A 72,089-nucleotide genomic window follows, 5' to 3' on the forward strand; every position below is an offset into this window, starting at 1 on the left:
AGTCCTTAAGCTGGGCTACAGAATAAGTGTCCAGTTCTTCCAGAGCAAATTCCATTTTGCTAAAGAGCTATGTAGGGACAAGCACACAAAAAGAATAGATTCACAAGGGGCAATCTGAAGCTACCTCCACCCACCACCAGGAATGAATTTGGAAAAAGCAAAAGTAGAAATTAGGAAGTCCGCCAGGAGAAAACTCCTGGTGTAGGTCAGTGGATTACACTTAGTTACTGCAGAGTAGTCGCAACCACAGTTCTGATCCCACCGCTAGACACCAATATGTTGGACCTTTTGTTACCAGATCACATAGGGTAGCCTGGCCTAGGGTAAGACAGTCAGTTCCTAGAAGCACAAGTGTAAAGGTTGCGCACCACCCTGTAATAACTTAATGCACTTCCACACAAAAACGACACTACACCAATGTTTTGGAAAAATATGGACTGGTTTATAAAAATATATTAGATTCACTTTTGTCTTTCTCACACTATCAGTTCTCCTTATCCTCCTCATATTTTACACAGTTGGAATCACATTACAAAGACATGTTTTTACTTCCTCCATCAACTTACATATGAACCCCACACTTCTTTACCCACCGGAATATTAGCAGTAATACATAGCAAATACTGAGTGAGCAGTAGATTAAGCAAGTTAAGCTATTCCATTCCCTAAGAAATCCTAGGCATTCTAAACAGGCAGTTGCACAGTGTTAACAGAAATTTTCCTCAGTTGATCCCTTCAGTTCTGTAGCCTCCTAGCACTTCAACTTCTTACAGAGAGTTTCTCTGACACGCAACCCCGATTGGAATTTCTGTCACAGGTAACCCACATCCAGGTGTCAGTATCCCAGTTAGACTGAAGAGCCACACCCTATCTCTGCCTCATTAAAGTCCTGCAACAGAACTCCTCTAGGTGCCAGAAACGATCTCCTGCACCTTTTATCGGTGTTTCTAGTCAGTAGCTAGGCGAATTGAAGGAAAACCTAGGCACCCAACAGTTCCCACTTCCCTCCTTACTTGGGACGGCTGTTAGAGCCTTTCTCAGTTCACAGCTCCAGCCCCAGGGTTCAGCTCTCTTCGGGGGCCTCCTCCGGTCCCCAACAGCGCTTACCTCGGGGCCTGGTGAAAGTCTGCACACGCGTCAGCCCTGAAGAGAGGTCGGGCTATGTCTGTCCCCAGCGCTTGGCCCCGATCCCGCCTCCGGCCGCCTCTGACGATCCTCTCACCGCGGCGCTACGGCGCAGGCGCGGGAGAGTAGCGGCCCTGAAACAGAGGCGGCTCCACTCGACGGCACTGGGAGTGGCTCACCTCTGGGCCTGCTCGGTCCTAGGCCCCTCCTGACAGGAAAGTGGTCACCGCCGAGAGTATGCGCAGAAGCGCGCTGCCCCAGGCTCGATCAGCCCTATGCTCCGCTCCACTTCACCTTCACGGCAGCACCAGTGATTCCCCGCCTGGCCCGTCCTCAATGGATTCAGGACTATTGGACCACCCACCGAAGCCCCGACTCTCCTTACTTCGGGCTCTACAGGTTGGGGGGTAAACTCCTGCTGCACTTCCTGATGCAGGTGAGAGGTCCCGATTTTACATAGGCAGCCAATGGCACCACCGTCACAGAGGAGGGGTGGGTCAGAGGTAAAGTCTCACGCTTTTGGGCCCCAGTCCTCTATCTCCTGCAAGGATCAATCTAGCTCTTCATACTGGACAAAGGGAAGAGGGGGGGGGTGCTTCTCACTTCTCGCCCTCCTCAGTTGGGATTCTCTAAGCTTCACCGCTAGCTGGGGGTCAATCCCTACACCCAATTTAAGGTGTCTCCCTGTCCAGGGTCAGCAGGTCGGGACTAACTGGGTCAGGTCTACAGGAATGGGGGTGGTGATCCCTGTAAGGGGGCAACCCTTGAAAAGTAGTCCACCCTATGAAGGCCCTACCCCTTCCAGACCCTTAGCCTATACTCAAGCTGCTCCTCACTGACAAGACAAAATGGTCGCCCTACAGGTGTTCTATTTATACCCTTAGCTCCCAAGGTCCAGAACTAGCCTGAAGGTTCTGGATGCTTCCTATTCTATCCTATGGGCCCAGTCCCTGAGTTGGCAGTTGTGGCAGTTACTAGCCACCATTTTACATGGCCCAACCTTTCTAGTCAGAAAAGGGTACCTAGGTCTCAGGAAAAAAAACTATGAGGGCGAAAGAGCACCTATCCCCCAGGACAACACCATAAAAGTCCAGTGGACACAAAAAGATAAAAAGGGTATGAGGGGTGAAAAAGGGGATGAAATAATTAATTAATAGGAGGGGCTACGCAAAAGGCCAGACAGGTCTAACAAGACTTATAAATGTATTCGACCTGAACAAACCTTTATATTCTAAATGATGTACTTAATCATCCAGTTTTTTAATTCTGATTAATGTATTTTGAACTTTCATTTATTTTCATTTATTTTTATCATGCATTCAGTGATGTCATTACCTTCAGTAACTTTTTCTGAAAATTGGGCTACTGATACAGTGTATAATATGCTGTCTGTTTTAGGAATAATTGCTACATTTTCAGATCATCAAATGTTAGAGATTTAATCATATTGCAACGCTACATACCTGTTACCTTTATTAAGGTTATCAACTCCTACAGAATTGAAATACATCTAGAAATATGGTTGTTTAAACACCAGTAGGAATGTTGCCAAACACCACCATACATACATCAGCAGAGGCAAAATTAGATGCTATTTACAACACAACAGGACAGACCCAGTTAGGAAAGTATGGGTGGTTTGGCCTTTTGACACAAATACCTGTCACAGAAATGATTCCTGAACGTCACCAAGGGACTCAGTATTAATCATGAGCGGAAATCCATTCCGCTCGCGGATTTTGCGGATTTTCAGTAAATCCGCGATCCGCGAACTCCCGCTAATTTACTGAAAATCCGCGAGATCCGCGTGCGGCAGATTTCGGGGGCAAAAGTTCAAGCCTGTTGAACTTTTAACTATTTTAGGATGGCGCCGGCAAGCTGCCAGCGCCATCCTAAAATAGTTACTAAGTTAGTTCGAAAAAAGGAAGCACTAATAGATAAAATAAAGCAGGTGCTCGAGCACCTGCTTTATTTGATCTATTAGTGCTTCCTGATTAAGCTAATTTAGTAACTATTTTAGGATGGCGCTGGCAGCTTGCCGGCGCCATCCTAAAATAGTTAGTTAGGATGATGTGTGTTTTGTCGAGGCTGGGTAGGTGTGCGTTCTCCCCATATCTATAGTCGAAAATTAGCTATGATGCTTGATGGAGGCCTTTGCATAATTGACTTTCACTAGCTCAATCCCTGTGCAGTTCCTGTGACCACGAGCTTCTCTGATCCGTGCCTGTCATTTTATACACACAAGAGGCATGTGAACTCGCATATAAGCCCCGTCCGTTTGGCCCCTCCCCACACACTAGTGGTGTGTGCACCGTCTTCGCTCCCTTTACCCACTTGATGGACAGCTCACTCGAGGGACCCCGGCGCCCTTTGGTGTGATGGCAAAGTTAATCAGCCCCCCCAAAAATGTGTGTTTTGTCGAGGCTGGGTAGGTGTGCGCTCTCCCCATATCTGTCGTCGAAAATTAGCTATGATGCTTGATGGAGGCCTTTGCATAATTAACTTTCACGAGCTCAATCCCTGTGCAGTTCCTGTGACCACGAGCTTCTCTGATCCGTGCCTGTCCTTTTATACACACAAGAGGCATGTGAACTCGCATATAAGCCCCGTCCGTTTGGCCCCTCCCCACACACTAGTGGTGTGTGCACCGTCTTCGCGCCCTTTACCCACTTGATGGACAGCTCACTCGAGGGACCTCGGCGCTCTTTGGTGTGATGGCAAAGTTAATCAGCCCCCCCAAAAATGTGTGTTTTGTCGAGGCTGGGTAGGTGTGCGCTCTCCCCATATCTATCGTCGAAAATTAGCTATGATGCTTGATGGAGGCCTTTGCATAATTGACTTTCACGAGCTCAATCCCTGTGCAGTTCCTGTGACCACAAGCTTCTCTGATCCGTGCCTGTCCTTTTATACACACAAGAGGCATGTGAACTCGCATATAAGCCCCGTCCGTTTGGCCCCTCCCTACACACTAGTGGTGTGTGCACCGTCTTCGCGCCCTTTACCCACTTGATGGACAGCTCACTCGAGGGACCCCGGCGCTCTTTGGAGTGATGGCAAAGTTAATCAGCCCCCCCAAAAATGTGAGTTTTCTCGAGGCTGGGCAGGTGTGCGTTCTCCCCATATCTATCGTCGAAAAATAGCTATGATGCTTGATGGAGGCCTTTGCATTATTGACTTTCACGAGCTCAATCCCTGTGCAGTTCCTGTGACCACGAGCTTCTCTGATCCGTGCCTGTCCTTTTATGCACACAAGAGGCATGTGAACTCGCATATAAGCCTCGCCCGTTTGGCCCTGCCCCTCACACTAGCGATGTGCACCGTTTTCCCACCCGGCCATTCCCCACACAATCCGCAAAATCCGCTAATCTGCAAATTCGCTGATTTTGCGGATTGCGAATTCGCAAAAATTGCAAATTCGCGAATTGCGAATTCGCAAAATTCGCACATGCCTACTCAGTATACATAGGCCAGACCTAAGTTATGTACAGATAACATCCAGAGGTAGTGAAATCCTACAGTGTAGGGAAGCTGTGCCATTTAAAAAAAAAAGCCCCAACACTGACAGTAGTAAAAACAAAAGTTTCCTTCATAAAATTCAATAATGCTTAAAGCAATCTGAAAACCATGCTTGTGCAGCAGCTTTTATTTTTTCATTTTACATCAGCTAAAGAAATATTTTTTTCTTTTTTGCATAATAGTACTCTTAAATACAGGCTGCCCCTTTTTTCCTTTTTGATAAATTTGGTCTTTCACATACAAGCAGTGTGGGACACCTTGGGAATAGCTCGAACAGGAACTATGCTTCTCATGGTTTCTAATATTTAAAAGAACAGTCTGAAAAGACTGCAACGTACCTCTTCCAAAGGAAAATGCCAGTGGCAATCACCACCATGCAGGGTCTGCTGAAGTCCTATGCTTGGCTGTGTCCCAAGCGTATTCACATCAAACCAAAGCATTCCTTGCAAATCCAATGGGTGCCTTGTACTTCATTTAGCAACACCAAGGTATGGATTGAGACCTCATCGGCGAATATGGCTGAAGGTGAGGTACGAGTAAATCCAGGCACACAGGTACAATCTTTAGCACCGGCTGCCTCAGAACAAGCAACTAGCAGCACTGTCTTTCTGTGCTTCCACAACGACTGTGCGAGGTATTAAAAAGGTCTGTTTACTGCAGCAAATGGCTACGAGAAATGTTGTGACTACCAGCACCTTTTATCTCTAGTTCTTCAAAACATGTCCTGAAACACATTTTTTCTGTTATTGTTTCAACTTTCACCGAGTGCTTGGAGCTTTCCCTCTAAATTGACTATTTTAAAGAAAGCATGGTCTTCTGAAAAAAGCATGAAAGAGTTTTCAATTTTATAAACAGAAACTTTTATAAGTAACTACTTACTCTAAAGAGTATATATATATTTTTTAATGACACTATAGATTTTTCCTGTCTCCACAGAGTCTACAGTAATTTTATATATTTTAACAGCTGCTATTTTTTTCAGCTCATAAAACTCTCATGCAACTACCTGCCAATTATATGCAAATGCCTATTTTAGTCACGTAGTTTGCTTTTAATGGGTTATTAACTCTTGTCCATAGATTGGAGTGGGTGTTATGAAGGAAATTGAGGCCTTAACATAGGTACTGTCTCAGAGGCACAAATTCTTTGTGTCACAGAGACAAGCAGGCCCTTTCACAGAGACAGGCAGGCCCTTTGACCTAGATTAGCCCTCATTTCACAATAACGAGCAACAGAGAGGCTGTCCCCTTATCTGATCACTGTGTGCTCTGTGCACAGAAGACGGTCCATCCTAAATACGTAATCTCCATGTCCAACAGTGACTAACCTACGTCACAACCAATTCTTGGAAACAGACCAAGAACACATCTTCCTCTGACCAACATTACGTCAATCCAAGACACCTATCCAGTATAAATATACCTCCCTTTGCCCAAGCAAACCAGAGGAGACAGAGACTTCCAGGCGGACACTCTGCCTGAGGCGCTGCAACCTGCGTCATGCCACAGCTCCAGCTGGCAGAGGTCCATTACCCATCTGTGGGTGTCCAGCTCAAGATCAGGATGAAGTCCCAATAAGGTAAAGGGGTTAGACTAACTCCTAGGGGGATTCTTGGCTCTCTAAGATCTACACACATGCTAGGTACACTTAGGTACATCTAGTTAGGCATCATAGGGGTATAGGCTTTATCTTAATGCATTCTGTATTTCATGTATGTGTTCATTACTGTTGCAAAATGGTAGAACTATACAAAGCCTTTTCATTTAACTGCACTGCTGGCCATAATTCTCTGCTACTGTCCAACAGTTGTCGGAGCACATATAACCAGTACTAGAATAACAACTGTGCAATAAATGTTATTGTAAACACACCGACTGTTTCTTCTATGTACTTCTCTGAGATGAGTGACTGAATGAAAAGTAGTATTTTGTTTCCATGATCCTGAGGGATGTGGGTTTTATGTTATGTGGTTGCCAGAAGCTATTCCCTTCTTGTCTTCAAGAAGTTTCTAGTGGCCTCTGAGCTAGCTGGTACATAGTAATTAAGCTTAATATACATATTAGGGGCATACAGACCTCAGTCCTATGCCAAGCCTATTGTGTATGTTATTCCAATGCGCAGAACCTATAAGGGATATAGGAACTACACTACAATAAAAAGCACTGGGGTCTTTATATAACAAAGCTGGCCAATGCTGTGGCACTAGGGGCACCAGTACCAAAGTCTTGGCTAGGGGCCGTTACAATCCCGGTGTATAAGAAAGGCGACAAAACACAGCTTGGGAACTACAGGCCTATTAGCCTGTTAGACACGGTACAAAAGGTGATTGGAAAAATGACCCTAGAGAAAATATCGGCCTGGGTAGAAGAGAAAAATATTCTGACCCCCTTCCAGGCTGGATTTCGTAAATTAACTAGTACCACAGACCAGATATTCAGATTTACACTACTATACTGGAAGACGGTAGTACTAGGAAAAGGCAGCATCTATGCAGCGTTTATAGATTTACGTGCTGCCTTTGATTTAGTCCCTAGATCCCAGATGTGGAAAGTGCTAAGCAAGATGGGTATGCCGCTAGAGATCCTAACACTTGTGATGAGGTTGCATGAGTCAAATTATGCAAAAATACAGTGGGGGGGGGGGGGGGGGTGTCACGGCCAAGTAACCTCTGAATTCCCGGTAGAGCGTGGGGTGCGCCAAGGCTGCGCTTTGGCCCCCACGCTCTTCTCATTGAGCATTGATGGGGTAGTTGAGCGTATGTTGCTGGGAAAAGTAGATGCTCCTAGCCTGGCTGGAGTGAAAACTCCAATTCTACTATTCGCTGATGACACGCTAATTTTATCTAAAACCCTTAGCGGGTTACAGCGAGCCCTGAAGATCTTTGAGGTTTTTTGTGTCAACCGGGGGTTGGAAGTTAATGTTACAAAGTCAAAGCTTATGGTATTTAACCCCCACCACAGCTTTAGAGGGAAATTCTCTTATGGATGGACAAAAAGTGGAAATGGTATCGGACTTTGGTTACTTAGGTATCCACGTGTCAAACGGAGTAAAATGGGGGAAGCATATAGAAATGGCGGCATTAAAACTCCGCCAAAACACGGGAGCTATAAGCCCGGAGCACAGGAAGTCCTTGACCAAGCCGGTACAACCAGCACTGCAAGTATATGAGGCGCAAGCCCTAAGTTCGGCCCTTTATGGTGCTGAAATATGGGCTTATGATAAGTTAACGTCACTAACGCTTGTGGAATTGTTTTTGCCGTAATCTTGTTGGCCTCCCTAAAAGTACCCCAATCCAACTGCAGCGCTATGATCTAGGCAGGAAAGCCCTCTCAGATATGGCTAGATTACGACCTATTCTATATTGGAGGGTTACTCCGGAACTTATAAATGTTAAATGTTGTATACTTGTAAAGCGCACAGCTGCCCCAGCAAAGGGGCGTCCCGGCGCTGTATACTGCTGGGGAACCCATCCTGGCTTTCCCTGTGAGATTGTCCCTCCTGGGCATCTCCAAGGTGAAGACAAGCATCCCCGGCGCTGATGGGGCCGTTAGTAGAGATTAAGCAAGCTATTGCCCAGAGTTGCTGAGTGAGACCCATGGTTGGTGTAGGCACCGAGGCGAGAATTATCGAGTCCGCTGACCATGGCCCAAGACCCTGCCGCGTCGGGAATCGAACCCTGGTCCCGGGTCGACCTCTGCTTCCTGGTCTGCCGCCTCTAACCAGTGAGCCACACCACTCTACTTATGCATTACGCTCTGGGATTTCTGTATGTGATTAAAACTGATATATTCCACAAGATAACTTGGCTCAAAGAACTTCATAAAGTATTGGGAATAATGGGTATGCAGGAGTTGTGGGAGAACCCTGAGACAGCCCAGTTCCCAACCAAAGGCGCCATAAAAGAAAGGTACTGGGAAATGGTCGCCTACGGGAACTGGAATGATGTTGATCCCTCTACTATGGATTGTCGCTTTTTGGAAACAAAAGTTTCTCCTAGCTTAGAGCCCTATTGGGACAACATCACAAAGCCGGAGGATAGGAAGCTCTACTTCCAGCTTAGAGCAGGGTCACTCCCTATAAGATCACTAACCGGTAGATGGGGTATAGGTAATTCTGAATTATGCCCGGCGTGTAAAAGTGAAAGCGAGACCATTGCCCACCTTCTTTTTGTTTTTAGGGCCTACTTAACCCCCCGACGTGTTTGGCTAAAGGCGATGTGCAAATTGCTAGGCACAAGGGACAGTAAGGTGGCCTTAAGAATAATTTCCACTAACACCTTGCCGGTTATTACAGTTGCGGTCGCCAAATACTTTGGGTGGGCATGGGCCATTAGAAGAAAACTTGTGGTGGGCTTGACCCCCTCGAAGTGATTGATCTGTTTTCCTTAATTTGTCTGTCTCTATAGTAAAAGCATAAAATGTTTAAACTGTGTTCTCGGGGGCATCTAACATAACGATTGTCTATTTTAACTTGTTTTTTAAACTGCAGTCAGTATGTTTTCTCTTAATGGTTTTTAATTGTATTAATATATATGATGAATTTTGTGATTTGTAAATAGTTTTAGTAACTAATACATCTGTTTTTATGCTGTATGCTTTTATGAGTTTTATCTGTCCCTCTTCCTATTGGTTTATGTGCACGTGCTACCCCTGGAATGTTAAGGTGTATTTAAGTGACGTCACTACCCAGCTCGATGAGAAAGACCTGGCGACGCTGCATGGTCATCTTTCCTCTCACAAGCTCTTTCTTCTGGTAAATAATTACCAATTACATATATTCTTCTCGTGTGTCATTATTTGATAACACAACAGCTACCACTAGGTGGCGCCACAACCACTCCTCATTGCAGGCAGCGCCTCTATGGTGTCCATTTAGGGTAGGAAGCAGCCTTGCCATCTCCAACCAACTGCTACCAACCGGCCGTGCTGGTGATCGTAGTTTTCTCTCCCTCTGCGAGCTGTTTTCTCATTGTGTGGACAGTCTTTCTCCCCTTGATGCCTGGTCGTCCCTTAGTAGGCAACAAATAGCCGCTCTGGGACCGTCTTCCCTCGCTGTGGCCTCTCGTCCAACCTGCAGTCACATCACTGCCAAGGAAGGCAGGTAAACGGCCTCTACCGCAGAAGGTAGCGGGTTGGGTGATTTTACCTCCGGGTGCAGTTCAGCATTGTCGTGCCACATCAGTAAGGCGCTCCACTCCCTCCCCTCCTCACTGAGACAGACAGTGGCAGGCGGTGCAGCTGACGGGCACTCCAGCAAGAAGGGGAGGCGCTATGATTTCAGTTTGGGCCTCCTGCCTGGTCACCTTTTTGATTTCTTCCATTGTTTGATCTCTCCTTGTTTCTTGTTCCAATTCTGCGTTTGTTATGGATGCTGGTGTGTTGTGCTTCAGGATGAAATTCAAGTATTCTTTCGCCATTGTTGTTGTTTCTGTGTTGCGTGGCAATGCATGTCTGGACATATAGTCAGCTGGGTTATGTTCCTTTCCAGGCTTGTGTATTATTTTGAAGTTGTAATCCATCAGCCGTATTCCCCACCTCTCTATTCTTGGTGGTATCTTTGCGTTTGGGTTTCCGTAAATTGTTACTAGAGCTTGGTGATCTGTTACAATTGTGAAAGGCTTCCCGTAGATGAACATGTGGTAGTGTTCACACGCGCACACAACGGCCAGACTTTCCTTCTCCGGTTGAGAGTAAGCTCTCTCAACGTCGGACAAGCTCTTACTTCCGTAAGCAACTATGCATCTCAGCGAGTCTTTTCCTGGTTTGTGTTGCTCCAGTATTGTCCTCAGTCCTACTGGGCTGGCGTCCACCGTTAGTTCTGTACACAGTAGTGGGTCAAAGTATGCTAGATGATCTACCGCTGTTACTGCCTCTCTTATTTCTTCGAATGCCGTGCTGCACTCTTTTGTCCATGCAAAAGTTTGTCCCTGTTTCGTCAGCTCCCGCAGTGGTGCGCTCACTGTTGCAAAGTCTTTGATATATCTTGCACAGTAACTGGCAAGTCCAAGAAATGACCGTACTTCTGCTACATCACTTGGTGGTTTCGCTTCTTTCAGAGTGTCGCCCTAGCTCACATTTGTCTTCATTTAATGTGAGGCCAGCCTGTTCTAGTTGGGCACACACCTCTCGCAACGCCTTGTCGTGTTCTTCGTCTGTCTTGCCAAACACTAGGATGTCATCGCTGTAATTGAGACTAATTTTCACTGGCCTTATCACCTGTCTGATCGTTTCCTGAAATATTTCTGCTGCTGACGATATCCCAAAGCTTAGGCGCTTGTATCAGAATAGACCTAGATGTGTCGAGAAGGTTGTGATATATCTCGACTGTGGATCCAGCTCCAGCTGGTGATATCCCTTACACAAGTCCAACTTTGAGAATCGTCTTGCTCCTGTCAGGCAACTGATCATGTCGTCGAGGTGTGGTCCAGGGTGTCTTTCTCTTTCGATCGCCATGTTTGGTATCCTCATGTCGACACAGATTCTTATTTTCGATGTGTTTTTCTTTGGCACGGCTACTATCGGCGATAACCACGGCGTTGGTCCTTCTGCCGGCTCGATGATGTCTTGTTTCAACAGCGCATTTTTTTCTTCCTCTACTTGAGGTTGCAGGTGTATTGGTACTCGCCGGTGATGCTGAGCTACTGGTTTCTTTGTTTCGTCGATGTGCAACGTTATTTGTCGCCCTTTTAGCTTCCACAGGCCTTTCAGTAGCTTTGGATATTCTTTCAAGATGTTTCCTTTTTCTGACATGTTATATGTCATTGCTATCAGGCCCATTATTTGTGCTGTTACATTGCTCAGTAGGCAGGGTGCTGGAATATCTCCTTTCAGTACATGAATCTCTTCTCTGAGTGTTTGGTTTTTATATGTTATATCTTCAGTGAATTTCCCCAAAATTGTTACTGGTTTCCTTGAGCCCCAAGTGAACACTTCAACCCTTGATGGTCTCAGCACCGGTTTTATTTCCATTCTCTCATATTCTGACGCACACATGATGTTGCATGTGGCGCCGCTGTCAAGCACGAACTGTGCTTTATGTGGTCCGACTTCTATTGTCACTGATTCCATTTTTTGATTGCTTTCTTGTCTACCAGACGAATGCTTTCTTCTCCTGTGTCTTCTTGAGTGGACATGAGGTACAGTCGCTCCACTTTTTCTTCTTCTTCCTCTCCTCCTGATTCTATTGACGAGCCCCTGTTTGCTGTTTCGATGTGTCTGACGTGCCTGCTTGTCGTCATCCACTGCCTGTTTGGTCTTCCTCTGTCATTTCTGAATTATGTCCCTTGACACACACTGGCAAAATGATTGCTTCTGTTACATTTTTTTACACATCTGTCCAAATACTGGGCAGGCGCCCTTGTGAGGAAATTCTAAACCACATCGGTAGCATTGTGGCCCTTGTTGTTTCTTCGTTGTGTTGTCGCGTTGTCCCTTTTTCCAGGTGCTGGTGCGACTGTTATCTGTCATGCGGTGTGCTTGTTCGATCCTCCGTTCCATCTGCTTTGATTGTATCTTTGCTCTTGCTTTTTCCCTTGCTAGCGACAGGATGTTTTCCAGCGATGTTCGTTCTTTCAATATTCTGGTGCGGAATTCAGTGTCGCGACATCCTTCAATTATCAGCAGGCGAATTGCTTGCTCGTTGTCATACTTGCCAAATTCGCAGTGCGTTACCAATTTTCTCAGTCGTGTCGCAAAGTCATCCAATGATTCATCGTCATGTTGGAAAGCTGTGGTGAACGTGTATCTTTCAAAGTCTATGTTCCTTTGAGGGTCGAATTTGCTTGTTAGGCACTTGATGAGCTTTTTGTATGTTGATGTCTCTCCTGCCGGTAGTGTCACTAGCAGTTCATCCACGTCGTCACCCACGAGGTTTAGGAACAGTCCTAGCTTCTTTTCTTCTAGTACGTCAGTGGCCTCCATGTATCCCTCGAACCTAGCGATCCATAGCTCCCATCTTATTCCTACTTGTGGTTCTGATAGATTGAACGGTAGTGGTCTGCGATATTGGGCGCTTGGCCGTGGTTCTGCCATCTTTTTCTTACAGTTCTTTTGTTATTACTTTGTAAATGCTCTTTGTGGCGCCTATTTCTTTATTGTAGCTCTTTCTGGTCTTTTCTTTTATTTATTTTCTTATTTGAGCCTCTCTTTGCTCTTTATTTTGTTATTCAGCTTCTTTTGCCACCTTTCCTGATCTTTTTGTGGTTCTTTCTGGCTCTTTTCGACCTTTTTTCCCTTCGCCTGACCTTAAAATGGCCGCTGACGTTTCCTGTGCTCCTATTGGCTCCCTCGCCTGACTTCAAGATGGCCGCCGATGGTCTCGTGAGACTTCGCAGCCAATCAGTGCTTCGCCTGATTTCAAAATGGCCGCCAGCAATTCCTGTGCTCCTATTGGCTCTCTCGCCTGACTTGCAAATGGCCGCCGAGACTCTCGCGAGAGCTCGCGCCGATTTGTATTCCTTCGCGCTTCTTTCTCTGGCGCTTACCCAATGCAGGCGATTTCGTCGTCGCAGCAGCCGGGGTGGGCTCCCGCGTCGCTGCTGTCCTTAATTTCGTTCTTTGGCCACTATGTTCTTCTTCTCGGCACCAGTCCAGGGTGGGCTCCTGGCTTGTTCACGACGTGGTCGATCCGGCACGCGTGGTTTCTTTATTTCTTCCTTCGTCGCCAGTTGTGGGATCGTGCAGGGTCCCCCCACAGATGACAGGACACGGTGCAGGCGATTTCAGGTATCTTTATTTCGTATCTCACATGAGCTTGTATTGGTGCTTCCTTCCCTGCCTCTTGCTTCCTGTGGTCTGTCCTTTGTCCCCCTGACCGGATGTGGTGTCCGGTGTCTGTCCCCCCAAGTCTGTGTCCCTGTGGGTCCTAGAGCCCATGTTCTCTGGTCACGACACTTACTGGACACAACGGATCAGCACCAGCCTTCGCATGCACGTGTTATCTTGCGAACCCTTCTTCCCTGCTTGCTAACGTCACCAGGCGGATGAGCGATTCCCTCATGCCTCACTTTCATTCCACCAATGTTTTACAGGCACTGAATCAGGCATGCTAGTGCCTGGAGAAGCTGCAGTATGGAGACATTTCACCTTGGCACGGAACGAGGCCTACACCCTCACAGGCGGGTACCACAGTCCCTGACCTACTGCTGACATGCAGCGCAGTGTCCTCCACGATATTGTGGGCTGTGTCGTGCTCTTTTCACTTTTGAGGCAGCTCTGTGGATTGAAGCTTCTCCCTTGGTTACGGGGTTCTGCCGGCGCTGTGGGGTTTCGCTTTATGCGCTCCTTTTACACATCCCCTCCACTCATTGCTGCCCACTGCCAACTTCTGAGCTCAGTCAGCTCACCTTCTTCCCAGTGGTCCTATGTTGCCTTTTAGGGGTCATGGCAGGCAGGCAACTGCATTACATGGAGGCTGGATGCTGTCCTCTTCACTCATAGTGTGGCCGTTGCGCTGGCAACCGGTGCAGGGGTGCCGTGGGCATCGGCTGCACTTCCCCTCATGATTTAGTACCAAACTGGTGACAGCTCACAAGGGGCTCATCGCAATTGTAATGGTTAGAGCCCTAGGCCCTCATGCAGCTACAATAATGACGCAGACACATAGTCATATGGTCTGGAACTGGCCCATGGCCCATGGCACGTGCTCCCGGCCCCTTTTATTAGCAGGGTCACCTGACCAGTGACACCTGTGATAGATGGATGTGCGGTGAGTGTGGAAGCTAGCCCTCAAGGAGTGGCTGGTGGAAATGCATATTGTAGAAACACTAGATCGTGACCAGCCGGTTACTAGAACCTCCTGGCCTTTTACTTCAGATTTAATTTCTGCGGCTCACCATTGAAATCACAATTGGTGTCTATACCAATAAGATCACAATAAATAGGAATAACTTCCTCTTTCGAGGACTACGTTACTCAGATATTCTATTTCATATTACTATTAGACGTCATACCTTTCCAGCCCTCTCTAAAGCCAACAGCTATGCAATTAAGATGCTACACATTACCATCACTTAACAACGCATAATTATGCATGACTTTAACAACCTCTTATGGTTTAAAAGAAAAATGAGTCTCTTCCTTAAACACTTTCCCCGTTTTTTTTTTCTCTGACCAATTTTAATTCTACATGCCTTGGTATTGTTCCTTTCATCATATCTTGTGTAACCCTCACAAGCTTTCTTAATTCTATTCCTATTGTCTTCAGTAGGCTAGTAATTGATTTATGATTTATATTTTCACTTTGGATTACATTTTGTCCTAGGATTACGTCATTTTATAATCTCAAATGGTGTTAACCCTGTGCCCTAGTTAACAGTTATTCTATGGATCCACATGGTCTTTGCAACCTTTGCCTTCCAATTAAAAGTACACTTAATGACCACCTGGACAGCACCTTTCAATTTGAGATGATTAAATCTTTCAAGCATCCCATTGCCACAAGGATTATGTAAAGATTTGGTCCTATGCTTAATTCATGTACTTTCCAAATATTACATAGTTTTTGCAAAGAAAATAAAATACCATTATCACACAGCAGGCATACCTTATTCCATGTACACACTCTCCCAAAAACTCAACACTTAATCAATGTTGCTCTAGCTACAATCTGAATAACTGGGTAATTTGAGAAGTATTAGTCAAAGGAAAAACCTACCTTTGAGTAACGGCAACAGGTCCCTTGTCTTCTGCAATGCATACTCAAGGATTATTGAGATAAATATTTTCATACATGAGCAGTTTCAAGGCTTTCCAAGTTTATCAGCCATCAAACACTATGTACACTCTCTCACATAGGTGCTGGAAGTAGGGGTGTTGGAGGTGCTTTAGCACCCCCAAAATAACAATTCTGGAGTTCGGAAGGTGACTGAACAATAAAGATGGCTTTAATTTTGTTTTTATCTTTATGCATTTGTAGTGCAATTCAAAGACAGAGGTCAAAAGTCTGGCTTTGTCGTCTGAAAAATTGCTACTTATTCTTTTACTATGGAGACTGGTGTTTATTTTTTCTTTTTCTAGCTGTAAAGTTAGGGCATTTTGTAAGGTAAACCATCTTTGAAAATATTGCTGGGTTTCAGAGTGAAAGGAAAGGCTGTAGAATGTAATTTATTTTTAACACACAACATTTAAATACTTTCAAAAGACAAAGGAGACAGTGGAAACTTCTTAATTATAGCACCTAACCCAAATCACCCCCAGAATTCTAAATCGCCCTGGGTAGTTTGTATGGGCGAAGTGTGTGCACACTGGTTAACATCCACTGTCACAGTGATAGTTCATCCAAGAACTCAGTAAATTAATAAATAAACGCAAAGGTGCACCACACAATTCCAGAAATATAGTGTCAATGATCACAGACGTAGGTTTTCTTAGTTGTGATTTTCTTTATTCCAAAAAAAGGGTGTACAATCAAAACACGGGTATTCGCAGCCGACGCGTTTCGTCCTCAAGGGACTTCTTCAGGGCAAATTCTTTTGAGTATATATAGTCATTGTAATCGGTGGGAAATTTCTTTGTGGATGAGCGTTTCCGAATGATCTCTTAATTGGTAGTATTAGGAAGCCACAAAATCGTATGTGCATGCAAACAAGTAGTCAGAATGTGAATCGTCTTCAAGAATTTCGCAAGATTTCTATGAATAGTCCTCTTTGGTTATAATATAGATTAGTGTTCAGAGGAGGATGGGCAGAAAAATAATTGTTCCATCAGGGATGACTCTTGATAAAGTTTTAGATTCCCCGCATCCTCCTTCTTCGTACCGCACCACGCGAAGAACGGCTTCCTTCCCGGAATAGGGCGCAAAAGGCTTATATATATATATATATATAAATACTTGTAAATGAACTGTACAAATACTTCAAAATATATCAGCGGGTAGGAAGCCAGACATTATTCTGTAGTTTTTTTAAACTCTGAAGTGTAATGAAAAAAAGATGGGAATTGGACTAAAACCATCAAGACACTTAGGCCCTCATTACGATTTTGGTCGGAGTTGCTTCCGACTGACACTGTTTTGTGGAAGGAACCACCCGAACATAGGTCGACAGATCCGACAGCACAATTAGGCATGTGTAGTCGCAAACTTCCATTTTTCGATGGCTACTTGTGCAGCTGGATGAAACCGCACTCAGCACAAGCCCCCATCAAAAATGGAAATTTTAAAACATCTCGGCACCATGTGGCCAAATGCAGAGGACCAGGGTGAAGGGGGCCCTGCTAACCCTCAAAGTCAGTTTCTGACAGGGGGAAGGGGCCCTGCTAGCCCCCAAAGTCAGTTTCCGACAGCCGATCCATGTTGGAAAGGCTGGCATGGATTGGCATAAAAGTTCCTGCGCTGTTCTCTTTTGGCTTTATACCTATTATTCATTTCGACCATTCATTTTCTGTATTTCATCATAAGGCCCAAAACTTCTTGCGCAGTTCCTTTTTTTTTGGCTTTATACCTGTGATTCATTTAGAGTCTTCATACACCGTTACAGTAGCCATGTAGTTTTATTATATCTCTAGAAGTAACATGACGGGTTCAGACTATTTAGACAAGACTGCGCAATTGTTGCTTTGCTGGTCCTGAATAGGAAGTAGAACATCAATAACTCTGCTCTAGGTCTATACCACAATTATCTGCAAACATACATCTGTACATTTGGTCGTTATTGGTCTTTATTTGGTTTTATGTCACCCACTGCTGGTTTTACCTTGGTAAACCTACACTTACATCATGGCCGCCACGTAAACCAACCAGCTTTGGAATCAAACATGTGATTTGTCACATGACTGCCATCTGACTATTTCTAAACCATTTCCAAGCGTTGCGGTGGCATCAAATTATCCGTCTTCCTATACCATGCATGTTGCATCTACCAACATTCGACGTGGTTGACTCGAGGCGTATCGATTACCTCATTGTAGGAGCCCAAGTCAGAGACCTTAATTATCAGGATAGACACAATGGTAAGTCCTGGTTTATACTCATACATAGCCTTTATCGCACCGCATAGTATTCCATCTCATTGCCACGCTGGATTCCATTTTATGCATCGTGATTTTGTTTGTCATTTCTAGCTGTTGTAATTCAGTAGCTTTAACCCGTGTTCCTCTTCGACTTAATGGTATTTTTGCGTTAATTGTTCAGTTGTCACCTCACATTAGCTCTAATCTCCTTTACCTTAAAGAGTCCGTTTTTTCTATCTAAATGATGGTGCCTATCACAGTTTGAACTGCCTTTGGCTGTTAGCCTTTAAAAGTCTTTGGGCTCTACTGTTAAACGAGAAATATTGACATCTTATTGAGAAATGGATACCTGAATTTTTGGCAAATAACCTGGGGAGCGCACCCCTAGACGTAGTGTGGGACACATTAAAAGCTGGTATCAGGGGTGAAACGCTGCGCTTCTCAATAAGGAATAACAAAGCTGCCAAACAAAAGATAGCCGAATTACAGGGGAAACTGACAGAGGCCGAGGGGGATCTTGTAAGAGCTACTGAAGGGGGTATAAACATAGAAACGGCATCACAAAAGATTGCCATCGCAAAAAAATAGATTAACGGAGATATTTGCAGAAAAAGCAATTTGTAAAGCCACGATCCAAAAAGAAAAAGTATACGAACTAAGCGAGCAAATAGGGCACCACCTCGCCACTCGCATGAGACAAGAAAACATGGCTAACATAATTAAAGAGATTAAAGACTGTAACAACGTTCTCAAGCAAGACCCGTAGGAGATCAGATCAGAATTTCAAAAATATTACCAAGCTCTATATAAAGAAACCAATAAAGACCAAGAACTTATTGACATATATTTAGAGGCACAACGGGGTCTGCCACTGCACCCTAGTACAACGCCTCAGCAACATCGGGATCCAAGAGAAGGCACTCGAGTGGATCATCTCCTTCCTCGCCGGAAGAACCCAGAGCGTCCGCCTCCCCCCGTTCAGATCCGAGGCCACGGAAGTCATCTGCGGCATACCCCAAGGATCCTCACTCAGCCCCACGCTGTTCAACATCTACATGAGCCCCCTTGCGGCCATCGCACGCCAACACAACCTCAACATCATCTCCTACGCCGACGACACCCAGCTGATCCTCTCCCTCACCAACGACCCCACCACTGCCAGAACCAACCTACAACAAGGGATGAAAGACGTAGCTGAGTGGATGATGAACAGCCGCCTGAAACTGAACTCAGACAAGACGGAAGTCCTCATCCTGGGATCTTCGCCCTCCGCCCGGGACGCCTCCTGGTGGCCCCCTGCCCTAGGCAACGCACCCAAACCGACAGACCACGCACGCAACCTGGGCTTCATCCTGGACTCCTCCCTCTCCATGACCAGACAAGTCAACGCCGTCTCCTCGTCATGCTTCAACATCCTCCGCATGCTACGTAAGATCTTCCGGTGGATCCCCACAGAAACCAAGAAGACGGTTACCCAGGCGCTCGTCACCAGCCGCCTGGACTATGGCAACGCCCTCTATGCCGGAACCACAGCCAAACTTCAGAAGAGACTCCAACGCATCCAGAATGCCTTTGCACGCCTCATCCTGGACATCCCCCGACACAGCCACATCTCCGAACACCTGAGAAACCTGCACTGGCTCCCCGTCAACAAGAGAATCACGTTCCGACTCCTCACCCACGCACACAAAGCTCTCCACAACTAAGGCCCAAGATACCTCAACAACCGCCTGACCTTCTACACTCCCACCCGCCAGCTACGATCGACCATCCACGCCCTCGCCGCCGTCCCCCGCATCTGAAGAGTCACAACGGGAGGAAGATCCTTCTCCTACCTGGCTGCCAAGACGTGGAACTCCCTCCCCATCCACCTCCGCCTGACCCAAGCCCACCTCTCCTTCAGGAAGCAACTCAAGACCTGGCTGTTCGAGCGGTAGCGGACCCCCTTCCCCCAGCGCCTTGAGACCCTACGGGTGAGTAGCGCGCTATACACATGCTTTGATTGATTGATTGAGAGCAGGTAACGGCACCTCAATTGTCATACACCAACCAAGCTAATTTAGCGAACACACCGCAGTGGTTGGAAATTCTGCTGTCCATCAACAGGGAAGGCAGCTGGACTGGATGGAATACCCGCCGAATTCTATATCAGATTTTATAAGTCACTAAAGAATGTGCTAACTGACTTAATGACCGAAGTATTCCAAGGGGGGAACCACCAAAATCATGGGCACGGGCTAAAATTGTAGTGTTTCAAAAAAAAACAAAGATCCAACTAAACTGGGATCCTATCGCCCAATCACCCTAATCAATTGTGACTCAAAAATTTACGCTAAATTGTTAGCCTGTCAACTTGCTCCGATTATTCACAAGATCATATCAGCCCGACAACATGGATTCATCCCCGGCAGATCCACGACGGATCACGTACAAAGGGTCATCACACTCTTTGACATAGAGGAAGTCGCAGGAGACCCTACTGCGCTTATACTCTTGGACGCAGAGAAGGCGTTCGATAGGGTCTCCTGGCAATATCTATGGACGGCCATGTCAAAGAGTGGGATCGGAGATCGATTCATTAACGCTGCACGTAGATTGTACCATAACCCAGAAGCAGTCGTTATGATAAATGGCGGACTGTCAAATAAGATAGATGTGACTAGAGGGACAAGGCAGGGTTGCCCGTGCTCCCCGTTATTGTTCGCGATATTTATCGATCCGTTCATCCGCAAACTGGAGACTAATCAGGATATATTGCCTATTAAGACATCAAATGGATTAACAAAGACTCTAGCATATGCGGATGATATCGCGATCGTTACCAGTGATCCTCATGTGGCCATCAAAATGATGGAAAAAGAGGCTTGCCTCTTTGGCGCGATCTCAGGATATAAACTAAATCAGGGTAAAACGCAGATAATTATCAATAAAAAAAGTTAATTACAGAAATGAAAGGATCTTCAGGAACGCTGTATATCTAGGCGTTAAAATCACATTGAATCTAGACGAATTAGTCAAGATCAATATAGACCCACTCTTGAAAGAAACAACACGAAATCTTAGCAAATTAGACAACCTCCATCTAACCCTAATAGGCAGATGCAATGTGATCAAAATGATTTATCTCCCGAAATTTTTGTATTTTTTCCGCACTATCTGCCTAAACTTTGATCAACACATATTCAAGGCAATAGACAACACATTTTTTTCTTTCTTTTTTTTTGGAAAACCTTTATTGTAGCATTCAATAAAAATACAAGCATGGGCCTACAACCGCAGGGGCCGGCCGCTAAACAAAATTAAGACCCACTATATCACGGTGCGACACAGCTCATCAGCTGACAACCCTGAGGTCCGGCAGCAATCCAGGATAGAACTTGTATTAGAACGAACAACTAAGTCACAGGATGAGACAGAGGTTTTATTTTATATTATCTAAAGAAACGGATCAGGTGCCATACAATCAAACCGAAGAATACGGGGGACAGGTCAAGAGACATGATATGCACGTAGAAACAGCTATAATGGAACTTTGGCGCCAAAGCATATGGATCGGTGTAAACAACAATACAATATACATTCTATGTTAAGAGCCAGTTCTCAGGGCCTGCCCACCCGGGAATCAGGATAACGTAAGAAGCATGAGCACTAAATACAAGTACACGATAAAAATCAGAATGATTCGCAATCTATACTGATCCTGTAAGGAAGAAAAAGGGAAGGAAGAAAAAGCCCATAGAAATAAAAAAAAAGGCAAAATAAACCCCCCCACCAAACCCTACCCTGCACCCCTGTGGATGGCTGCAGCCTAACCCCACTAGCAGCGGGCCTGTCGCCCCAAATAACTAAAACCCTAAAAGTAGGAAAAAGAATGGAGGAGGGCTTATCCGTATGGGCTCCCAGCCCCCTTAGTCCCCCCGCCAGAAACAGCCACCCCCCATCGCAAAAAGACCAATGTATGACAACCCTTATAGGAGAAATTTGGGGGCACCGTGATACACCGCCCAGCCTCGTAAATCAAACAGTTGCAGGTCGAACACCCGTAAAAGCCACTCCAAACCGTCTCAATCTAATTGATATTAACCTTGACCCTTCCGAACGAGCACACAAACCCCCCCTAGCAAGACCGAAAGGCACACAAAGGAGTCATAGAGGAGAAGGAAGTCATCAAGAATCAATCCGTGGCAACTCGTAGACAGTGAGTCCACAAGAACTTCAGACGCAGAAAAACTCTCTCTCCTAGGTGGACAGTCCCAATGTATCTTGCCCCGGAGTCGTAAAGTCACCTAGAAAGGAGAAGACGAACATAAGATTAAAGAAAAGTCCACAACAAAAGTCTCCGGGAGGGGAACGCCTTTCGATACCCCCAAAGTCGATAGTGATGGAAGGTTCGGCGGTACAATCACGACCTCGGGAACACCGTCCTCCAGGGCACCATCCAATGGTTTCAATACTTGCTTCCTCACGGGGTCCTCGCACGGAGTCAAAATGGCCGCGGCTTGAATGGCTGCAGATTGCTGGTCCAACAGTAGCGTGGAAGGGTATACTCAGATGTGAGTCCCTAGCTCATTGCACCATCAGGATTCAAGCAAGCCGGGCCGAAGACGGCTGAAATGCCAGAAACCGGTCCCCGGTAGCTTGTTTCCTTCCCAGTATAAGAATTGGCTTGGTAGTTTGGTCTGCCCTGTTCCCATGATGCACTGGGCCAGGGTCAGACTAATTTGCATATAGCCAAGTTCTGAGCTGGGATGGTGCAGTGAGCTAAAAAACGGTGATGGATCAAGCCCTGATCTTTGGACTGGGTAAGAGTGGTCTGCTTAATTCAGACACTCTGTTCATCACCACCCCCTTTTCTGAATCATTTTTGTCCACCATAAGCGTGGAAGGGTATACTCAGATGTGAGTCCCTATCTCATTGCACCATCAGGATTCAAGCAAGCCGGGCCGAAGACGGCTGAAATGCCAGAAACCGGTCCCCGGTAGCTTGTTTCCTTCCCAGTATAAGAATTGTCTTGGTAGTTTGGTCTGCCCTGTTCCCATGATGCACTGGGCCAGGGTCAGACTAATTTGCATATAGCCAAGTTATGAGCTGGGATGGTGCAGTGAGCTAAAAAACGGTGATGGATCAAGCCCTGATCTTTGGACTGGGTACGAGTGGTCTGCTTAATTCAGACACTCTGTTCATCACCACCCCCTTTTCTGAATCATTTTTGTCCACCATAAGCGTGGAAGGGTATACTCAGATGTGAGTCCCTAGCTCATTGCACCATCAGGATTCAAGCAAGCCAGGCCGAAGACGGCTGAAATGCCAGAAACCGGTCCCCGGTAGCTTGTTTCCTTCCCAGTATAAGAATTGGCTTGGTAGTTTGGTCTGCCCTGTTCCCATGATGCACTGGGCCAGGGTCAGACTAATTTGCATATAGCCAAGTTCTGAGCTGGGATGGTGCAGTGAGCTTAAAAACGGTGATGGATCAAGCCCTGATCTTTGGACTGGGTAAGAGTGGCCTGCTTAATTCAGACACTCTGTTCATCACCACCCCCTTTTCTGAATCATTTTTGTACACCATAAGCGTGGAAGGGTATTCTCAGATGTGAGTCCCTAGCTCATTGCACCATCAGGATTCGAGCAAGCCGGGCCGAAGATGGCTGAAATGCCAGAAACCGGTCCCCGGTAGCTTGTTTCCTTCCCAGTATAAGAATTGGCTTGGTAGTTTGGTCTGCCCTGTTCCCATGATGCACTGGGCCAGGGTCAGACTAATTTGCATATAGCCAAGTTCTGAGCTGGGATGGTGCAGTGAGCTAAAAAACGGTGATGGATCAAGCCCTGATCTTTGGACTGGGTAAGAGTGGTCTGCTTAATTCAGACACTCTGTTCATCACCACCCCCTTTTCTGAATCATTTTTGTCCACCATAAGCGTGGAAGGGTATACTCAGATGTGAGTCCCTATCTCATTGCACCATCAGGATTCAAGCAAGCCGGGCCGAAGACGGCTGAAATGCCAGAAACCGGTCCCCGGTAGCTTGTTTCCTTCCCAGTATAAGAATTGGCTTGGTAGTTTGGTCTGCCCTGTTCCCATGATGCACTGGGCCAGGGTCAGACTAATTTGCATATAGCCAAGTTATGAGCTGGGATGGTGCAGTGAGCTAAAAAACGGTGATGGATCAAGCCCTGATCTTTGGACTGGGTACGAGTGGTCTGCTTAATTCAGACACTCTGTTCATCACCACCCCCTTTTCTGAATCATTTTTGTCCACCATAAGCGTGGAAGGGTATACTCAGATGTGAGTCCCTAGCTCATTGCACCATCAGGATTCAAGCAAGCCAGGCCGAAGACGGCTGAAATGCCAGAAACCGGTCCCCGGTAGCTTGTTTCCTTCCCAGTATAAGAATTGGCTTGGTAGTTTGGTCTGCCCTGTTCCCATGATGCACTGGGCCAGGGTCAGACTAATTTGCATATAGCCAAGTTCTGAGCTGGGATGGTGCAGTGAGCTTAAAAACGGTGATGGATCAAGCCCTGATCTTTGGACTGGGTAAGAGTGGCCTGCTTAATTCAGACACTCTGTTCATCACCACCCCCTTTTCTGAATCATTTTTGTCCACCATAAGCGTGGAAGGGTATACTCAGATGTGAGTCCCTAGCTCATTGCACCATCAGGATTCAAGCAAGCCGGGCCGAAGACGGCTGAAATGCCAGAAACCGGTCCCCGGTAGCTTGTTTCCTTCCCAGTATAAGAATTGGTTTGGTAGTTTGGTCTGCCCTGTTCCCATGATGCACTGGGCCAGGGTCAGACTAATTTGCATATAGCCAAGTTCTGAGCTGGGATGGTGCAGTGAGCTAAAAAAAAGGGTGATGGATCAAGCCCTGATCTTTGGACTGGGTAAGAGTGGTCTGCTTAATTCAGACACTCTGTTCATCACCACCCCCTTTTCTGAATCATTTTTGTACACCATAAGCGTGGAAGGGTATTCTCAGATGTGAGTCCCTAGCTCATTGTACCATCAGGATTCGAGCAAGCCGGGACGAAGACGGCTGAATTGCCAGAAACCGGTCCCCGGTAGCTTGTTTCCTTCCCAGTATAAGAATTGGCTTGGTAGTTTGGTCTGCCCTGTTCCCATGATGCACTGGGCCAGGGTCAGACTAATTTGCATATAGCCAAGTTCTGAGCTGGGATGGTGCAGTGAGCTAAAAAACGGTGATGGATCAAGCCCTGATCTTTGGACTGGGTAAGAGTGGTCTGCTTAATTCAGAGACTCTGTTCATCACCACCCCCTTTTCTGAATCATTTTTGTCCACCATAAGCGTGGAAGGGTATACTCAGATGTGAGTCCCTAGCTCATTGCACCATTAGGATTCAAGCAAGCCGGGCCGAAGACGGCTGAAATGCCAGAAACCGGTCCCCGGTAGCTTGTTTCCTTCCCAGTATAAGAATTGGCTTGGTAGTTTGGTCTACCCTGTTCCCATGATGCACTGGGCCAGGGTCAGACTAATTTGCATATAGCCAAGTTCTGAGCTGGGATGGTGCAGTGAGCTAAAAAACGGTGATGGATCAAGCCCTGATCTTTGGACTGGGTAAGAGTTGTCTGCTTAATTCAGACACTCTGTTCATCACCACCCCCTTTTCTGAATCATTTTTGTCCACCATAAGCGTGGAAGGGAATACTCAGATGTGAGTCCCTAGCTCATTGCACCATCAGGATTCAAGCAAGCCGGGCCGAAGACGGCTGAAATGCCAGAAACCGGTCCCCGGTAGCTTGTTTCCTTCCCAGTATAAGAATTGGCTTGGTAGTTTGGTCTGCCCTGTTCCCATGATGCACTGGGCCAGGGTCAGACTAATTTGCATATAGCCAAGTTCTGAGCTGGGATGGTGCAGTGAGCTAGAAAACGGTGATGGATCAAGCCCTGATCTTTGGACTGGGTAAGAGTGGTCTGCTTAATTCAGACACTCTGTTCATCACCACCCCCTTTTCTGAATCATTTTGGTCCAACAGTGAGGCAGGGTCCGATTCCACAAGGAGCATCTCAGATAGGCGTGTATCCAATTTGTTCAATAAGACAACCACATGTGAATGAAACGCCCAAATCTCTGCCAATATTGACCTCAGTGATGGCTCAAGCACCGTTCGATCCATAGTCTCACGCCCGACACCAGTCACAATCACCTCCCCCGGTGAATCTGGCATCCCCGAGGGGGACAAACAGGATCACGAACGGGCAGATGCGGAGGGTGACCAGTCCTTGTCTGCGCCTGCGGTCAACCCGGTTAACGCCACAGGCCAGGGACCCCGACCCACCGAACTCCGGCAGGGACCAATACCGGGTCTGCGGGACAGGGACCCCCACCCACAGTCAATAGCAAGCGAAGTCACTACTCCATCAATGCTGAGCAATAGAAACGATTGCCGATGAAATTCGGGCATAAAAGAACCCTCCACTCCGATTGACCGGACCCTGCCTGGGTCTCCCGGCCGATGTTTTTGCACTGCAGCCCGGTTGTGAAAGTACTCGAAGCCCCGGCTTCCCCGCTGGAGTAGGCCACAATCTTCAACTCGAAGCAACTTCGTCAAAGCAGCCGATAAAATTTTCCGGATTTCACCATCGGAGTGCGGAACAGTTCATTCACACAGAGGCTTGGCGTAAAATCAGGATAATGTACAGGATCTTGTGGCGGGATACGGAGGTCGGCGGAGCCGGGAGCCTTAGCAGCCATCTTGTTTGCCAGCGTAGCTCCTCCTCCACAACACATTTTCTCGATTTATATGGGGCCATACAAAATCACACAGAGGTTACCGATATATATCGCTCCCGCAAGAAAGAGATGGACTCGCTGTCCCTAACCCCAAGGTCTACTGGTGGGCCACACTCCTGAAATATATCAAGATCTTATTGACCCCAAATCTGAATCCTACGCAAGAAGGAGAAGTTCCGACCCCACAAGAACTCATCCTTGGTATAGAAACGGGTGAACATCTATGGCGACTTACCTTTGACTGTCACTACAAAAAGGTCCATTTCAAAACATTAACCAGTGTATATATAACGCATGGAGAGATATACGCAAGCTTCTCGGAGTCGGTTGAAACTTTTATTGTACGAGCCTTCATCAGAACTATAATCTACCTGATATCTTCTTTGATAACTATATGAAAAGATGGGTGAATATGAGGATCACACGATGTGGATGTTTCTATACATCAACAGACTTCAAATCATTCGAAGAATTAAAGAATGAGTTCAGCTTAAAACTGAGATTTCTTTAAATTCCTTCTAATAAGAGATTTTTTAATAAAGAAAGGTGGTGGAAGCGCGGAGTTCCACAGGATTCAAATAACAGAAATCCTCAATAGAAACATCACCGCAAAAATAGGAGAAATATATCTCAACCTAGTCTCCTTGTTACCAGATGACATGTATAAACATATAAATAAATGGCAAAATAAGCTAGATATGAATGAGGAGTCAGTTCAGAAGGCATTCCAACTCTATCAATCACTCTTAATGTCACCCAAACTACAAGTCCAATACTATAAAACCTTCTTCCAATTATATCACACACCCTACAAGATAGCCAAATGGAGCACAAGTAAAGGTACCCAATGCCCTAGATGCTCGACACCAGTGCCCGATATAGTCCACTTATTTGCCACATGTGATAAAGACAGACCCCTTACATGCGAAATATCAGCATTCTTATCCGAAATCTTGAACACAAACATAGAAATCACAGTAGCCAAAATTATGCTAGGAAGGGACGGGGATATCAGGCCAAAAATAATGCAGGGGTTCATATATGTCTCCCTGGCTGTCTATAGAATATGCTTAGCATCCAGTTGGTTAGATCTAAATCCCCTGACTTTTTCACAGTGGCGGGCAAGACTCTTAGCCACATACACTCTAGAGATTGCGATATATCGGAGGAAGGGAGTTCAAAGGAAAAAAAAGGGTCTAGAAATATGGGATCACCTAACACAGTGGATACGACATCAAGAACTATAAAACAGAATATTATACTTATTATATAAAGTTAATGCCATTATAATCTAATGTTTTTTTTATGTCAATGACTCCCGAATATGTCTGAATTTGATGTTTCTCTGTTCTCTTGATTTGAGTTATTCATCATCATTCTTTTCTTTTTTCTCCTTCTTCATTTTCTTTCACTTTTTTTCTGTTCTTACTTTCTGTAAATCTGTGACAAGTAAACAGATGACCGGATCGGGGGGTGGGGGGGGGGGGGTGGCTCATGGGTGGGAGGTACATGTTGCAAAAAATATTAAAATAAAGAAAAGTTAAAAAAAAAAGTCTTTGTGCTGTTCTTTTGTGGAATCTCTTTGTAGAAGCCTGTTTAGGTCATTAGGCTACATATGTACCAGGACTCAGATGTATGTTTTCTTGTTCCATGTAGGAAGGTTTCAAGAAACTGGCTACCGAATTTGCTTTAAAAAAATACTACAAAGACAGCCTTTAAGTGGACCCTGTCCACTTTAATCATAAACATACTACTATACATCAAATATGCCTACAGCATGGAAACATTACAATATCAGGCATCTTAATGTCATTCTTTCTTTTGTTTCACATAGAAGACCAGGGCATATTTCCCTTTCAAGTAGGACATTGCATATTTTTTAAGTGTACTGGCGGACAGTTTCCACAGTATATGGTAATGATGTTTTTAATGAACATCGCATGACGCAAGGGCACATATATAGGGATATTTTAACCATTTGTGTGGGTCTTCTCTTGGCACTTTTCGTATTTGTCGCATGCAATCACACCTCTGTGATTTTCACATTCAATTCTGCATGCCCCTTTACCACTGCACCATGGGGCTATTTATTTAAGTGATATGCTCTTCCTTTTGCTTTTCTCTGAGGTGATGGTCTACCAAATACAAAGCAATAATTATATGTGTAGATATTTCATGTACAATGTGATTTCAGGAAGGACAGCATACTTATGTTCTTTGTATTTACAGATATTGCCTGAATCTGCTGTGACTTTTCCTGACGAAGGCATTTTCATGCCGAAACGCTTGTAGGAAATTATCTGGAGCTACAGCCACTCAGTGAAACAGATATGAATTTAGGAACTAAAAGCCTGCATCTCAGGCTCACCGAGTAAAAGTGTTGAAATCAATATCATAATGGCAATGTTCAACTTCTGGCTATGTACATAATGTTTTGAATCACAACCATTTCAGGTGTTTATAGTGCCAGTGATGTATGCATTATGACTGCTTCGTATGAATGATGACATGGATGTGGTGTGCTTGTGGTCTGTTTTAAGATTGCATTTTTTGAATATATATTAAATATAACATTTTCAATAAAGAACTATTTTTGTATTTTTCAAATATTTTTTTTGCCTGTGTCTCTCCATATAATAGAAATGTTATAATTAAGTGTTGTTTTTATCCTGAGTTGCCCTAGGAATTTACACTGTGTATTATTTCCCTGCCTAGAGGAACTCCCTATTAGTAGAAGGGGGCTCTTTTCATTAACGCTTGGCTGTCCGAAACCAACATCATAATCCCGAGGGCGGAAACGCCATCCTTAAGAGATTATGAGGGCTTTCCAACAGGCTCCTTGAGTCAGATTCCCCAGCCAGTTTAAACTCTGACTGCCGTCATCATAATACAGCGGTCTTACTTTAAACCTACAGGCTTTTCGACTAACATCGTAATCAGGCCCTTAGTGATGTACGAATGATAAATATTTTCTGAAACCCAATTTTGAGACATTTCTCGTTTGTACGCTGTGTTTTATCAGTGAAACTGCATGTTATTACGAATATTTTGGCCATTTCAATGGAAAATGTTTTTCGGTTAAAGTGATAGATTTGCGACAGTAAACTTCAGCACCGGCTACATACCACACCCTTACCACTCTCCTGCTGAATGTGCATGATGCATTGCTATACTTATTCTTGTGTGTGACACTTACATTTTTCACAATTCCTATGAATTCAATGATGTAACATTGATGGCAGCAACCCTACTCTGAAAATTGTTCCAGCACCACTGCCCCCTCACTACTTTTTCAAAACAATGTCTGAACTAAGACACAAAGTGAAATTCTTCACCACCTGTTTTGTTATAACAATGTCTAGGTGTCCTTCATGGCCTTGTTTCACAATTCTTTCAATGGTTTAAGACTAGAGTGTCTTTAAAAATAAAGTGACAAAATAAAATATAAAGGCACAATTTGGGATTTGCAGTCATAAAGGTGTTAGTACATAAAGTGTACAGTGGCTGCATAGATGGGGAATTTTAAAGTGATTTTTCACAGTAGCTGAGATTCAAAGTACTTCCAAGACCATAGTGACTTTTATTGAATAAGTATTGTCACAACAATATCCGTGCAGTAGTTGCATTGAAGGACAATGTTTGATTCCTGAAAGGAATTCTAACCAGGCGAGTGTCAAGTATTTCTACCTAAGTCAGTACATCAATTTAATTGTATGTGCTAGCGTACAGCAGCCTGTTTAAAGAAAAGCGTTTTAAGAAACATGAGACCTGCCCTGGTTTTTCAACCTATGGATTTCTATTCTAGAGGCGAAGTGCCTGATTGGTGTCTCTTGGCACTTTGGTGTGTCTGCATGTTGGTTCCCATCTGCATTGAAGCAGAGAACCACACGGATCGTTTCTTGCATAATTTCTGCATGTGTAGGATTGCCAGCGTTTCGCAGTTGGTGCACTCTTTTGGTGATCCTGGAGTCTACACACGACGCTGCTTTCTGCTTAATTCAGAGACTCTGTCCCTCACCACCCCTTGTTGTAAATATTTTTGTCCACCCTAAGCGTGGAAGGGTATTCTCAGATGTGAGACCCTTGCTCATTGCACCATCAGGATTCAAGCAAACCGGGCCGAAGACGGCTGTAATGCCAGAAACCGGTCCCCGGGAGCTTGTTTCCTTCCCAGTGTAAGAATTGGCTTTTGTAGTTTGGTTTGCCCTGTTCCCATCATGCACTGGGACAGGAACAGACTAATTTGCATACAGCCAGGTTCTGAAACTGGGATGGTGCAGTGAGCTAAAAAACGGTGTTGGATCTAGCCCTGATCCCTTGACTGGGTGAGAGCGTTCTGCTTAATTCAGAGACTCTGTCCCTCACCACCCCTTGTTGTAAATATTTTGTCCACCCTAAGCGTGGAAGGGTATTCTCAGATGTGAGACCCTTGCTCATTGCACCATCAGGATTCAAGAAAACCGGGCCGAAGACGGCTGTAATGCCAGAAACCGGTCCCCGGGAGCTTGTTTCCTTCCCAGTGTAAGAATTGGCTTTTGTAGTTTGGTTTGCCCTGTTCCCATCATGCACTGGGACAGGAACAGACTAATTTGCATACAGCCAGGTTCTGAAACTGGGATGGTGCAGTGAGCTAAAAAAACGGTGTTGGATCTAGCCCTGATCTCTTGACTGGGTGAGAGCTTTCTGCTTAATTCAGAGACTCTGTCCCTCACCACCCCTTGTTGTAAATATAGCACTACTTTTGGCATTTTATAGCCGAAGTGGTGTTTGAGTACTGAATCTGTCATTAGTTTATTTCATTTTTATTTTCTATTGGTTATGCAGCACATTACTGAGGAAATTGCTCTATTGTACGATTACAGCGCTTTTGAGGTGAGCTTTCCTGCACCGTTCAACCTTTTTTTTTATAACCGCTGTTTGGTACATTCAAAATCTGAGGCGCGCGCTACATTCAGCTCATGGAATCTTACCTGAATTGTAGAGACTCATGTGGCATTCCAAGCTCGTCCTTTTGAGAAGCTGTGACGAAGTTTCAGATGATGGACGCTTCCGCTTGTGATAGGACGTTTAACTGCAAAGGCGTGCTGGGAGCCACCCGGCGCTACGAAAAAAACGTGCCGCCATCTTGAGGTTTCTGGGTGTCTGAGTGGGATGAATGTTGCAGTTAGAGATGGGCTGAGCAGCTAGGCAGGCTGCTCCTAGTGGGGCTGGTGCCACACTAGGCTGGCTGGAGTCAAGACAGATGTAACCTACAATTGAAGACTGAATAAAGAAGACCTAAATATACATTCTGGCTCCTGGTGTCTTTCTACTTAGGACACAACACACCACCTTAACTTTGACCAACCGGCAAGAAGGCTATTTTTTGCCTCCCTTTTACTTGCAGATACTCCCCACATCTACCAAAGCAGAAGTGGAGGACGCTCCTTCTCTGGTATTGCAGCAGAGACTGCCTAATGCAGCACACATAGAAGTTGCAAAACTGTATTTTAAAAAAATGATTGTTTTTGTGCAGGAGGGAGGATCTTCCTGACCATAAACTATCATTGGCCTTTTGCTGTTTTCATGTGTGCTGTACAACGCAGCACACATGAAAACAGCAAAATCGAGGAGAAACTAAACTCATTGCTGCAGGGTAAGACCAGGTTTTCCCTGGCCTTCATTCTGGCAATGCCTCCTATTTACGTCTCCCTTGTAAATAGGGGCCAGCCTCAGAATCAATGGGTGTTGCAGTGGAATGCCCACAGCAACACCCATTGCCCCCCCCGCTTCACGCTAAGCGTAGCATGAAATGGGGCCTTATTTACAAGGCAGCGTTAAGCCACGCTAAGTGGCTTGACGCTGCCTTGTAAATAAGTGGAAGCCCCTATGGCCACAGGAACATCGTAAAAGATTACATCCCTGTGGCAAAAGGGGCTCGAAATTATATACCCCATTATATGCTTTTGGGCACAGGGGGATTAAGGGATTTGCCCAGATTCACAGGACGTTTGAGCCTCCCAATAGACTCGAACATGGTTTCCCAGTTTAAAAGTCGGCCGCCCTAGCCCTCAAGCCACACCCTAGTATCTATTACGAGGTCCAGTCTTTTAGCAATCTCATGCTGGCAAGGTGGCATTACAAACATCATATTACAGCGAGTTCATATGGAGACCCAGGGCAACAGCCTTTAGCGGATCATTAGGACTGTTTGTGAACAGACCATAGGTGTGTATACAGTCCTCTGTAAAAAAACGTAGCACTATCATATTGTTCTACAAATTGCACACAATCAAATCTCCTTAGGCCTTAAAAATTGGTTCCCCAAGAGGCAGTTAGTATTGCCCTTTAGTGAGGCACTATACGCTATAACATGAGTTTTCATATATCAAGTAAAGACAAAGTAACAAGGTGCATCATTAGGATAGAAATCCTTCCCGAGAGTGATGAATTAATAAGCCTGCCATAAAAAGTACCAAACCCTCATCTTGCTCATCTGTTCTCATCCCTCCCACTTTTATAAAAAAACAAGAACATTCTCTATAACAAAGGACATTTTGAGACACACAGCCATTGTCTCTGACTTGTGCCAGAGAAGCCATGTGATCCTCAGTTGCATCTCTTCCTTCTTAGAATGAGTCAGGAGTCAAAAAAATAATTTGGGGTAAAAATCGAACGTTCTCCTGCGAGTTAGGGGCTTAGATACTCTCACTTTTTTTAACTTTGTTATTTGCTTCCTCAAGAAAAATGTATGTGACTGTTACCCTGCTCAAGGACACTACAATATAATTGAAACAGTGAGATTCTTTTTATCCATTGAAACATCCCAAATAACGAAGACGGTTAAGAATAGTTGAAGAAGATTCATAAATTTGATCAGCATGGATTTGTTTTTTATGGTGATTTGTGTAAATGTAGTTTCCTAGATTCTTCATGGCTTTTTAATGGCTGGCATAAGCGGTTCCGTAAACAAGGGACAAATTAGTAGGCTTGAGTGACAAAAAACTCCACAGCACTCCGCGGAGGTCCACAAGCAGCAGAGTGAGATAAGTCACACTGCTGACTTTTAACACCAGAAGTAAAACAGGGTGAACAGCACCACAAGCAACGCAAGAGCAAGCTTCTTTCTGCCGATTGAGCAGATGTTTAACTTGATTAGCAGCTTCCTCATTGCAAGTGGCCAGTTTCTCAATGTGAGCGGTAACGATCTGCTGTGACAGCCCATGTTGAGGATTCTCGCAGGGAGATAGTCTAGCCTTGGTGAGCCGGGAGAGAGGAAATACTCCTTTCCATGCCACTATGCGGAGTTTTTCGGATCTCTGTGCTCTGTATGTAAAGCGCAGAGTGAGAAAAACTCGGTAAGTGCAGCAGAGGTTACTGCCCAGCTAATAAATAGAATTCTTTTAATCATGTTGCTTCTCTTGCACATGTCTGAACCAAGCAAATTCATAGACAAAGACCAGTGTGTCCCTGTGTTTCAAACTTGTGAATGTGATTTAAGAAACATGTTCCATCCAAATCTTAAATTCTGCATATAAATACCTTGCTGAGAGTGATTTTTCAAGAGTGATGCATTGTGTTGCAATATGCCCCACACCAACTTAGTTTTGAAACTCTATCTTGAAGGATTATGCCAGTCATGTAGCCAAGAATATATGAGAGCTCTCATTAAAGGCAAGAGTATTTATTTTCTTCTTTTTTCTTTATTTAGTGCCAAGGCCCCTTAAAATGCATAACAAACAGCACATTTACAATGTTTACATTCAGTAAAGTCTGGGAAAGAACATTCACATTACACATATTTTAAAGAGTCAGATTTACTTTACAAATAGTAAGCAATTTCAAATTCATCATAGCTGTACAATAACTATTTAACAACTGCCTAATATTGCTCAAGTTGTGATGAACCAACATGTCATGGCTGATATTGGGGAATGATTTGATGTAGGAGCCCCAGACTAGAGAAAGCAGTACTTCCTTGGAGTCATTGGAGGTCAAAGGAGGTTATCCTAAGCCATACTCCTGAGTTGCTGTCGTCATTCTTCGCCAAATCACAAAAGTCGAACCTTCATGTTTCTCTATGGCCGGTGAAGCTTTACTATGAAATGATGTCTAATGGTTCTCTGCATGTCATCTGGTGGGATATGGCTTTTCAGCACTGAATGTTTCTCAGAAAGGAAATGGTGAGGGATCCTCCATAAATTTTGCTAGTGATATCAGTCAGTGGTCAGAATCAAAAGCCAGAGAGATTGCATTTAGGCTGGAACCTGAAAGTTGAAAGGTACAAGGTCAGATTGGTCAAGTAGGCAATTGCCCATCCTCAGTCTAGCAAGCAACATGGAGGCACCATGAGCTCATAAAGTATCTTTTGCCTTGTTTTAAATGTTGGCTTGCAAAGAATGTGAATAACTTTAACCAAGGTAAAGGGGGATTTATCTGGGAAGAGACTGTGCCTCTTTAAATACAACAAGAGGTAAGACAGTTCATAAAAATGTGCTGCCATACAATATTGTACTCCAGTAGCTGCCACGTATCTTCTCCAGTGTCACAACCTCTTCCACACAGGAGCTACTCCACAGAATTCTAGCACTCTTGGAAGTCTCAGTCAGTAGGTATTTTGTAATCATACAGATTTATATGACCGCAAACTGATAAACACCAGTCTAACACTCTAGGGGGCACATAATGTCACTTACCCATTGGGCCCCCCCTTGCAAATGAATTAGATTTGCAGAACTATTTTGCTTTTCTGTGGCAATCCCAAAGCATCCATTGTGGGATGACAGCCAAGCTCTTGGGGGCTCTGTTCCCACATGATGCAGATAATGAATTCATATAAACAAAGTGAAGACAAGTTACTTAATTATTCCCTGTCATCAAGACGGGAGTCTCCGGTACATAAAAAAGCAATGCTTAGTAGTATAGCAAATAAAAAAGAGGCTTAGGCTTATTCCCCTTTTGCAACCCATAACCTTTGTTATGTAAAAGAGACCAAACTTTTCCCTGAACCAATCAGAGCTCCTCACCCTCTAGAACCCTCCTGAGAGAACCTTTTGCCCCTCAGATTTTCACGTACTTGTGCCATAAAGCCTCACATCCTATGCGGACGATACTCAGTTGGTCCTGGCCATAAAAAACAATGGACAGAAAGTAGCGGCCAATTTCCAGCTAGGCATGAACGCCATCAGCAACTGGATGGCTATAAACTGTTTAAAACTGAATTCCGAGAAGACGGAAGTTATGATCTTTGGCAAGCTCAGCCCGACCTGGTCCACTTCCTGGTGGCCCATTGAGATAGGTCTCCCGCCTAACCCAGTCACCAAGGTTAGAAACCTAGGTATACTACTTGACGACAAACTCACCTTTGCCGCTCAGGCAAACACCATTGTTTCATCCTCCTTTTACAAATTAAAATCCATTAAAAAAATCCTCCCTTACATCCCCTCCAACTCAGGAAAAACTCTGGTCACCGCATTTGTAATGTCCTCCTTGGACTACTGCAACGGACTCTTCATGAATGCCCAGCAACAAGTCATCCGTAAAGTACAGTCGGTGCAGAACGCGGCTGCAACAATGCTATCAGGTACTCCCAAGTTTAAACCTATAGCCCACGTCATCAAAGGCTACCATTTGCTAGCCGTTAAAAACCGTATCAAATTCAAGGCGCTTTGTATTGTCTACAGAGCCTCACGCAAGCAAGGACCCCGATTCCTCCTTAACTCCTTAGCTTTTTATGTTCCCAACCGATCTCTACGATCAACTAACGCCCTCCTGATGTCAGTGCCACGCACTAAAACGGCCTCCTGGGGCGATTGTCGCTTTACGGTTTCCACAGCCAAACTCTGGAACTCCCTCGACCTGGACATCAGGTCCAGCCCCACTCTGCTAGCTTTCAGGAGAAAAATCAAAACCTTGCTGTTCAATCAATAACCTTCCCCCCTTTTCTGCCACGTTCACAGCGCCGAGACTCCCTAGGGCATTTGTTTCGCTTTACAAATGTCATAAATAAATAAATAAATACCTTCTGTACTAAATCAGAGGTGAGCCACTCAGGGGAGGAGGGTGGTTCGCATGTGAAGCTATGAAAGCTTCCAATACTGGAGAACTACTGTTACAGGTAAGTAACTTGTTTTCTTACTCCAGTATTGGAGCTTTCATAGATTCACATGCCTGAAACAGAATAGCGATCAGTAGTATAAAGCACATTTACATTTTTTTTTTAATGCAGATCCAGTATAGTTACTTAAGACATCATCTTTTATACATATTGAACTTAGAATTCTGCATATTAGTATTGCAACCACTCTTACCAAACATAATAATAAAAAATGTGCATTTGTAACCAATAAAAAAAGGACGGAGGGATATAAAAGATGGCTCACCATTTTTGAATAATGTTTCTCAGCACCGCTTCTCCCACCGCCACATCTCTCTCTCTCTGCGGCTGTATCCAAGCAGTAATGCCTGGTGAAGGTATGCGTATTTCTCCAGGTCGCTGCCCTGCAGATATCCTGCATCGGCACTCCCACAAACAAAGCAGCGGAGGTGGACACTGCTCTTGTCGAATGGGCACAAACTCGTGCATTCAAAGGTTTTGCAGCTGCTTGTTGACAGTATTCTATCGCACTGGAAATCCATCTACAAATCTACGTTTTGGCAAAGGGAAAGACTTCCTTGGTGCGCTGAAGGTGACAAAAAGTTGAGAAGACTTGCAAAAGGGTTTAGTCTTGTGTAAATAGAATTGGAGCTAGGCATTTTGTAAATATTCTTGGGGCTGATTTGAGGCCGAATGGCAGTACCATGAATTGGTAATGTTCTCCGGCTACCACGAACCGAAGGTACTGCCTGTGGGAAGGATGGATGGGGATGTGAAAGTACGCATCCTGTTGGTCTAATGTGGTCATATGATTTCCTGGGTTTAAAAGCAGAAGGATGTTTTGAAGGGAAACCATCATGAAAGATTGTTTTTTGAGATAGGTGTTTAGGGATCTGAGGTCTAGAATAGGACACCATTGGAGAATGTTTTTCTTGACTAGAAAAAAACAGTAATAAAATCCTCTTCCCTTCTGGGAATTCGTACCGGTTCTATTGCTCCCTTTTGGAGCATGTCCGAATTTCCGAACGCGTCTGATGTAAGTGCTTGACCTCTTGATGCTTTGGCGGTGTACAGGGGGGCGTTTGTAAAAGTTCTAGAGCGTGTCCGAATTGTATAATGTTGAGGACCTATTGGTTTGTTGTTATTTGCTGCCAATTTTCGAGATATTGAGCAATTTTTCTACCCAGGGGACCATGTGACGTAAGAGGGATAAGTGTAGCCGGATCTTGTAGGTTGTCATTGTCGTCGGGTGTTGTCCTTCCCCTGACGACCTCTTCTACCTTAAGGAGTACATTTTGTGTACCCTCCTGACTGACGTTGCATATACTGCTGACGGTAGGGCTGAGACGAGGTGGAGTAAGAAGAGTATCTTCTTTGCTGGTACCCTCCTCTATAAGATGATTGGCCTCTACCTTTAGAGCCTCAAAAAAGAACTTTCCGATATTGCAGTGTCCCTAATGATTTTACGGTTTCAGTATCCTTTTTGATACTTTGCAGTGCCTCGTCTTCATGTTTTCCGAATAAATCCTCTCCATTGAAAGGAAGGTCATAGATTTTATTTTGGACTTTAGGCCTAAACGCTGTTGCTCTTAGCTATCCTTGTCGACGTAGGACTGCTGCTCCACCCAACGATCTGAAGGCCATTGTCACGATGGCCATCATTCAATCAATGACCAGCCGAAGTCCTTTCCCCTTCTTGGAGAATCTTCTTGGCCTCCTGTCTATCAGCTTCTGGAATGCAGTCTTTGTAAGGCAAGAGGTCACACCACATCTGCCTATCATACCTGCCCAGAATGGCCAGGGCATTCGCCGCTCTAACCAGAAGGGCAGACATGGAGTAAAACCTCTTCCCCGCATTGTCCAAAAGCCTACCCTCTCTATCAGGAGGTGTCATAATAGGAGCTGACGGATTTTGTGACTTCTGCAGAGCCGCCTGGGTTATAACTGAATTCGGCTTGGGGTGTCTTAGAAGACAAGCTGGAGCATCCGAAGGCGCTTTATATTTTTTGTCTAGTCTTTCGTGTCCTGGAGTCACAGTTGCCGGTGTCTCCATGACCTTCAGGCCTTTCTCCCATAGATGATTGACAATCGGGAGAAACCAAACTGCTTTACGATATGGCTTACTGAAGTCGTACAAGAAGATTCTACCTTGTTAGATGACATGCTGAGCGCAAATCTGTAGTTCTCTCCATTAAATTATGAAACCCACTGATGTCTTCCGGTGTGGAGAAGTGTGGCTCAGGGGTTAGAGGCAGCAGACCCGGAAGCTGAGATCGGTCCTGGACCAGGGTTCAATTCCCTGCCTCGGCGGGTCTTGGGCTCAAAAATTCCACGGACTCGATAATTCTCGTTCCGGTGCCTACTCGACTCACGGGTTCACACTCTGCGACTCTGGGCAATAGCTTGCTTAATCTCCACTATGGCCCCTCGCGGCGGGATGCCTGGCTTTCACCTTGTGGATACCCTGCTGGGGTAATCTCACAGGGGAATACCAGGACGGGTTCCCAAGGCAAGCGCCTTGATGCCTTCGGGTGATACGTGCGCTATATAAATCGCGATACATTTACATTTACATGGTGAGTCGACAGGCTTCAGTGAAGAAGGAGATGGAATGAGATAATCATACCACTCTCTGCTAGGATCCGTTATCTGTCCCTCTTCCTGATCATCATCTGTGGTCACTGGTTCTTGTTGAGACTTTGGTAGTGGAGATCTAGGCAAGGGCTCTGGTAAAATCTCTCGCCTTCTCACCGGTGTACTTGGCCTAGGTCGTAGTTGAGGCATATCCACCTGTAACTCTTGAGAGGTATGAGGTACAGGATGTCTTTTCTTATAATCTTCCAGCATAAATTGCAAATCTTTTCGCAATGAAGATGGAACGCTCACCATCTCTTCTTAAACTCCTGGCGATAATGTTGCTGGGACGTTCTTGATAGTCCTCATATTCATCCTGCGAGTAATCTCCCTGGCACTTCACATGCAACTGCGAAAGGACGACCGCCATCCTCCTCCTCGCCTGACTCCTCTTCCTCCAAAAGGTGAGATGGTACCAGAGGTGTCACCTTACTTGGAGAGGTAAGTTCCGGGGTAATTGTCATTTTCCTGGTAAATACTCTTTTTTCTGGGGGTTTTCTCTCGTCGACGAGATCGCCACAGTCATCGTCGTCGTCCCTGATCTCGGCGTCGACACTGTCGCCGACAGTGCCACCTTTGACGGGAATAAGCAAGTTTTACCTCACTTTTCACCGATGACGACAATTTCTTCGTCTACGATTTAGTTTTTTCCAATCTTCCCTCAGGAGTTGTAGAAGCCGGCTTCTTGGCTGAATGCTTGACTTTAGGAGGTGATTTTGAGGGCTCTGAGCTTGTCCTCTTGGCATTTTTAACCCCTGATGCATGACCCTTGCTCTCCTTTTCCTTGCTTGGAGGAGATTTTGAGGGACTGCGCCCAGAAGAACCTTTGGTTGTCTTTTTAAGGGCCTTCTCAGGTCTTTCCCTTGAGGTATGAGCCTGAGGAGATCTGCTTCTTTTCTGAGATTTCCTAGAAGTAGAAGATTTCTCATCACTGTCAGTAGACATGACTTTCCACGCTTTTAGCTTTTAAAGCCATAGTAAAAGACTTCTTTCGCTATCCCTCAAAGTTTTATTTGAAAAGGTATGACCTACCTTACAATCCTTTCCCTGATGGTCTGGATAAAGGCAGTAGATGCAATCCTTATGAGGATCATCTGTATATAGTCTTTTCTTCCAACTGGTGGCACAGGCTCTAAATAAACCCCTTTTTTCCTTGTCAGCCATTCTCAGAAGATGTAGAATTAGTAGGTAGTGATCCAAATTATTAATTGAGAAGAAGAAAACTCTCAAATCCAATCCAGATTGAGTAGAGACAGTAGAATTTGAGCAGAGCTCAAAAGAAATCACATAGCAGAACCTGTGGTAGAAAATCTGAGGGGCAAAATGTTCTCTCAGGAGGGTTCTAGAGGGTAAGGAGAATATTGTAGCACAGTAAAACAGTAGACAAAATATTGAATGGTAAATGTACAGAGTGACGTATATAGGTGCCATTCTTAACTCCACATAAATGAAGATATATGTGTATGTCTTTTTGGTACACAGATGTGGAATTCGGTACAGAAAATCTATACACATACCTTTTGCTATTTTGTCTCTCGATTTTTTGTCAATGATATTAGTGCGTCACAATATTGATATTCAGCAACCACAGCACTGAGCCTGCCCTCATCGCCGCCATCGCAGACATCAGGACCCTGCTGGACAATGGCGAGACCGCAGCACTCATCCTCCTAGACCTCTCTGCCGCCTTCGACACTGTCTACCACCGTACACTACGTGCACGCCTCCACGCCGCAGGGATCCGAGACAAGGCTCTGGATTGGACCACCTCCTTCCTCTCTGGCAGAACCCAGAGCATCCTCCTCCCCCCAGTCCATTCCATAGCCTACGAGATCATCTTGCGCGTACCCCAGGGATCCTCCCTCAGCCCGACGCTGTTCAACATTTACATGGCTCCACTCACACACGTAGCCCGACAGCATGACCTCAACATAATCTTCTCCTCCACCGACACTCAGCTGATCCTCTCCCTCACCAAGGACCCCATCACCGCCAAAGCCAACCTCCACGAAAGAATGAAGGCCGTCACCGACTGGATGAAGACCAGCCGTCTGAAGCTGAACTCGGACAAGACGGAGGTCCTGATCCTCGGCTCCAACCCTTCAGCCTGGGACGACTCCTGGTGGCCGGCAGCACTGGGGGCAGCCCCAACACCCACCGACCACGCACGCAACCTGGGAATCATCCTCGACTCAACGCTCTCAATGACCAAGCAAGTCAACGCCATCTCATCATCCTGCTTCAACACCCTCTGCATGCTCCGCAAGATATACAGATGGATCCCGACAGATACATGAAAGACAGTCACCCAGGCCCTCGTCAGCAGCAGACTCGACTAAAGAAACGCCCTCTACGTGGGAGCCCTGACCAAGCTCATCAAACAACTACAACGCATCCAAAACTCCTCGGCACGACTGATCCTCGAAGTACCACGCCACAACCACATCACCCCCCCACCTGAGAAACCTGCACTGTCTCCCAGTCAACAAGAGGATATCCTTCAAGTTCCTCACCCACGCCCACAAAGCACTCCACAAGACTGGCCCAGCCTACCTCAACCGACGGCTCTTCTTCTACATTACATCCCCAACCGCCAGCAATGCTCCACCGACCTCTCACTCGCCACCATCCCGCGCATCCGAAGAACAACCACCGGTAGGAGATCCTTCTCCCACCTCGACGCAAAGACATATCCAGGACCTGATTTATTGATTGATTGATTGAGAGACATTTGGAAGGCCAAATTAGGGAACACAGTGAAAGTGATGCAGCAAATGTAGTGCATTCTGTGACAATACTATTTTGCTGTTTCATCACACATTAATGCTGTTCTCACAAGACGCTCTTCCTCTCTAGCACCAATGTAACACTTGGGTGAAACAATCAGGTGAGTAGTTAACATTTGCCACGGCGCAGCACCATGTGTGATTTTTGTTCCTTCTGAACTAGCAAAACATTTATTTGTGGAAAAATGCAAAGTGTGTATCATAGGGTGGAATATTTGGCAAGTTTAGAAGATCTTCACTTAATGTGATTCCAGTGTTTATAGCGGTATTCATTTACTATTAAAATATAGTATTTATTTAGTATGCATGAAGACTGTAGTATGCCCACAAGCCGAAATATGCAAATGAGGGAATACTAGTTCTATTCAACTACCCTTCAAATACATAATGAACACTTCAATTGATTGCTAAAAGAAGACTAGTCGTATTCTAGAAGAATAGTATTTGAAGCTTAGTGGTATTCTGTTAGGGTTTATTTGCAGCTCCGTGCCATTTCAAGAAAAATTTCTCATTTATTGTGACAACTTCTTAGTGAGCAATATCTGAATACTAACGGCAATGATTGTGAAGACTCAAGTAAGACTAGCAGAATTTAAAGTGAATGTTAATTGAACACTAGTCACATTCACTCAGATTAATTTATAGTGATTGATTTGATTGCTTGCACAGGGCTTCTCTTAATGTTGCCTTATGGGCCTTTCAGACTAAATTTTATTTTTTACATGCTTCTGAGTCAATTATTATAATCTGCCTGTTACAAACTCATTAGTGATGCATTCAGCAAAAAGTTTATGATGTTTACCTGGACATGTGTTTGTTTTCAAATAACCCAGAAGGAACAATTGTGCAAAATTGAATTAGTCGCCAGATAAAAGCTGTCCTCCTGTGTTGATTTTCCACCAGACTATGAATGTTAGAATTTAGAAAACAATTTGCTAAACACATTGTACAAGACTTTTGTGGAATTAACTTGTGAAATGTCCTTAACGAGATGCAGGTGGACTGTGAGATGACATTTTATTGATAGAAGAAACTTGCCGAATGGTTGAACTTATGTAACAATTGTAGACCACATTATTAGTAAACATGTCTACATCAGATGTTTGAATGCTGTTATAGTCTATCAAATTATCAGAACAGATTTTAAAAAACATGACAAATATAACCAGTCCATCTCTTGGCATCTGCACTTTTAGATATATTGCTATCTAAATCAAAGTTTATAATCACATTAGTAGTAAAAGTGTCTGCATCACACATTTGAGTGGAGTAATTGTCTATCAAATTATTAGAACTGATTTAGAAAAACGTGACAAATATTACCAGTCCATCTCATGCATCTGAACCTGCAATTGCTATCAAAATCAACAAAGCTTCTAAAGTTTGATGTGGTGAAAATTTCGGTCTTGTATTAGTGCACTTGTTAAAGATCCATTGGTCACTATTTGGAACTTTACAGTGGTGCTCCTTGCAAAGAGCCCAAACAAATTCTGTAGAATAAATATAAAAGTGGTTATATTAAAAATATATTAACAGGTGAGCACAGTCAGGTCAACTGATTTCTGTAATGAGCATATCCTTTAGTCAGTGTCATCACAGTTCCATTTACCGCCTGCACCCCACTGACTCAAGATACTACAGCAACAACTTTGATTTCCCCTCAATCCCCCTCAGCGGTGGTGGTTCTTGTGGAGTACACACAGGACTTTGCTATTGGAAAGTATTGAATAGTTTCTTAGCTGTCGGTGTAGTTTTGCAGCTTGAAGACTTTCTGGATTCACTATGCTGTGCAATACTCCACGGTCCAGTGGTTGGGTCCAGAATCGTAGTCTTTTTTCTCTTTTTTCGTGGCCCAGGTGGGGGTCGACGTTCCACCATTTGGTGTCCTCCTGTGACGTCGGCTCGCTTCTTCCGGAAGCTCCCACCTCTGGGCGCCATCTTTTTTTATCTTTCTGTTTGTTTGGATTGTATTATTATTTATCCTTTTTCCATTTATCCTTCCCTCCTGCCTCATCTTTCTGGCAGAGGTGGTTCTTTTCGCTAGTGAATCCAGAAAGTCTTCAAGCTGCAAAACTACACTGACAGGTAAGAAACTATTTATTTTGCAGCGTGAATCTTTCTGGATTTACTATGCTGTGCATAGACTTTGTAGCGGTTTGCTATTTTTGCGGCCGCTGGGTGGAATATGAGTGTTGGTTGTTGAATATATGTTGAAGCACTTTTTGTCCTACTTGTGCCTTCCTGTTTATCTGTATATCTGTGCAGTAGGGTTTAGTGAACGTGTGCACTGAAGCCCATGTTGCTGCCATGCAGATGTTTCGGATGGGCGTGTTTGTTAGGAACGCTATCGTTGCTCCCTTCTGTCTTGTAGAGTGAGCTTGTGCTGCTCCTTTTAATTCTTGACCTGCCTGCTTGTGGCAGATTTGGATTGTTTGTGCGTTCCATCACACAATGGTGTTCTTAGTTACTGGTCTTCCCATGAAAATGCTGACGAAAGACACAAAAAATTGTTTTGTTTTCCTGTAATCTTTGATCCCTTCAATGTAATGCATCATTACTTTTCCAGCGTCGTTTGCAGTGCTCTTTCTGAGCTTGTGGATGGTCTATTGAAGAAACTTGGTATCTGTATTGTTTGGCTGATGTGGAACTTTGACACCATCTTTGGCATGAAATGTGGGTCTGTTCTCAGGACCACCCTGTCATTGTGAATTTGAATGTAGGCTTCTTGTACTGTTAGCGCTTGCAACTCGCTCACTCTGCATAGCGAGGTGATTGCCACCAGAAAAGACGTCTTTATGGTGAGCATATGTAGAGAAGCCTTGTGAATGGGTTCGAACGGTGCCTTCATGAGTTGTGTTAAAATTACATTGAGGTTCCATGCCGGCGGTGGCATCCTTTTTTGGAGGGGTGATACGTTTGGTCCCTTCCAGAAATCTATTCACCACCTGGGATGTAATGAAAGTTTTCCCTGTTTCTCCTCTAGTATAGGCTACTATTGTTGCCAGATGTACTCTTAGCGAAGTGTAGCTGAGGTTACTCTTTAGCAAGTGTGTTAAGTATTTTAGCACTGTTGAATCCCTGGTGGTTTTATTTTGGAGCTTTTCCCTGATGCACCATTGTGTGAACCTTTTCCATTTTGCCACATAAAACTTTCATGTGGTGGACCTTCTTGCTTCCTGCAGTACCCCCAGTGTGCTTTCTGGGAGTTTCAGGTGCGCGACCTCCAAGTCTTCAGGAGCCAGGCTGCTAGGCTGAGGCTCTCTCGTTCTGGATAAAGCACCCTTCCATTTTGCGTAGTGTGTAGTTCTCTTCTTTTTGGGAACTTGTGTGGTGGCTCCTGTGCAATCTCCACTATTTGTGAGAACCAGGACTGCCTGGCCCACTGAAGTGCTACCAGTATTAGTGTCATGTTGCTGCTTTTGCACTTGCTGAGCATCCTGTGCATCAGTGGTATTGGGGGAAAAGCGTAGGCAAATGTCTTCGACCAGCTGATCCATAGGCCATTCCCTTGGGATTGTTGACTTGGTTGTCTGGATGCGACGTATTGGCATTTTGCATTCTGGTGTGCTGCAAACAGGTCTATTTGTGGGGTCCCCCACTTCTTGAACAGCTTTTGCATTTCCTGTGGATTGACTTCCCACTCATGGGATGCTGATGTCTGTATGCGGAGTCTGTCCGCTTTCACGTTGTCCTTTCCTGGGAGATGTATCGCCAGGAGGTCTACTTGTAGTGGGATGGCCCATCTCCATATCTCCTGCGCTAGTTCTGATAGCGCCACTGATTGTGTTCCTCCCTGCTTGTTGATGTAGAACATCGTTGTGGTGTTGTCTGTTTGTATCAACACCCTGTGCCCGTACAGCTGCTTCTGGAAAGCTTTTAAGGCTAGGAACACGGTCTTCAGTTCCAGGTAGTTGATGTGTTGGACCGCATCTGTTTGCGTACACAAACCCATCACCTTGAGCTAGTTCATATGCGCTCCCCACCCCATCTGGGATGCGTCTGTTGTGATGGTCACTGTTGGAGTTGGTGGTGTAAATGGCTTCCCCTTTGTTATGTTCTCCTTTGTCCACCATGTCTTCGCCTCTTGCACTGCTTGTATAACAACCACTAGATCCTCCCAACTCCCAGTTGCCTGTGACCATTGCTGTTGGAGCCATTCCTGGAATGTTCTTATGTGGAGTCGAATATTGGTCGATCTGGTGTATGCAGGATGCCATCATACCCATGAACTTACTCACTGTCCTCACTGTCAGAGCTTACCATTCCAGTATGGACGTGTCTCCTTCAGTATGGCGGAGGTTCTCTTCTCGATGGGGAACACTTTGCCTTGGATGGTATTGATCTGTGCACCCAGAAAGATCTTCACCTGTTCTGGTTCTATGGAGGACTTTCCCCAATGTACTGAAAACCCTAGCTCTGATAGCGTGTGCATGACCCGCTGAGCATGTAGTTTGGGTGTAGAAATTCGCCAGTACCAGCCAGTCGTCTAGGTAGGGATATACATGTATTCCTTGCCTTCGTACGTGCGCTGCTAGGCTTTTTGTGACGACCCTTGGTGCGGATTTTAGTCCAAAGGCTAGGGCTGTGAACTGGTAGTGCACTTTGTTGATGGCAAATCTCAGTAGATGTTTGTGCTTTCGGTTCATGGGAATGTGTAGGTAGGCATCTTTGAGGTCTATTTGTGGGATAACCTGCTGTAGGGACGTCATTTTTAATTTTTATGTATTGGTTTGAGACCCTTAGATCTAAGATGGGTCTTAACGTTTCGTCCACTTTTGGTACTAGGAAGTAGTCTGAGTACACTCCCTTGTTTCTTTCTTTGTATGGCACTTTCTATAGCGCGAGCTCTCTGTGTGCGTGTTTTGTTGGTTGGCCTCCTGTTTGGTGGTGTTTTTTCCAGCTCTATACAGTACCCAAACTGTATGATGTTGAGTATCCATTTGTCCGTTGTTATCTTCTTCCATTCCTGGAAGAAATTCTTTAGTCTGCCTTCTACCGGTGTTACATGGTCGAGGATCCTTTCTTTGTTTAATTGTTTTTTGAGTCTTTTGCTGTGCCGTCCCTTTACAGATGCTGTTTGGGGGGGGGGCTATATTTGGTACAGTGGAGTCACTTTGAGGAGGGTTGCTGGGCCCCCCTGCTTGTCTGTCCCTGTCTGTTGGGATGCCCCTGAAAGGACTAGCCTCATGGTTGCTACTGCCAAGTTTGCCGCTGCAGACCCTGCTGTTGAGCCTGGTTGCTTCCTTGATATGTCTGCTAGAAGGCTTGGTGCGATGTTCCAGGGTTGGCTTCCTCCTCTGTGACCCGATCTCTTTGAGGGTGTGCCCCTCCTCATCCCTCTGTACTGCAGTGCTCCCATGGATCTTGCAGTTTCATTATACTTTTTGAGTTGTGACAGTTTCTCGTCAACTGGGGTCCCAAACAATTGTTTCCCGTTGAAGGGCATGTTGAGAATATTGTTTTGTACCTCTGGTTTGAAACCAGAGATCCTGAGCCAGGCGTGCCGTCTCTCCGTCACTCTAATCATCATAAGCCTGCTGGATGTGTCTGCTGCATCCAGGGCCGACTTTAGGCAGGTGTTGGCCATGTTTTTTCCTTCCTCCACCAGGTGTGTAGCCCTTTGTTGATATTGTTCAGGGAGATGCTTGAGCAGCTGCCCGATCTCCTCCCATTGCTGATAGGCATGCCTGTTTATTAGGGCACTGGAGTTTGCAATGCGCCAGTGAATCACCGCATTCCTCTCTACTTTTCTTCTCATGAGGTCTATCCTCTTACTTTCCTTGTCTGGAGGTGGCCCTGAGTTTGTGAGGTTGTTGGCCCTCTTCCTGGGTGTTGACGTTATAATTGAGTCAGCTGGTACTGATCCCTGGATATATGCTGGGTCCTTCAAGGAATGCTTATTTTTTTCCAGTGTTCTAGGGGCGATAGATCTGCAGGCTGCTGGTTTCTTGAAGGCTTCCCTGCCCTGCTCCAGCACACTTGAGACAAGGGTAGGAACTGTCTCCTAGTTTGAGCGGTAAGCAGAGCTCCAAGAGAAAGCAGGCTTTTGGTTTCTCTTCCTCTAACTTTACCCCATATGTTACTGCCGCATTTTTAATGATCATATTGTAGATGCCAATGTCGTCCAGCGGCAAAGACCTTGACTGATATGACTCTACACCCTCCTCCGGGATTTCGGCGTCGAAGTCCTGCCATACCAGGTCTTGCGCCTCCGAGGATATCGAGCCCAAGTATGTCCGCTGATCATCCTCGCCTTCCCCTTTGTCATAGTACAGGCCTTCTTCGTCCTGTTGCTCTGCCGGTTCAGGAGTTTTTGGCATCTCTCCAGCGTCGAACTCCTCTTCGACTTCTGTTTTGGCTTCAGTGGCGGGCTTCGAAGGGATGGTGTATCTGCTCATCCGTTCGTCAAAATCTTTTTTCCTCTGGAGGATGCTGTTCATTTTGGCCTTGAGCCTTCTCTTTCTCTCCATTTCAGCCGCTTGTTCGGCATCGAGAGTTTCAGCGCTTCTCTTCTCTTTGATGTCAAAGTCGCCTTTAGCTCTTTTTTCTTCGGCGTTGAGCGTGCCTTTTCGGGGCTGGGCTTCAACGACCTTGGTTTTTCTAGTTCTTTTGCCATCTGGGAGTCCTTTTCGAAGGATCTCCTGGACTGTTTGTCCGTGGATGCAGCTGTGATCGTCAAAGGTTTTGACACCAGTGCTCCTTTCGAGGACTTTGACTCAGTTTTTCGAGAGTCCGTCGGGGCTTTTGGGGTGGACGTCTCTTACCTCCTTTGTTGACTTCTTATCTGTCTCTGCGACCGTGTAGTCCTCTGGTCCCTCGCCGATGTTATCCTCTTCTCCGCTGGAGAGGCCCAAGTCCCGGAGCAATGGAGGTTGCACTTGCCTCTGAATGTTGTGGCTTGATATCCTCTGTCTCTCCCTCACTCTGAGTGTCTTGGGTGCGAATGCCGAGCAGGCGTTGCAATCCTTGCTTTGATGGTAGAGAGGCAAGCAAAGGATGCAGACCGAGTGCTGGTCCTTCTGCGTGTACTTGTGGTGGCAGTTCCGGAAAAATTTGAAAAGGGTTTAGTCCATTCCTGTGCTCAGGGGGCCCCCTGTATGCGCATTCTCCGTTGGACATCGAAGTTCTTAATCTTCCTCACCATCTTTGTCGTCCCAGCTCTGTGCTTTTTTTCGGTGTGCTGAAAACTCCAACCTTTGGTGTTTTTTGCTCGATTTTCTTCTTCTCTGTGAGAAGTTGGCCTGGCATATGATGTTGACTATTCTAGTGGGCACCTTGCACCAATCCAAACGACCCTTATTGATGGTAGGTTTAACAACAACCTATATAGAAAGCTATCCTAGTGGGGGCTATGGAGAGCAGCCTTAACGCTAAGTCTTGAAGGAATGTTAAGCAGCTTGTTTTACCAGTCTATAATCACATGAATGATCAAATGAAAGGAGAACCACACCAGGTATATATATATAAAATATATATGTATGTATTCTAACCACACCCCTCTAGTCTTTTTTTGAGGCTAGAGGCAAAAGTACTTACAGAGAACTTAATAAGCACACAGTAAATTAGCACAGTATACCTTTGCCCTAGGGGCTTCACAAACCATATACTAAAAAAGTGGTATAAGTACCACTACAATCATAGAGACAAGGCCTCGGGCCTGTAGAACCGCTGCGGAAAACAGGAACCACCCAAGGTAGGGACGCAGGAGACCCACAAGGGTATGCAGTGTCTGAACACAGCCATGAATAACCATTGACTTCTATGGAGAAAGTTGCAGTTAGATTTTTAAAGATTAAGGACACTTAGGAGTGGACTAGGAACAAACCCCTGCAGTACTGGGAGCACTGAAGTACTCGTGTTACCTCACCCAGGGAAACCAGGTCCATAGGTTTCTTTTCGTTTCGGGTTTCGTCAAAGAAGTGTTGCAGGCGACCAGATGAAAAGTGTCCGGATGGATCCAAGGGTGGATCGGAGATCTGAAGAACCTGAAAGCAGAGGGGACAGAGTCTGCGTCACTTGTGACCAGGGAGGCAACAGGAAGGTACCAGCCGATGTTGGGTGATTTCAGGTGAAGCTTGACTCTTCAGCGACAAGGACCAGGAAGTGTCGACGACAACCAGGAGCTGGATTTGAGCTGTCCCACGTCAGATGACGAGTGCTGCAGCATCGGTATCCGGATTGGACCCAACAATCCTTGGCAACAGCAAACCACGCAGAATGAAAAGATTGGCTTCGGAGCAGACCAGCAAGGTCTGAGGGACTCGCCCTTTGGAGGCGAGTCAGGGCACATCTATGGAGCAACCAGGGTGGCCCAAGAATCAAAAGAGTTACCTTCGTGAGGACCCACCAGTCGACTGACCGGGGATCCCGAAGGGGCCCTCAAGCAGTAATACTAGAAGCCGGCACACGGAACACTCGTGGAGTGTAGGCCCACAATCTTCAGTGCAGATGGTGCTCAGGGCTTGGACTACGAGTAGCCCAATGCACAACTTCAGGAAAGCTCGGGAAGTAGGTGCACTTGCAAATATGCACGGTGTCCAGGAGTTCTGGTCCCACGTCTCTTGTGACGGCTGCAGGTCTCAGCTTTTCTGTGATCTCTTGTCGGCCTCGGAGATGTCCGGAAGTCCATTTCCTGTGTCGCAAATCCTTCGGGATATGGCGGGAGCCTTGGAAATGCAGATGGCAAGATGCTTCTTTGGTGCCGGTTTCAACAGGGGAGTCACTCCTTGACCCCAAGGGAGATTTCTTCTAGCTTCTAGTCGAAATAGAATGTCAAAGTTTCAGGATATATGTTGCAGAGTTTTGTCCAGGGTAATCAAAAGTCCTAGGGACTGAAGTCCTATACCTATACTAAGTTTAGGGGCTGGACTAACTCTAAGGTCCGACCTATGGGAGGACCTGGGGAGGGGGTGGTTAAACCCCTTCCTCTTTGTCCAGTTTCGCGCCAGAGCTGGGGCTGAGTGCGCCAGCAACCGGTTTGAACTGGGGTATGCACAGGAATACATTGTGTGCCCCAGGCACTGTCTGAAAAGCAGTCACTGAATGCAACCACCCTGCCCCAATACACTAAAGCTTGGCTGAGGAGATGGTTACACCTCCCTGGACATGAAACCTATTGTCCAGGCCTCCCCTGCCAAAGTTTCGTCCAGAAGAATGAGGTCAGACTTGTGTCTGTGGCAGCAGCATCCATTTTGTTTTGCTGGGGCTCTTTTAAACTATTACCGGTCAGGTAAGTGTGTACATGTCTTCTCCCTCTGGAAGGGTGGAATTCGACTCCGCCGCCAGAACTGGTGCGGAGGGGGGTAGAATTCCAAAGTGTTTGACACCAAACACAACGTGTTTTGATGCAGCCATTCCAAAGTTAGCATTTACCTCAAGGTTATAATGCACTGAAGAGTATATGGTATGGCTGTGTCACATAACAGCTATAAGGAAGGGATTCTGAAAGCTGCAGAGGGGCTCAGCTCATGCTTGGACACCCTCTCACACAAAACCAAGCACTCTGCCTTCAGGATTGTCAAGGCCTGCCATAGGATTGACTTATAGGTTTATATGTGTCTGTATATATAGGTAGATATAGGTATACTATATCTTAGTAAGGGGTGCTTACACCACCTTACCCAGGCTGCAAGAGCAGACCTGTGGAGCCATTTTGGAAGGCTTCCTAGGGCTGGCATAATACATGCTTCAGCCCCTGGTAGGCCTCTGGTACCTAAGGTACCATATACTATGGTCTCACAAGGGTAACCCAGTAACCAATCAGGAGTGTACCTAATGTACATGCAATCAGTTTACAGAGGAAGCAGCTAGGCTGGGGTCCTGGTTTGCAGAGCCCCAGCAAGACTAAAGTCGATAAATCAGTGAAACACAGCAAAAAGTGGGGATAACCATAATAAGCAGAGCCTACTCTCATACATTCTCTTTTCCAAAAACTCTGGAACTCCTCGTTGATGATCCTGACCCAACGGCGGAAAGAAGAATCTGAAGATGGCGCCCAGTGGTGGGAGCTTCCGGAGGAGGCGAGCTGACATCACAGGAGGACACCAAATGGCGGGACGTCGACCCCCACCTGGACCACGAAAAAAAAAAGGGGAAAAAAAGAATATGATTCCAGACCCAACCACTAGATAGTGGAATAATGCACTGCAATCCAGAAAGATTCACGCTGCAAAACCTTATAGCACTTTCAATGGATAAAAATGAAGAAATATACCAAGGTTAACTAGTTCAATATATAAAATATATCCAAACATACCTCTGCAAGCAGAAACTCTTCATTCAAGCCTCTATCCTTTGAATGCTTTCTTTGACCAGTTCCTTTACTGTTTGCCAATTCCAGATCATTGAACACCATTGATATGACTCGATTTAGTATGCTCTAGGATCACTTGAAGTATGTGCTCTTGCAATTAAACTATATAGTTGGCCAGTATCTACGAAGAGTATTTTTCGGGTCCTTAATAAGTTATATAAGTGCCCTTGTCTACATTCTCAAAATGCACTGCCCATCTCTTCCTGCATTGAAAGAATGGAGATGGATATTAGAGATACAAACATGAAATTGCCCTGGATATGAAATTAACATTAATAACAAGAGTCTTCTCAGTAGCGTGCAACAGCTCTTATTTAATGCCCCAAGTAACATTTAAAAAAACTATTATGAGATAAACAGAGAGAGAGAGAGAGAAAGAGACAGTTAGAGAAATTTAGTGCTAGAGTTAGCCAGATAGAGGGATAGAGAATGAGGGCCAGATGTATGACCCTGTTTTGCGTACGCAAACTGGTTTGTGACCAGTTTACGCATGCAAAATCTAATAGGCCGTGTAACAATCCCTATTAAGTGAGGGAGATTTTTTTTGTGATTCTCTAAATAGGAATTGCGAGTTGCTATTAGAAAGGGGCGTCCCTTCCTAATAGCTAGTCGGAGGCCTATGTGAGAATGTTTTGCGAGCGCAATATGTGCTGATAACAGTTTGAGCCCCATCCGAGTGCTGGGGCCACACCCATAGGAATCTCCAATTTCCAATTTAAAACATTTATAAAGCGCAACGTTCACCGTACGGTTTCTTGGCGCTAGTGAAGGGTCCGGCAACTGAGGCAAAATAAACCTGTCGTAGGGCAAGAATGGGCCAGTTACACGGAGAAGGCCTGTTTGAAAAGGAACGATTTTAGGTCTTTGCGGAAAGAAACATAATGAGTGGCAGAGCGAAGGTGGTCGGGGAGGGAGTTCCAGAATATAGGAGCCAAGGTAGAGAAATTGGCTCCACCCCACTTTTTGCGCTTGAAACGTGGAATTTGAAGGAGAGACTTAGAAGAGGAACGAAGCTCTCTGGTGGGGACGTATTCGTTTATCAGCGAGGAAATGAAGGCGGGGGCAGTGCCTTGACGGGCCTGGAAAACCATGCAGCCGGTTTTAAAAAGGGAGCGTTCCTTAACAGGAAGCCAATGGAGCTCCCTGAGGAGGGGTGTGGAGTGGTGGTAACGTGGGAGACCATATTTATTTATTTATTTATTTATTTATTTATTTATTTTTTGCACTTATAATGCGCACAGATACCCACAAAGGGTTTCCCCATAGACCAGCCGGGCCGCCTGGTTCTGGACCATTTGGAGCCTCCGCAGGCTGTATGCCGGGATGCCGTTGTATAGGGCATTGGCATAATCCAGCCGCGATATTACCAGTGCGGCCATGATCAATTTGAGTGCCTGGGGGGAAAAGAAGCGGGAGACGGTGCGGATGGTTCGGAGGGTGAGGAAGCAGGAGGAGACTACAGAGCTAATTTGTGAATGGAGGGTGAGATGGTTGTTCATTTTGACACCCAGTGTTTTGACCGTGGTTGAAGGAGTGGGGGCGGGACCAAGAGAGGAGGGCCAGAAGAGAGAGTTCCAGGGACTGGAAGAACCACCGGTGAGAACCAACTCGGTTTTATCCGGGTTCAATTTAAGATGGTTGTGGTTCATCCAGTCCCTGATGAAAATCATAGTGGACTGGAAGTTAGAGACAGAGAGGGGAGAAGAGGATAGGTCAAAGATGAGCTGGAGGTCATCCGCATAATTGAACACGGTGACCTCCAGCTGCTGAAGAGCCAAAATGAGAGGAAAGATATAAAGGTTGAACAGTAGGGGGAAAGAGAGGAACCCTGGGGAACTCCACAGGTGACGGGGAGTGAGGTGGTCGTGAAGTCTCCTAGCCGGACCGCCTGGGTGCGGTCCCTCAGGAAGGAGGAAAGCCAGACCAGGGCTGATCCCTCAATTCCAGCCGCCTTGACACGGGACAGTAAGATGGTGTGGTCCACCGTGTCAAAGGCGGCGGAGAGATCGAGGAGCACCAGCGCCTGGTGTTTGTTGTGATCCATTCCCTTCCTGAGGTTGTCTAGGACCGATACCACAACTGATTCGGTCGAGTGCCGGGGGCGGAAGCCGGCCTGGCGGGAAGCCAGACCCCCATTTGCCTCTACATGGGCACTGAGTACCGCGGTGACATGGCGCTCCAGCACCTTGCCCAAATAGGGCAGCAGGGAAATGGGGCGGTAGTTGGCTGAGATGGACGGGTCAGCGCCAGGCTTCTTTAAAAATGGGCACTATGGTGGCTGATTTGAGCGCAGGGGTCACTACTCCCTGCGTTAGGGAACTATTGAGGAAAGTAATGGGGGGTTCGGGACAGAAGGAGTAGATTTGTTGCAGAATTCGTGCCGGACAGATGTCTGACGGAGAGCCCGATTTTACTTTGGGGAGTATCTCCAGGAATACTTCCTCAGTGAGGGGGGGAATGGAGGTAAGATGGCATTGAACAGTGGGAGGGGAAGGATCGATAAAGGCAGACGAGGGGAAAGGGATGTTGGCCTTGATGGTTACGATCTTATCCAGAAAATAGGTGTTTAGTTGATCGCACAGAGGCTGGGATGGGGGGATTTGGGGTGAGGCTCTGTCGGAAAAGGCTAGGCCATTCACTATACCGAAGATCTCCCTAGGTTTATTTTCGGCTGACGTTATTTTAGTTGAAAAATAGGTGGTTTTGGCGGCGAGGATTGCTGTTTTATATTCAGCAAGTGATGTGAGATAAAGGGTTTTTAGTGAGGGGCAATAATTTTTTCTCCAATGCCTCTCTGCCTGTCGAACGGTCAGTTTTAGCTTTTTTAGGTTGTCGTTAAACCACCTGTTGGAGTCCTTGGGTCGTCGGATGGAAATGCGACGCAGAGGAGCCTTTGAGTCACAACCTCCAGCCAGCCAGGCATTGATAGCCTTGGCTTGAGAGTCGGATGAAAGGCCAGAGAGGGTCGGAATGGAGTTCCGAAGCAGAAAGGTCAAGGAGGGAAGATCAACTCTGTTCCAATTCTGCGCCCAGGTGTTTTTGGCATGTGGGACTTTAGATACCGGTTTGAGAGAAATGGAGAAAGAGATAAGGGCATGGTCGGACCAGGGATAGGGGGATACAGTCACCGGGGAAACTGGAAGGTTGAGGGACCACACCTGGTCAAGTATGTGACCGTGAGAATGGGTGCGGACAGAAATGTGCGGAGCGAAGTTCAGAGAGAGAAGAGATTCTGTGAATTCTTTCGAAGCAGTACACTCAGAAGGGTCGGAGGGCCAGTAGTTAAAATCGCCTAGCACCAAGACCGAAGCGTAGTTGACCACCAGGGTGGCCAGTAGGTCTTGAAATGCCGGTAAGAACAGAGACGAAGACTGGGGTGGGCGATACATCAGGAGGCATGTGATGGGGGGCGAGAAGGAGAGGGAACGGACTACAAGGAATTCAGTGGGGGTAATGGGGGGGAAGGAAAGGGTTTGAAAGTTCAATTCAGACCGGGCGATTAATGCCACACCACCGCCTACCCTGCCCGGCGGGCGATCAGCGCGTAAGGCAACGTAGGAAGGGGGGAGGGTAGCCAAGAGAACGGGGAGGGAAGAATCACAGAACCAGGTTTCGGTCAAGAGCAGTAGGTCAGGCTTCTTGGAGTCGAGCAGGACAAACAGCTCATGATGGTGTTTGACCGTTGACCTGGTGTTGAGTAAAAGAACGGATAATGAAGGAGTAGGGGGGGTGGGGGGGGGATCAGGCGGGGAAGAGCAATGCGGCGGTGAGGCCGGCAGAGGCGGCGGCGATGTTGGGGTAGAAGAAGGGGCGAGCCCTAATGAGGCAATGTGCCTGCGGACGGATTCTGAGAGTGGCCATTGGCCTTGGAGGGTGGTGATCTCCTCAGAAGAGTATGATGTGAATTTGGCATGGAGTCGTGCCCCTAGCCCCGTCCGGCCGCGGACGGGCGCAGACGGGCTTGCCTTAGGCGCGCCTTCGGCGCGCAAACGGCGCGCCCGCTGCGCACGTCCGCTGCGCGTTCTGAAGTTGCACATTGAAATAGGTGGCCTCAAGGGCGGGAAGGGGGCGTGGCCTATAGTTGGACGTGGCCAGCGGCGATGGAAGCCGGTACAAGGGGGTCACGTGAGCGCTAGTTCTGCTACACGGCGCCCTTAAAGTGCAAAGTGCTTAGAGGATAAAATAAGGTTTTAAAATCACACAAATCACAATAATCCTAAACTTCTACTCCCGGCTTTTCGCCTCAGGAGACAGGAACCAACTGAGCGCTAGTGTTTCAGCGCTTAAGAAGGGCGGGAAGGGGGCGTGGCCTATAGGTGGGCGTGGCCAGCGGCGATGGAAGCCGGTACAAGGGGGTCACGTGAGCGCTAGGTCCGCTACACGGCGCCCTTAAGGTGCAAAGTGCTTAGAGGATAAAATAAGGTTTTAAAATCACACAAATCACAATAATCCTAAGCTTCTACTCCCGGCTTTTCGCCTCAGGAGACAGGAACCAACTGAGCGCTAGCGTTTCAGCGTTTAAGAAGGGCGGGAAGGGGGCGTGGCCTATAGGTGGGCGTGGCCAGCGGCGATGGAAGCCGGTACAAGGGGGTCACGTGAGCGCTAGGTCCGCTACACGGCGCCCTTAAGGTGCAAAGTGCTTAGAGGATAAAAAAAGGTTTTAAAATCACACAAATCACAATAATCCTAAGATTCTACTCCCGGCTTTTCGCCTCAGGAGACAGGAACCAACTGAGCGCTAGCGTTTCAGCGTTCAAGAAGGGCGGGAAGGGGGCGTGGCCTATAGGTGGGCGTGGCCAGCGGCGATGGAAGCCGGTACAAGGGGGTCACGTGAGCGCTAGGTCCGCTACACGGCGCCCTTAAGGTGCAAAGTTCTTAGAGGATAAAATAAGGTTTTAAAATCACACAAATCACAATAATCCTAAACTTCTACTCCCGGCTTTTCGCCTCAGGAGACAGGAACCAACTGAGCGCTAGTGTTTCAGCGCTTAAGAAGGGCGGGAAGGGGGCGTGGCCTATAGGTGGGCGTGGCCAACGGCGATGGAAGCCGGTACAAGGGGGTCACGTGAGCGCTAGGTCCGCTACACGGCGCCCTTAAGGTGCAAAGTGCTTAGAGGATAAAATAAGGTTTTAAAATCACACAAATCACAATAATCCTAAACTTCTACTCCCGGCTTTTCGCCTCAGGAGACAGGAACCAACTGAGCGCTAGCGTTTCAGCGTTTAAGAAGGGCGGGAAGGGGGCGTGGCCTATAGGTGGGCGTGGCCAGCGGCGATGGAAGCCGGTACAAGGGGGTCACGTGAGCGCTAGGTCCGCTACACGGCGCCCTTAAAGTGCAAAGTGCTTAGAGGATGAAATAAGGTTTTAAAATCACACAAATCACAATAATCCTAAGCTTCTACTCCCGGCTTTTCGCCTCAGGAGACAGGAACCAACTGAGCGCTAGTGTTTCAGCGCTTAAGAAGGGCGGGAAGGGGGCGTGGCCTATAGGTGGGCGTGGCCAGCGGCGATGGAAGCCGGTACAAGGGGGTCACATGAGCGCTAGGTCCGCTACACGGCGCCCTTAAGGTGCAAAGTGCTTAGAGGATAAAATAAGGTTTTAAAATCACACAAATCACAATAATCCTAAACTTCTACTCCCAGCTTTTCGCCTCAGGAGACAGGAACCAACTGAGCGCTAGCGTTTCAGCGCTTAAGAAGGGCGGGAAGGGGGCGTGGCCTATAGGTGGGCGTGGCCAGCGGCGATGGAAGCCGGTACAAGGGGGTCACGTGAGCGCTAGGTCCGCTACACGGCGCCCTTAAAGTGCAAAGTGCTTAGAGGATAAAATAAGGTTTTAAAATCACACAAATCACAATAATCCTAAGCTTCTACTCCCGGCTTTTCGCCTCAGGAGACAGGAATCTCGACACTACCTGCCCTTAAAATAATTCAACGAAAACGTTTCATTTTTCTTTTTTTAAATGAATCTCGTTTTCCTTTAAGGAAAACTAGCTGGATTTTTTTTAAACTGCTTTATTTAAAAGCTGAGCTCAGCAGGCCACCATGCCTGGGAGGGCCAGCCATTCTCAATGGTGTCGCAAATTGCGAGTGCCTCATGAATATTGATGAGGCATGCAATTTGCAACCCCATTGGGAATCACAAACAGTGTCTCTGACACTGTTGTACATGGTATTTAGTGACTCGCAAATTGCGACTTGCATTTGAGCGCAATTTGCGAGTCGCTAAATGCCATGGTAGTACATCTGGCCCTTAGAGAGGTAAAGATAGAGATATGCAACACCACCATGCACATATTAATCTTATGAAACTGATAGCAACTTTTTTTGTATGTGTGAATATGAACTTACACATATGTCAGAGGAGATAGAATGGCAATATAGGAACAATTTACACTGAGTTTCAGGTGACATCATACACCATTGGCTGAGTGGTTTAAAAATATCCGCTATAGTGTTTTTAGTCTTATGCTGCTCCATGGTATTCTGGTCTTCAATGTAGATGTGATCATGCCAATACTTAAAAAAAACAAAAAAAAACTATGACTACACAGTTTGCATATAAATCTGCTAAAAAATCCCCTGTGTAATCTCAGAAAATCATGCTCCATATTTGACTGCAATATACACACCTTCACTCTGAAAATCTAAAAACAGGCAGCAACTTACCCACGAGTCCAGCTTGTCCTCTAATGTATTTTAACATTATATGCCTGTGTGATTGCTGGAAAACCTGAAGCCCCCTGCCCCTCCAATCTTACTGACCAAGCAACACCCCTGGTGTTGTGTGAATGAAGGTCGTGTGCTTTAAGCAGCGACGAAGTGCATTAAAAACAAGCATTTGCAATGCAATATGTCTCGCATTTACGCAAGTCTGAGCTATTGACATTGCAAATAACAATGCCTTTTTGTTTTCGTTTTTAAAACAAATAAAAGGCATTGTCATTTACAATGCCAATAGCTTAAACTCATGTAAACGTGAGACCTTTTGGATTAGTGGTGAATTAGTATGGTGAAATATGAAAGTAACTTGAGTGGTGGATATTAGTCAGTTATTTCGAGTGAGAAGGGTAGCGGAGGGATAAAAGGGGAAGAAAGGTTTGCATTCATATAGCACCTGTTACCCCTGATTGGTGTTGGAGCGCTTACTACTGCATAGACCCAAAACAAGGGAAAATATATACAATTAATAAGAAAGTTGTTCGGTTTTAAAGTCGATCACTACAAGAATTTTTATGGTTGGTAAATATTAGGGGTGGGCAGAATTTGCGGAATCGTGTTACGCAAATCTCTACGAAACGGTAAAAAATCTCCGCGAACATGCAGAAATTCCACGAACTAGCAAAATTGCTTGTTCGCAATGCTTTTTTACTGTTCGCAATCGCTGTTTGCGTGCTCGGGGGGAAATTTCTCGCAAACACTAATTTGAGAACGCGAACAAGCAAACAATTTTGCGAAGTTGCAGAACGCAGAATTTTGGGCAATTTTGCGTTCTCTGCAGAAACGCAAAATTACCCAAATTCTGCGAAAGGAACGGGATTTACCGCCCAGGCCTAGTCAATCTTAGAAAGGGAATTCACTTCTTTTTTTTTTTTATCATTTTATTAGTTTCAAAACAAGGAAAGTAATAGACATATCAGATGTCATACATTGAGACTTAATAATAAGGCGAACAGATGTAGATACAGGATAGATACTAAGCAGTGAAGAAATGGCTGAGACGCCTATGCCAATGTATGAGAAACAGGATGTGCCACAGTACAATATACAATTCACATTAAGCGCAAGCTCTCAGGGTCAGCCGACCCATAGAATCAGGATAATAGAAGAAGCATGGGCACCAGATACTGGAATACCAACAAAGTCAGGATGTTCCACCAACTATACTTATAAAAGGAAAGTGAAAGAGAGTGTGAAGAAAAGGAAACCATAAAAACAAAAGTGAAGACAAAACAATAAACCCATCCCCCCACCCTGCACCCCTGCATATGGCTATCGCCTAACCCCAACTAGCAGTGTGCCTGTCGCCCCAACTAACTAAATACTAAAAGAAGAAGATGGAGGAGGGCATCTTCATACATGCCCCGGTCTCCGCTCCCCCCGCCAAAGCCAAGAATCCCCAGACTAAGGTCTCGAAATCTATTAAGCTGCAGTTACGTAGCGCAACAAGGGAAAGTTCAAACACCACCCAACCTCTCGAACGCATCATGGTTGCAAACCCCGTGTCCAGTAATACCCGATGGCAAACTCAATCACACAGTCTCATCCTTGACCCTTCAGATCAAACATGTGCGCCCCTTCCGGACAAACTGTCACTTCCGCAGGATAGTCAATGCACGAAAAAGCTGTAGCAAATTTCCAACCGAGACGAAGCAGAGAGCTGAAAGTGTTGAGAACTCCGCTAAGTCCAAAGACTCCCCACACCATCATGGATTCCCAAGGTTGTTTCGCCCGCAATCTTAGCGGTGCCGATGCATAGGGGAGTGGCGCAGTTTCAAACCAACAACAGTTCCCATCAAAAGTCTCCGGAAAGGGAGCATCAAGTAGTCCTTCCATAGTCGGCAACGATTGTAGGCCTGACAATCCAATTGCGGTATCAATCTTGCTCTCAGCACCCAAAACACTGGTCAGAGGCTCCAACGCTTCCCATAGTACGAGGTCTGCTTCCTCCATCGAAGTAGCCATCTTGGGTATCTCGAGTCGTTTCGTTTCTTGTAGTGGACCAGGGTCTGGTCCCATCCGCCCAGTTCCAGACAAAAACACTATCATTTTATGGATGTGGGCTTCGACGCAAACATGAAGTGACCCTATGGCTGCCAACACAGTTCGTAGTGATGGGTCACTCTCAGTCCGCTCCACAACATCTCGCTCAGTTTCGGTCATATTCGCGTCCCCAGAGAGCCCGGTCTCCCTGGGGGGAATAGGTGGATGCGGAACGGACGATTTTAGAGGGGGACTTATCGTTGGGGACAATAACAATCCGAACTCAGCCACCGCAGTCGGAGATCCCAACCCAGCGAACACCGGCGGGGCCCTAACCGGGCCAGGGACCCCCATTCACCGCTCCAATTGTGCGTCGTCACCCCTCCTTCGATATTCACCAATTCAGCCAACCATCGTCAACTTCGGTTCAAGAAAATCTTTTCACTTCCGTAGACCGGACCCTGTCACACAACTACAGCCGATGTTGTTTAACTGAAACCCAGCTGGGCCAGTACTCGAGACCCCGGCTTCCAGGCTGGTCTAGGCCACAAACTGCCACACAACGTATCTTTGTCTACTAAATTGGTAGAAATCTCGGGATTGCACCGTTAAGCTCCAGTCCGGTCCAAACACACGGAGGTAGGGCGCAAAAACATGATAAATAACAGGATCTTCTGGCAGGAGTCGGAGGTCGGCGGAGCCATCTTGTTTGCTGGCGTAGCTCCTCCGGGAATTCACTTCTTAACTATGTTTTGCTAAAATTTAAACATCGCTAAAATGGAGAGGAAGGGTGGTATCAGAAAGTAAAACATAGTGATAGTGAATAAAAAACCAATATCCAGCGGCATGCTCCCAACATGATCCAATGGATCACTACCCCATACATATATCCTATCATCCTCAGTTAGACAGGAATGCATCACAAAATCCGATAAAAATGTTAGCAGAGACGAAAATATGTTAATTAAATGGACGGAGCAACTGAGGTTTGAAATTGGATTTCATCCAGAAAGGGTTTAAAATATACTCAAAGTAGGAAAATAGGATGGTCATGTTAGGTCGGTGTTGAACTAATTAAGTGGCGACTCAAACCATATTTTGAAAATTGGTGAATACCCTCGAAATTGCTTTCGAGGGCTAAGAAGTGTAACTCTGACCCAATACTTGCATGAGTATTTAAGACTTACTTTCAATGGCTGTTTCAAGAGAAAGGACTTCTTCATCCCAAAATGATGCTAATTAAAATACTGATTTTCCTTTATCCGACCCTGCGTGTGAACAGTTCTACCTGGCGATTCTCTTGTTCCATTGTAGGTCTCGCTAGAGTCAGCGCATTCGCTGTTCTTGCGATAAATTTAGTAGCTGCTTTAAAAAGTGCTACCCAGGCCGGCCGCCAGCTTACTATTACACGCATAAGCACGCGTGACGTACACAGCACTTTTTAACGTCGCGCATGTGCACCACTCACGTTAATTTTTGTGCGCGGACACAACTCCCGGGCGGGTCGCGCGGTCAATGCTTGTTGTAGATATCCTATGCCCCATGCCTCTGCCTTTAGATTAACTGCCCCCTGTATCAACATAGCCTTTGGGCTGGTTATCTTTCATCTACAACCCTTCGACAACAAACTCACCCCTGGAAACTTGCGTGCATCCACCCTCCAGCACCTCAGCTGTCCTTTCACTTCTCCCCAATACCCTGAAGGTGCCATGTGTTCAGTGTCACATGCCAAACATAGTTGTTTTTCCTGTACCCCAATACTTTACCCTCTCTTGTGCTTCCATGCCCAGTGTATGCATTTCCCTGTGCTCCCACGTCCTGTATGTGCCACATCTGGTGTACAGTTTAAGCTATACATGTGCCCTGTTTGCTCTGAAGTCCGCATGCCAACACAGCACCTGCTGTTCATTCCATTAATTTCTAGTGCCCTATGCTGCAGGTGTTCGCTCCCCAATGCAATTAACTGCGATGGACCCATGGGCCTGCTTATCTGCACTGCACAATTATTTACAGGATCCTATAATGTGGAAGTGGCTTAGTCTGTATTCCAGTGCCATGCAGGATACCACCCTGTGTCCTCCATATCCTGTGTGGGTTGTATGCCCCAAGTACCTTTGTTGCCTCCATGCTCGGAGGCATCCTATTTCAACCACATTGCACTTGTATCTTCTCTCTGAGCCAAGCACATTTCCTACTGTGATCACATACTCTGCAGAAACATTTTCTCCAGTGCCTCCCAGAGACAGGAGCCTTCTCATCTGTGCCCTCATAGCACACGAGTCATGTGCTCTGTCTTGCCTCCCCACACCCACCCGGCAAAAGCCCTCTTTTAAGTGATCCCACGACAAGGAAGAACTGTGACCACCTGTCTGCTACTTACATGGGCCGTCCGTGAATTCTGTCTGCCAGTCGTCCGTTGTTGATCTTTGAACGGATGTCATTTGTCTCTACTTTTTGGCACCTCCGGGTCGCATAATAACCAATCCCACTGCTGAACATACTGCGAGAGTCGTTTAGGGGCGGTGGGAAGGATACTGTGTGAGGCGACCTAGGATTGGACCAATGGGGACCCCACAGCCAATCCGAGTGTGCTGTACATAATTTGGAAATGACTGGGTCTTATTGCATTATTCCCTCCAGCTGGTCTACTTTTGTCTTCTTATTCAAGAGTTCTGTGCCAGGGTCTTGCGTGCTTTTTTTTCTTCTTCTTCAGCGCGTGCGCTCACACAACTCCCGGCCCGGGCTTGTTAAAAGCTAGGGGACCATAGGTCAGGAATAAAAAATTAGCTAGCTATCGCGCCAAGAATTTTCAATTCTATTAAGGACACTGAGGCGAGGATTATGCTTCTCTTTCTTTAATATGCTACACACAGCAGCCAAAGAAATTTAAGTTGTACCAAAACAAACTACATTTCCCATGATGCTAAACACACATCATTTCCTGCAATACCTGGTCACTGCCGGATATCCTCCTCTTTCTTTGCTTCGAACATAAGTCCATAAATAACTGAAGTCCAACATAACAGCCTCCAACATGGAAGAACAGCCAACAGGAAAGAATTCCTCAACCAGAGACATATTCATTCCATCTTCTTCTCAGAACCTGGAAGAATGAGAAAAATAATGCCCGTAAACTCTGCATGAACAGATTATAAACATGGGTGGGCAAATATTACAATGCATGTAATACAACCGGGTGGGATAATCCTCGCCTCCGTGTCCTTAATAGAATTGAAAATTCTTGGCGCAATAGCTAGCTAATTTTTTATTCTATTACAGGACCGGAGGCTTCGTATAATGCTAGTTTAACGCTCTTGAAACACCACAGAGGAAATATCACCCACCGGCTTGCAGTAAAACTGTTTGAAACTGGATTCAGAAGACCAATCAGCTGAATGCATTATATCTTGAATAGTACACCCCAACATAAAACTTTTAGACGCCATGGCGCCCCTAACACAATGTGCACCAAACACCTGGTTATCAATACCCGCTTCCTGCATAATGTATCTCAACCATCTGGCTATAGTAGCTGCAGTAACAGGTCTGAATGGCTTCTGTAAGGCAATCAATAATTGCTTAACACCCTGAGGTCTGACCTCCTTTGTACACGCTTCATATGCTTTAAGACATTGAACCACACAAAGATTGACATTGCTGGGAAAAGCATATTAATCAACAGATCTAGACATAGTTTTGGTTCTGGACGTTATATTAAAGGAAACCCCTTCAGCAGGGGTGAATACTCTACCCGTAATATCCAGAGCCTTCACGTCCGAGGAGCGTCGGCAAGCCGACAGACACAACAACATGGCGAGCTTGGCTGAAAGTTGTTTCCTGGACAACAGATCATTGCTTGGCCACTTCGCGAGAAAATCGAGTACCTTAGAAACATCCCACAAGGACTTATATTTTGGCTTAGGTGGATTCGCAACCCGAATCCCCTTTAAGAGTTTACATACCATGGGATGCATACCTACCGGTTTACCATCGATTTGGGAATGACCCGCCGAAATCGCGGAGCGGAAGTTGTTGACAGAACGATAAGCCAACCCCTCCGACGCTTTCGAAGAAAGGAAATTTTTAATGCAGGGTAGTCCTGCCCCCACGGGATCCACGTGCTGTTCCATGCACCAACGAACCCAGCCCTTCCAGGCGGAAGAATAACGTTTCCTGGTGGAGGGAGCCCAGGCCTGATCAATGAAGGCTGAAGCTTGCTCCGAAATCTCTGGCATTTGCCAACGTTGCCTGAAAGTCTCCAGGCCATCAGCGTTAGATGCCCTGACAATACCATTGGATGCATCTCTCCCTGAGGGCCCTGGAGCATCGTCGGAGAGTCCGGGATCCTCCTGGGAAGGTCGCAGCACAGTTCCAAGAGGCTCGGGAACCACGGCTGCGACTTCCAAAGGGGAGTCACTAAAATCAACTCCGCCTTCTGACGCGGTACCCGAGAATACACTCGGGAAATCAGGATGAAGGGGGGAAACGCATAATTCAGAGACTGTGACCAGTCCTGAGAAAAGGCATCCGTCGCTAGAGCCAACGGATCCGGCCTCCAACTGAAGAACAGAGGCATCTGGCGATTCAGTCGGGATGCGAACAGATCGATTTGGCATACCCCCCAAATCTTCTGCAACCATTGAACCACCAGAGGGTCGAGTTGCCTATCGCTGTAGTCCTTCAGGTGGCGAGAATGCCATACCGCCACCACATTCGACTGACCCGGGATATACTCGGCTGTGACCGATATCTGATGGGTCAGGCAGTAATGCCAAAAATCCTTTGCTATCTCTACTAACATGGAGGATCTTGTGCCCCCCCAGTTTGTTGATATAGCGGACCGCCGAGACGTTGTCCATCCTGAGGAGGATGCAACAGGACACCTTCTTGGGTGCCAGAGTTCTGACTGCGAACGAACCGGCGAGCAGCTCGAGACAATTTATGTGCAGCTCTAGCTCCTGCAGAGACCACCTGCCTCTGGTAGAAACACTTCCATAACGCGCTCCCCAGCCTCACCGGCTGGCGTCCGACTCTATTATGACCTCCGGAATAGAGCCGAAGACGGCCCGTACGTTCCAAGCTTCCACGTGACCTAACCACCACTGGAGCTCCTGTCGAACCTCCGAAGACAGAGGAACCAGATCTGTGTACTAGAGACCCTCCTGCAGATGTCGGAACTTCAATCTCTGAAAGGCTCGATAATGAAGAGGTCCCGGAAATATTGCCTGCACAGAAGATGCCAGGAGACCCACCACCCTGGCAATAGCTCTTAACGTCACACTCTGTCTGGACAACAGGACACGCAATTCCTTCTGGATGTCGCGCAATTTTGACCGCGGGAGGCTCAACTGAGCCTTCTGAGAGTCTATGACCAACCCCAGAAAGTCTATCCTCTGGGTTGGACAGAGAACTGATTTCGTCTCGTTGATAACGAAACCTAGATCCTGTAGCGTAGCAATGGTCAAGCGCAGATGTTGGGATGCCACATCCTGCGCTTGTGCCATGATCAGGATGTCGTCTAGGTACACTATCATGCGGAGTCCCTGCTCCCTGAGGTACGCAATCACCGGGTTCAACAGCTTGGTGAAGCACCATGGAGCTGATGAGAGACCGAAAGGAAGGACCAAATATTCGTACTATTGGTCTCTCCACTAAAACTGTAGAAATCTCCGATGTGGTGGAAAAATCGGGATAGACAGATAGGCGTCCTTCAGGTCCAAACGGGCCATCCAGTCTCCCTGTTTCAACAAATCCGTCAAAAGATGGATCCCTTCCATCTTGAAATGCTTGTAAACCATGTATTGATTGAAGGTATTTAAATTGAGTACCAACCTGTAATCTCCACCTCTCTTCTGTACTAGAAAAATATTGCTGCAGAAACCGCGAGGGCCCGCGTCGCAGCGTGCTATCGCGTGTTTCCGCAGCAATTCTCCTATTTCTGAATCAATAAAAACGCACTCTGTTTGGGAAAAAAACAACTGCCTGGGAAACCTGTCTTCCACGGGGACCTGAAAGAAATGCAGATGAAACCCCTGAACAGTCTCCAGGACCCAAGCGTCCTGAGACAATTGAACCCAATTGTGAAAGAAGTGACGAGTACGGCCCCCCAAAGGTAGATCCGTAGCACTCACCGCCTGATTCTGAGGCTTGGAAACTACCACGGTAGGATCCTTTGTTCAACCGCCGTTTATTGAATCACTGCCTGGTAGGGTAGAATGTTCCCCCTCTGGTGGAATCCCACTCTCCTCTACCATGTCCAAAATTGCCTCTATGGGGGCCTTGGAATTGCTGACGGCCAAACGAGCGTTCCTGGCCTCGTCCGGCCCTGTGAAAAACACCAGCTTGCAGGGCACGCTTGATACCTGATTGAGCCTTATCCAAAGTGGTGAAAGTACCCACATACTTTGCTACATCCTTGGCAAAACGGTCGCCAAATAAGTTGCCATCTGCCAGGGGACCTGGTTCCGCGGTGGCAAGCTTTGTAAGATTGGCGCCCATCCTCATGAGGAGAGACTTACGCCATTCAGTGGAAATTGCACAGTTTGCGTTGCCCAAGAGGCATATAGCCCTTTTGGGTCCAGCCCGCCAAAACATGCGGATCGATGGTGGAACCGGACTCCTGGGCCTCCAAAGCCATCTCTAGGATCTTGGCCAGGGGACCGACCACGTCCAGTTTATCCTGGTAGCCCCTCCATGCGCGATCTATACCTTTCTTAGGGTCCTTTGTGAATTTTTTGAGGAAAGTTAGCATACTAGGATCAATATCTGGAGTCTCCGCCACCTTGTCGGAAATGTCCGGGTGCGGAAATTCCGATCGGAGTCTATTTCTAACCTCTTCATCGAAACTCTTGCGGAGGTTGTCATGAATATAGACTGAGACCTCTGGTGCCGGAAGCCAGTCAGAAGATCGTGGGTGGACAATATCTGCCGGATCGAAAGTAAAGGGTGTGGACAGAGACTGTGTAGATTCCACATTCTTGGACTTCTTTGCTCATTTTTTAGGGGGGTATTCATCAGAAGTATCAGTAGTAGTGGCAGTGTCCATGTCGGTATCGGTATCTTGTACCTGGGATTTCTTACCCGAGTCTGGAGCAGGCAGAGAGGGCATAGAATAGGAATGAGGCCAAGCCTCCGAAGGCGCCTGAGAGTCAGCTGCGCCCTTCTTTGTGGTATCAGTTGAGGTAAAACCATGCATCTTCGCAAACTTCTCCAGTTGTTTAGTAATTGGCTTCAGAGCACTAGCCAGAGCCTGCTGAACAGTTCCTGGAACTGCCTTCTCCAGGGCCTTGTTGACGGAATCTTGGACGGAGGCGTCCAGAGCCTCAACAATCTTTTCTTCAACAGAAGGATTAACCACTTCCTCTGCATAGACATTCTCCTCATCATAGGTCACCCAGTCCTCCATGGTGGCACCAAATTTATACATAGACTTGCTCATGGATAAGGCAAAGTAATATCAGAGGAGTAAGAGGGGAGCCAACCCACAGCACAAGAAGATATATATATATATCTATGGGCAACCGGTACCTAGCTCCTCAGCCAAAGGCTGTATGAATTTATTGCAGCCCCCAGGCGTAGAATGGAGCCAAAGTCTCTATAAATAAAGTGTAAAAGTCCAAAGAGGTGTGCACCCTCTAGGCCCAGCAGTTATTTCAGCCAGCTAAGCGTCAATGATCCTCCTACGGTGGAAGGCAGCACCAAAATCCCCAAAACTAATAAAAATACGGGCAGTAGCGACGTGCGTAGCCCAATCCTACCAAAAACAAGCCCAATTGGGCTACGCACGTCGAAACTATTAAAACCGAAACTAACTAAAGGCTCCAAGCGTCTAAGGCCAATGAGGGGGGCCACGCGCTCACAATAGGTTAATAACCTTGCCGTCGGCGAGTCGGTACCGTGCCCCCAGTGAAGGAAAAATACTTTAAACACAAGCGGCAATAGCCGCGACCGTCGCGCTCAACAGCCCGATATAGATCAATCCAAAGCCTTTCGTGAGCCAGCGCGAGCTCGAGCGCTGCTCCTAAATGTACACGCGGTGTCCCGGTGAACTCGCGACCCCCTCCCCCCCCCCACCCCCCCCGCGCAGGGAGGGAAGGCGCGATCGCACCCGGCAGACGCTAAAGCGAAGCATGTAAGCACAGGCAATAGACCAGAGAACAATCGTGCCTAAATACAGAGTCAATAAACAGTGATTATCACATAAAATTAGCAAGGCAAGTAAATGGCACTTAACTGGCTGCGTGAGCAGCAAAGAAAGAGGAGGATATCCGGCAGTGACCAGGTCTTATGGACTATTGCAGGAAGTGATGTGTGTTTAGCATCATGGGAAATGTAGTTTGTTTTGGTACAACTTAAATTTCATTGGCTGCTGTGTGTAGCATATTAAAGAAAGAGAAGCATAATACAAAGCCTCCGGTCCTGTAATAGAATTGTCCTGTGTTAGGTTCAATGCTTGACTAGCTCGTCAGTGGACAATGAAGTGTGTTTAGCGTACTTGTCTTCGAGTTTGATTATGCCAGCTCTTGTACGGGTTTCAGGCTTTGTTTGCACACTAATTTTCTTGAGTTCTGAACAGAGCTGCAGCAGAGTATCAGGAACAAACATAGGCCGCCGTTGTCTTTGTTTTGGACAAGCATTTTCTCCAGTAGTACTTTGCCAATGCTAATAGTCTGGATGGACCCTGCTTTCGGGACCATTATTTATTACTTTTGCCACCAACTGCCTGCCACTGTTAGCTACGCCTCTGTATTTAATAGAACAGTGAATATGCTCCGCAGTGGTTTTTAACCAGGAAATGCTAAAATCGCATATTTTCTGTCAGGTTGATATTTTAAACATAAATGAAGGCCCATAGTACAATCATTTTTTTATGTTTTCTATCTGATTCTTATCACTATCTATACTCGAGTATATGCATGTAGGTATTTATGTATGTTTGCGCATGTTTGCATGTATATAGTACACACACACAGAGATGGAGATCTAGATCGATAAAGTATTCGTTTGTGAACCATGTTTATTGACAAATTAAATAGTAATTTGAGGGTTTTCTTTCAGCAAAACGTCAGCAGTTGTGTAGGTTTGACATTCCAGCGGTGCTGTAGTTCGTGGTTTTCCCTCTCGAGATGAGACTGGGTTCACATGTGAGTGAGAGGCATTCTGGAAAGTCAGTCTATAACAACACCTAGGCTGCACATATTCAGTGCTGCACTGGTTTACACTGACTAGTGATTATTCTGTTGGAATTTGGAAATTGCGATATAATATTGTTCCAGATCGAAGACTACTCTTCCTCAAACACATAGTTACATTTGGTTTAGTGTTAAGTGTAATGGCAGAGGTTTTTTTTATCCGTTGAAATTTTTGAAAATTTGACATTTCCACGTTGCAGGCAAGCAAGCCTAAGAGTGCTCTTTAGTATTTTTATTGTGGTAATGGTTTTACATTCAGTCAGTCAGTAAAGCTTATTACACTGATATTCTCATCTAAGAAGTTTATACATTTGCTGCATGTATTAGATATACTCTAAGGTATTGAAATAGCTAATTGACTTGTGGACCTCCAACATTTAGAAATTGGGTTAGTCTGTGATTTCCAGTTGATATCTGGTTTGCATTCTATGAAGTAATTTTTTGGAGGGGCTTCTTGAGAAAGGCGACTTTCACTGAATTAAGCTTGCCCAAACAAGGTGATTACACAAAATTCCACAATAGTGGCAAAGCAAAACAGCATTTAGGGCCAGATGTAGGTCGCCAATTACCGGCCGGTAACGGACGATTTCGGCCATTACCGACCGGTATTTGGGATTTGGCATGTAGGGGGCATTTTGGGCCAGATGTAGGAGCCTTAATACCAGTCGGAAACGGCCGATTTCGGCCGTTTCCGACCGGTATTTGGCTTTTGAGATGTAGGGGGCATTTTATTTACAGAATCGGTATATTTACCGATTCGGTAAATATACAGAATCGGTAAAATACCGAATCGGTAAATTTACCGATTCTGTAAATCAAGATGTAGGTGGCACTGTAAGCAGTGCCACAGGCCCTTACCGAATCGTTATTTACCATGGAATACTATTCCATGGTAAATAACGAATTCCAGTGTACATGCACATCTGTGCATGTACACCTGTGCCATGTGGCACACAGACATGCCCTAAGGGCATGTCTGTGTGTCAAATGGCACACAAGCCAGAAACAGGGGTGCAACAGGGTGTCAAAGTGACACCCTGTCACCCTTGCAAAATCGGTAATTTTACGGATTCTGTAATTACAGAATCGGAATTTGCCATTGATTCCTATGGGCTTCAAGGCCCATAGGGATCAATGGCAAATACCGATTCTGTAATTACAGAATCGGTAATTACCGAATCATACAGCTTCGGTATTTTTACAGATTATTTTACCTACATAGCAATTACCGAATAGTGAATACCGAATCTGTAAAATTCGGTATTTACCATTCGGTAAATTGCTATTACCTACATCTAGGCCTTTATTTCCAGAATCGGTATATTTACCGATTCGGTAAATTTACAGAATCGGTACAATACCGAATCGGTAATTTTACCGATTCTGTAAATCAAGATGTAGGTGGCACTGTAATCAGTGCCACAGGCCCTTACTGAATCGTTATTTACCATGGAATACTATTCCATGGTAAAGAACGAATTCCAGTGTACATGCTCATCTGTGCATGTACACCTGTGCCATGTGGCACACAGACATGCCCTAAGGGCATATCTGTGTGTCACATGGCACACAAGCCAGAAACAGGGGTGCAACAGGGTGTCAAAGTGACACCCTGTCACACTTGCAAAATCGGTAATTTTACGGATTCTGTAATTACAGAATCGGTATTTGCCATTGATTCCTATGGGCTTCAAGGCCCATAGGGATCAATGGCAAATACCGATACTGTAATTACAGAATCGGTAATTACCGAATCATACAGATTCGGTATTTTTACAGATTATTTTACCTACATAGCAATTACCGAATAGTGAATACCGAATCTGTAAAATTCGGTATTTACCATTCTAATCAAGTTTTATTTATTTATGATTTGGAATTCCAAGGAATTCCACATAAAATACAGAATAAAAAACAGCTTATACACAACATGTTAGTTAAGAATCATTCTCAGAGTTACACTTATTAGTACAAAAAAGTTAATATCAAAAACACCATTACAAAAAGAACGAAGAATGTTTTACCCACAATTTTCCTTACTTATATCGCAAT

General features: G+C 46.0%; 1 long non-coding RNA gene across 1 annotated transcript; it reads left to right on the forward strand.

Annotated features, from left to right (window-relative positions):
• Window positions 1–6,098: 6,098 nt before the first annotated feature.
• On the forward strand, window positions 6,099–28,946 carry LOC147663423 (uncharacterized). The gene is made up of 2 exons (XR_015305316.1): window positions 6,099–6,219; window positions 28,567–28,946. It is a non-coding gene; the product is annotated as an uncharacterized LOC147663423 (long non-coding RNA).
• The last annotated feature ends 43,143 nt before the right edge of the window (window positions 28,947–72,089 follow it).

This window comes from Lissotriton vulgaris, unplaced genomic scaffold (genome assembly GCF_964263255.1).
Source record: "Lissotriton vulgaris unplaced genomic scaffold, aLisVul1.2 SCAFFOLD_395, whole genome shotgun sequence".
Lineage (NCBI taxonomy): Eukaryota > Metazoa > Chordata > Amphibia > Caudata > Salamandridae > Lissotriton > Lissotriton vulgaris.